At 51.7% G+C, this 72,089-nt stretch overlaps 1 protein-coding gene across 1 annotated transcript; it reads right to left on the bottom strand.

Moving 5' to 3' along the window:
* Positions 1-17,096: 17,096 nt before the first annotated feature.
* Positions 17,097-46,620, bottom strand: TMEM250 (transmembrane protein 250). The gene is made up of 2 exons (XM_063935831.1): positions 46,237-46,620; positions 17,097-17,771 (listed from the first exon to the last, which is right to left on the bottom strand). The coding sequence occupies exon 2, from the start codon at positions 17,637-17,639 to the stop codon at positions 17,220-17,222; it is 420 nt and encodes a 139-aa protein (XP_063791901.1). The 5' UTR covers positions 17,640-17,771; positions 46,237-46,620; the 3' UTR covers positions 17,097-17,219.
* Between the last annotated feature and the right edge of the window lie 25,469 nt (positions 46,621-72,089).

Here is a 72,089-nt window from a genome sequence, read left to right as displayed (position 1 = left end):
ACAGTCTGTTTTTAGCAGCGATAGCGACCTGGCGGGAACGCACATCGCTATTGCTGGCTGTGTACACACAGAGCGACATGCACTAACTTTCTGAGCGATTTTGACTATATAGTCAAAATCTCTCAGCTATATCGCTCCGTGTGTATGGACCTTTAGTTTAGACAGGAATTGGGGACCACAACCAGCTTCATGCCCCCAGCCTGCACTGCCAGGCTCAGTAGTGAGTGTCCGGTATAAGCTGGTGGTCTGTAGGAAGACATGTCTGTGCGGCCCCCAGCCTGCACTGCCAGGCTCAGTAGTGAGTGTGCGGTATAAGCTGGTGGTCTGTAGGAAGACATGTCTGTGCGGCCCCCAGCCTGCACTGCCAGCCTCAGTAGTGAGTGTGCGGTATAAGCTGGTGGTCTGTAGGATGACATGTCTGTGCGGCCCCCAGCCTGCACTGCCAGCCTCAGTAGTGAGTGTGCGGTATAAGCTGGTGGTCTGTAGGAAGACATGTCTGTGCGGCCCCCAGCCTGCACTGCCAGGCTCAGTAGTGAGTGTCTGGTATAAGCTGGTGGTCTGTAGGAAGACATGTCTGTGCGGCCCCCAGCCTGCACTGCCAGCCTCAGTAGTGAGTGTGCGGTATAAGCTGGTGGTCTGTAGGATGACATGTCTGTGCGGCCCCCAGGACACCGGCCTGCACTGCCAGGCTCAGTAGTGAGTGTGCGGTATAAGCTGGTGGTCTGTAGGAAGACATGTCTATGCGGCCCCCAGCCTGCACTGCCAGCCTCAGTAGTGAGTGTGCGGTATAAGCTGGTGGTCTGTAGGATGACATGTCTGTGCGGTCCCCAGGACACCGGCCTGCACTGCTAGGCTCAGTAGTGAGTGTGCGGTATAAGCTGGTGGTCTGTAGGAAGACATGTCTGTGCGGCCCCCAGCCTGCACTGCCAGGCTCAGTAGTGAGTGTGCGGTATAAGCTGGTGGTCTGTAGGAAGACATGTCTGTGCGGCCCCCAGCCTGCACTGCCAGGCTCAGTAGTGAGTGTGCGGTATAAGCTGGTGGTCTGTAGGATGACATGTCTGTGCGGCCCCCAGGACACCAGCCTGCACTGCCAGGCTCAGTAGTGAGTGTCCGGTATAAGCTGGTGGTCTGTAGGATGACATGTCTGTGCGGCCCCCAGCCTGCACTGCCAGGCTCAGTAGTGAGTGTGCGGTATAAGCTGGTGGTCTGTAGGATGACATGTCTGTGCGGCCCCCAGGACACCAGCCTGCACTGCCAGGCTCAGTAGTGAGTGTCCGGTATAAGCTGGTGGTCTGTAGGATGACATGTCTGTGCGGCCCCCAGGACACCTGCCTGCACTGCCAGGCTCAGTAGTGAGTGTGCGGTATAAGCTGGTGGTCTGTAGGAAGACATGTCTGTGCGGCCCCCAGCCTGCACTGCCAGGATCAGTAGTGAGTGTGCGGTATAAGCTGGTGGTCTGTAGGAGACATTTCTGTGCGGCCCCCAGCCTGCACTGCCAGGCTCAGTAGTGAGTGTCCGGTATAAGCTGGTGGTCTGTAGGAGACATTTCTGTGCGGCCCCCAGCCTGCACTGCCAGGCTCAGTAGTGAGTGTCCGGTAAAAGCTGGTGGTCTGTAGGAAGACATGTCTGTGCGGCCCCCAGGACACCTGCCTGCACTGCCAGGCTCAGTAGTGAGTGTGCGGTATAAGCTGGTGGTCTGTAGGAAGACATGTCTGTGCGGCCCACAGGACACCAGCCTGCACTGCCAGGCTCAGTAGTAAGTGTGCGGTATAAGCTGGTGGTCTGTAGGATGACATGTCTGTGCGGCCCCCAGGACACTGGCCTGCACTGCCAGGCTCAGTAGTGAGTGTGCGGTATAAGCTGGTGGTCTGTAGGATGACATGTCTGTGCGGTCCCCAGGACACCAGCCTGCACTGCCAGGCTCAGTAGTGAGTGTCCGGTATAAGCTGGTGGTCTGTAGGAAGACATGTCTGTGTGGCCCCCAGCCTGCACTGCCAGGATCAGTAGTGAGTGTGCGGTATAAGCTGGTGGTCTGTAGGAGACATTTCTGTGCGGCCCCCAGCCTGCACTGCCAGGCTCAGTAGTGAGTGTCCGGTATAAGCTGGTGGTCTGTAGGAAGACATGTCTGTGCGGCCCCCAGGACACCTGCCTGCACTGCCAGGCTCAGTAGTGAGTGTGCGGTATAAGCTGGTGGTCAGTAGGAAGACATGTCTGTGCGGCCCCCAGGACACCTGCCTGCACTGCCAGGCTCAGTAGTGAGTGTGCGGTATAAGCTGGTGGTCTGTAGGAAGACATGTCTGTGCGGCCCACAGGACACCAGCCTGCACTGCCAGGCTCAGTAGTAAGTGTGCGGAATAAGCTGGTGGTCTGTAGGATGACATGTCTGTGCGGCCCCCAGGACACTGGCCTGCACTGCCAGGCTCAGTAGTGAGTGTCCGGTATAAGCTGGTGGTCTGTAGGATGACATGTCTGTGCGGTCCCCAGGACACCAGCCTGCACTGCCAGGCTCAGTAGTGAGTGTCCGGTATAAGCTGGTGGTCTGTAGGAAGACATGTCTGTGTGGCCCCCAGCCTGCACTGCCAGGATCAGTAGTGAGTGTGCGGTATAAGCTGGTGGTCTGTAGGAGACATTTCTGTGCGGCCCCCAGCCTGCACTGCCAGGCTCAGTAGTGAGTGTCCGGTATAAGCTGGTGGTCTGTAGGAAGACATGTCTGTGCGGCCCCCAGGACACCTGCCTGCACTGCCAGGCTCAGTAGTGAGTGTGCGGTATAAGCTGGTGGTCAGTAGGAAGACATGTCTGTGCGGCCCCCAGGACACCTGCCTGCACTGCCAGGCTCAGTAGTGAGTGTGCGGTATAAGCTGGTGGTCTGTAGGAAGACATGTCTGTGCGGCCCACAGGACACCAGCCTGCACTGCCAGGCTCAGTAGTAAGTGTGCGGTATAAGCTGGTGGTCTGTAGGATGACATGTCTGTGCGGCCCCCAGGACACTGGCCTGCACTGCCAGGCTCAGTAGTGAGTGTCCGGTATAAGCTGGTGGTCTGTAAGATGACATGTCTGTGCGGCCCCCAGGACACTGGCCTGCACTGCCAGGCTCAGTAGTGAGTGTGCGGTATAAGCTGGTGGTCTGTAGGATGACATGTCTGTGCGGCCCCCAGCCTGCACTGCCAGGCTCAGTAGTGAGTGTGCGGTATAAGCTGGTGGTCTGTAGGATGACATGTCTGTGCGGCCCCCAGGACACTGGCCTGCACTGCCAGGCTCAGTAGTGAGTGTCCGGTATAAGCTGGTGGTCTGTAGGATGACATGTCTGTGCGGCCCCCAGGACACTGGCCTGCACTGGCAGGCTCAGTAGTGAGTGTCCGGTATAAGCTGGTGGTCTGTAGGATGACATGTCTGTGCGGCCCCCAGGACACCTGCCTGCACTGCCAGGCTTAGTAGTGAGTGTGCGGTATAAGCTGGTGGTCTGTAGGATGACATGTCTGTGCGGTCTCCAGGACACCAGCCTGCACTGCCAGGCTTAGTAGTGAGTGTGCGGTATAAGCTGGTGGTCTGTAGGATGACATGTCTGTGCGGCCCCCAGGACACCAGCCTGCACTGCCAGGCTCAGTAGTGAGTGTGCGGTATAAGCTGGTGGTCTGTAGGATGACATGTCTGTGCGGCCTCCAGGACACCAGCCTGCACTGCCAGGCTCAGTAGTGAGTGTCCGTTATAAGCTGGTGGTCTGTAGGATGACATGTCTGTGCAGCCCCCAGGACACCTGCCTGCACTGCCAGGCTCAGTAGTGAGTGTGCGGTATAAGCTGGTGGTCTGTAGGATGACATGTCTGTGCGGCCTCCAGGACACCAGCATGCACTGCCAGGCTCAGTAGTGAGTGTCCGGTATAAGCTGGTGGTCTGTAGGAAGACATGTCTGTGCGGACACCAGCCTGCACTGCCAGGCTCAGTAGTGAGTGTTAGGTATAAGCTGGTGGTCTGTAGGATGACATGTCTGTGCGGCCTCCAGGACACCTGCCTGCACTGCCAGGCTCAGTAGTGAGTGTGCGGTATAAGCTGGTGGTCTGTAGGATGACATGTCTGTGCGGCCTCCAGGACACCAGCATGCACTGCCAGGCTCAGTAGTGAGTGTCCGGTATAAGCTGGTGGTCTGTAGGATGACATGTCTGTGCAGCCCCCAGGACACCTGCCTGCACTGCCAGGCTCAGTAGTGAGTGTGCGGTATAAACTGGTGGTCTGTAGGATGACATGTCTGTGCGGCCTCCAGGACACCAGCATGCACCGCCAGGCTCAGTATTGAGTGTCCGGTATAAGCTGGTGGTCTGTAGGAAGACATGTCTGTGCGGACACCAGCATGCACTGCCAGGCTCAGTAGTGAGTGTGCGGTATAAGCTGGTGGTCTGTAGGAAGACATGTCTGTGCGGCCTCCAGCATGCACTGCCAGGCTCAGTAGTGAGTGTGCGGTATAAGCTGGTGGTCTGTAGGAAGACATGTCTGTGCGGCCTCCAGCATGCACTGCCAGACTCAGTAGTGAGTGTGCGGTATAAGCTGGTGGTCTGTAGGATGACATGTCTGTGCGGCCTCCAGGACACCTGCCTGCACTGCCAGGCTCAGTAGTGAGTGTGCGGTATAAGCTGGTGGTCTGTAGGAAGACATGTCTGTGCGGCCTCCAGGACACCAGCATGCACTGCCAGGCTCAGTAGTGAGTGTGCTGTATAAGCTGGTGGTCTGTAGGATGACATGTCTGTGCGGCCTCCAGGACACCTGCCTGCACTGCCAGGCTCAGTAGTGAGTGTGTGGTATAAGCTGGTGGTCTGTAGAAAGACATGTCTGTGCGGCCTCCAGGACACCAGCATGCACTGCCAGGCTCAGTAGTGAGTGTGCGGTATAAGCTGGTGGTCTGTAGGATGACGTCTGTGCGGCCTCCAGGACACCTGCCTGCACTGCCAGGCTCAGTAGTGAGTGTGCGGTATAAGCTGGTGGTCTGTAGGACACATGTCTGTGCGGCCCCCAGCATGCACTGCCAGGCTCAGTAGTGAGTGTGCGGTATAAGCTGGTGGTCTGTAGGATGACATGTCTGTGCGGCCCCCAGGACACCGGCCTGCACTGCCAGGCTCAGTAGTGAGTGTGCGGTATAAGCTGGTGGTCTGTAGGATGACATGTCTGTGCGGCCTCCAGGACACCGGCCTGCACTGCCAGGCTCAGTAGTGAGTGTGCGGTATAAGCTGGTGGTCTGTAGGATGACATGTCTGTGCGGCCCCCAGGACACCTGCCTGCACTGCCAGGCTCAGTAGTGAGTGTGCGGTACAAGCTGGTGGTCTGTAGGATGACATGTCTGTGCGGTCTCCAGGACACCAGCCTGCACTGCCAGGCTTAGTAGTGAGTGTGCGGTATAAGCTGGTGGTCTGTAGGATGACATGTCTGTGCGGCCCCCAGGACACCAGCCTGCACTGCCAGGCTCAGTAGTGAGTGTGCGGTATAAGCTGGTGGTCTGTAGGATGACATGTCTGTGCGGCCTCCAGGACACCAGCCTGCACTGCCAGGCTCAGTAGTGAGTGTCCGGTATAAGCTGGTGGTCTGTAGGATGACATGTCTGTGCAGCCCCCAGGACACCTGCCTGCACTGCCAGGCTCAGTAGTGAGTGTGCGGTATAAGCTGGTGGTCTGTAGGATGACATGTCTGTGCGGCCTCCAGGACACCAGCATGCACTGCCAGGCTCAGTAGTGAGTGTCCGGTATAAGCTGGTGGTCTGTAGGAAGACATGTCTGTGCGGACACCAGCCTGCACTGCCAGGCTCAGTAGTGAGTGTTAGGTATAAGCTGGTGGTCTGTAGGATGACATGTCTGTGCGGCCTCCAGGACACCTGCCTGCACTGCCAGGCTCAGTAGTGAGTGTGCGGTATAAGCTGGTGGTCTGTAGGATGACATGTCTGTGCGGCCTCCAGGACACCAGCATGCACTGCCAGGCTCAGTAGTGAGTGTCCGGTATAAGCTGGTGGTCTGTAGGATGACATGTCTGTGCAGCCCCCAGGACACCTGCCTGCACTGCCAGGCTCAGTAGTGAGTGTGCGGTATAAACTGGTGGTCTGTAGGATGACATGTCTGTGCGGCCTCCAGGACACCAGCATGCACCGCCAGGCTCAGTATTGAGTGTCCGGTATAAGCTGGTGGTCTGTAGGAAGACATGTCTGTGCGGACACCAGCATGCACTGCCAGGCTCAGTAGTGAGTGTGCGGTATAAGCTGGTGGTCTGTAGGAAGACATGTCTGTGCGGCCTCCAGCATGCACTGCCAGGCTCAGTAGTGAGTGTGCGGTATAAGCTGGTGGTCTGTAGGAAGACATGTCTGTGCGGCCTCCAGCATGCACTGCCAGGCTCAGTAGTGAGTGTGCGGTATAAGCTGGTGGTCTGTAAGATGACATGTCTGTGCGGCCTCCAGGACACCTGCCTGCACTGCCAGGCTCAGTAGTGAGTGTGCGGTATAAGCTGGTGGTCTGTAGGAAGACATGTCTGTGCGGCCTCCAGGACACCAGCATGCACTGCCAGGCTCAGTAGTGAGTGTGCTGTATAAGCTGGTGGTCTGTAGGATGACATGTCTGTGCGGCCTCCAGGACACCTGCCTGCACTGCCAGGCTCAGTAGTGAGTGTGCGGTATAAGCTGGTGGTCTGTAGAAAGACATGTCTGTGCGGCCTCCAGGACACCAGCATGCACTGCCAGGCTCAGTAGTGAGTGTGCGGTATAAGCTGGTGGTCTGTAGGATGACGTCTGTGCGGCCTCCAGGACACCTGCCTGCACTGCCAGGCTCAGTAGTGAGTGTGCGGTATAAGCTGGTGGTCTGTAGGACACATGTCTGTGCGGCCCCCAGCATGCACTGCCAGGCTCAGTAGTGAGTGTGCGGTATAAGCTGGTGGTCTGTAGGATGACATGTCTGTGCGGCCCCCAGGACACCGGCCTGCACTGCCAGGCTCAGTAGTGAGTGTGCGGTATAAGCTGGTGGTCTGTAGGATGACATGTCTGTGCGGTCCCCAGGACACCTGCCTGCACTGCCAGGCTCAGTAGTGAGTGTGCGGTATAAGCTGGTGGTCTGTAGGATGACATGTCTGTGCGGTCCCCAGGACACCGGCCTGCACTGCCAGGCTCAGTAGTGAGTGTGCGGTATAAGCTGGTGGTCTGTAGGACACGTCTGTGCGTACCCCAGGACACCGGCCTGCACTGCCAGTCTCAGTAGTGAGTGTCTGGTATAAGCTGGTGGTCTGTAGGATGACATGTCTGTATGGCCCCCAGGACACCTGCCTGCACTGCCAGGCTCAGTAGTGAGTGTGCGGTATAAGCTGGTGGTCTGTAGGATGACATGTCTGTGCGGCCTCCAGGACACCAGCATGCACTGCCAGGCTCAGTAGTGAGTGTCCGGTATAAGCTGGTGGTCTGTAGGAAGACATGTCTGTGCGGACACCAGCCTGCACTGCCAGGCTCAGTAGTGAGTGTTAGGTATAAGCTGGTGGTCTGTAGGATGACATGTCTGTGCGGCCTCCAGGACACCTGCCTGCACTGCCAGGCTCAGTAGTGAGTGTGCGGTATAAGCTGGTGGTCTGTAGGATGACATGTCTGTGCGGCCTCCAGGACACCAGCATGCACTGCCAGGCTCAGTAGTGAGTGTCCGGTATAAGCTGGTGGTCTGTAGGATGACATGTCTGTGCAGCCCCCAGGACACCTGCCTGCACTGCCAGGCTCAGTAGTGAGTGTGCGGTATAAACTGGTGGTCTGTAGGATGACATGTCTGTGCGGCCTCCAGGACACCAGCATGCACCGCCAGGCTCAGTATTGAGTGTCCGGTATAAGCTGGTGGTCTGTAGGAAGACATGTCTGTGCGGACACCAGCATGCACTGCCAGGCTCAGTAGTGAGTGTGCGGTATAAGCTGGTGGTCTGTAGGAAGACATGTCTGTGCGGCCTCCAGCATGCACTGCCAGGCTCAGTAGTGAGTGTGCGGTATAAGCTGGTGGTCTGTAGGAAGACATGTCTGTGCGGCCTCCAGCATGCACTGCCAGGCTCAGTAGTGAGTGTGCGGTATAAGCTGGTGGTCTGTAAGATGACATGTCTGTGCGGCCTCCAGGACACCTGCCTGCACTGCCAGGCTCAGTAGTGAGTGTGCGGTATAAGCTGGTGGTCTGTAGGAAGACATGTCTGTGCGGCCTCCAGGACACCAGCATGCACTGCCAGGCTCAGTAGTGAGTGTGCTGTATAAGCTGGTGGTCTGTAGGATGACATGTCTGTGCGGCCTCCAGGACACCTGCCTGCACTGCCAGGCTCAGTAGTGAGTGTGCGGTATAAGCTGGTGGTCTGTAGAAAGACATGTCTGTGCGGCCTCCAGCATGCACTGCCAGGCTCAGTAGTGAGTGTGCGGTATAAGCTGGTGGTCTGTAGGATGACGTCTGTGCGGCCTCCAGGACACCTGCCTGCACTGCCAGGCTCAGTAGTGAGTGTGCGGTATAAGCTGGTGGTCTGTAGGACACATGTCTGTGCGGCCCCCAGCATGCACTGCCAGGCTCAGTAGTGAGTGTGCGGTATAAGCTGGTGGTCTGTAGGATGACATGTCTGTGCGGCCCCCAGGACACCGGCCTGCACTGCCAGGCTCAGTAGTGAGTGTGCGGTATAAGCTGGTGGTCTGTAGGATGACATGTCTGTGCGGTCCCCAGGACACCTGCCTGCACTGCCAGGCTCAGTAGTGAGTGTGCGGTATAAGCTGGTGGTCTGTAGGATGACATGTCTGTGCGGTCCCCAGGACACCGGCCTGCACTGCCAGGCTCAGTAGTGAGTGTGCGGTATAAGCTGGTGGTCTGTAGGACACGTCTGTGCGTACCCCAGGACACCGGCCTGCACTGCCAGTCTCAGTAGTGAGTGTCTGGTATAAGCTGGTGGTCTGTAGGATGACATGTCTGTGTGGCCCCCAGGACACCTGCCTGCACTGCCAGGCTCAGTAGTGAGTGTGCGGTATAAGCTGGTGGTCTGTAGGATGACATGTCTGTGCGGCCTCCAGGACACCAGCATGCACTGCCAGGCTCAGTAGTGAGTGTCCGGTATAAGCTGGTGGTCTGTAGGAAGACATGTCTGTGCGGACACCAGCCTGCACTGCCAGGCTCAGTAGTGAGTGTTAGGTATAAGCTGGTGGTCTGTAAGATGACATGTCTGTGCGGCCTCCAGGACACCTGCCTGCACTGCCAGGCTCAGTAGTGAGTGTGCGGTATAAGCTGGTGGTCTGTAGGAAGACATGTCTGTGCGGCCTCCAGGACACCAGCATGCACTGCCAGGCTCAGTAGTGAGTGTGCTGTATAAGCTGGTGGTCTGTAGGATGACATGTCTGTGCGGCCTCCAGGACACCTGCCTGCACTGCCAGGCTCAGTAGTGAGTGTGCGGTATAAGCTGGTGGTCTGTAGAAAGACATGTCTGTGCGGCCTCCAGGACACCAGCATGCACTGCCAGGCTCAGTAGTGAGTGTGCGGTATAAGCTGGTGGTCTGTAGGATGACGTCTGTGCGGCCTCCAGGACACCTGCCTGCACTGCCAGGCTCAGTAGTGAGTGTGCGGTATAAGCTGGTGGTCTGTAGGACACATGTCTGTGCGGCCCCCAGCATGCACTGCCAGGCTCAGTAGTGAGTGTGCGGTATAAGCTGGTGGTCTGTAGGATGACATGTCTGTGCGGCCCCCAGGACACCGGCCTGCACTGCCAGGCTCAGTAGTGAGTGTGCGGTATAAGCTGGTGGTCTGTAGGATGACATGTCTGTGCGGTCCCCAGGACACCTGCCTGCACTGCCAGGCTCAGTAGTGAGTGTGCGGTATAAGCTGGTGGTCTGTAGGATGACATGTCTGTGCGGTCCCCAGGACACCGGCCTGCACTGCCAGGCTCAGTAGTGAGTGTGCGGTATAAGCTGGTGGTCTGTAGGACACGTCTGTGCGTACCCCAGGACACCGGCCTGCACTGCCAGTCTCAGTAGTGAGTGTCTGGTATAAGCTGGTGGTCTGTAGGATGACATGTCTGTGTGGCCCCCAGGACACCTGCCTGCACTGCCAGGCTCAGTAGTGAGTGTGCGGTATAAGCTGGTGGTCTGTAGGATGACATGTCTGTGCGGTCCCCAGGACACCGGCCTGCACTGCCAGGCTCAGTAGTGAGTGTGCGGTATAAGCTGGTGGTCTGTAGGACACGTCTGTGCGTACCCCAGGACACCGGCCTGCACTGCCAGGCTCAGTAGTGAGTGTCTGGTATAAGCTGGTGGTCTGTAGGATGACATGTCTGTGCGGCCCCCAGGACACCTGCCTGCACTGCCAGGCTCAGTAGTGAGTGTGCGGTATAAGCTGGTGGTCTGTAGGATGACATGTCTGTGCGGTCCCCAGGACACCGGCCTGCACTGCCAGGCTCAGTAGTGAGTGTGCGGTATAAGCTGGTGGTCTGTAGGACACGTCTGTGCGTACCCCAGGACACCGGCCTGCACTGCCAGTCTCAGTAGTGAGTGTGCGCTATAAGCTGGTGGTCTGTAGGACACATGACTGTGCAGCACCCTTGGCTCTGCTTGCATTACCCCCTGGGGGTATATAGGTGATTACAATTAATTCTGATTGCTTCTGCATTTGTGCTGCAGTTTAGCACTATCAGATTGTCAGCTACATGAAACAGATTGGAAGCCTGGAATAAAGAAGTATATAGAGAGGGAAATTCTAACTAGCTGCAATAACGTAGGGACAGTGGTCAGGACTCCCTGCAGGGCCTTGCTCAGCTCTGTGCGTATTGCGTCGCTTATCTGTCCTGAGTGCTCAATACCAATGCAAGTGCACAGAATATTCCCACCCGAGCTCTCTGCGGAGAAGCCCGTGACATTCCAGAGAGTCAGCGTGATAACTGGTGCACAGGTGGTGTTACCCCGTGTGGAGACGCATTAGGTCAGCGTGATAACTGGTGCACAGGTGGTGTTACCCCGTGTGGAGACCCATTACGTCAGCATGATAACTGGTGCACAGGTGGTGTTACCCCGTGTGGAGACGCATTACGTCAGCGTGATAACTGGTGCACAGGTGGTGTTACCCCGTGTGGAGACGCATTACGTCAGCGTGATAACTGGTGCACAGGTGGTGTTACCCCGTGTGGAGACGCATTACGTCAGCGTGATAACTGGTGCACAGGTGGTGTTACCCCGTGTGGAGACGCATTACGTCAGCGTGATAACTGGTGCACAGGTGGTGTTACCCCGTGTGGAGACGCATTACGTCAGCGTGATAACTGGTGCACAGGTGGTGTTACCCCGTGTGGAGACGCATTACGTCAGCGTGATAACTGGTGCTCGCTCGCCATGCGAGGGGACACGGTGCACGAATTGGGGTTCCCCGTCACTGTACGAAGAAAACGACACCAAAAAAAGATGAAAAACTCATGTCGACCTAATGACCACGTCTGCCACTGCTAGCTGGATACACAGCCTCAGGCTGGCATTACACACCTGCTGCCACACACAGCATCAGTGTCCAAGTTGGTGGCCAAAATGTACGAAATCTACTCAGAGCCATTACTCACTGGTGATTACATGCCACACATGCGTGCTTCTTCAGTGGTCCAGAGATGGAAATCACTACAGGTCCGGGCTGCAGGGAGGATGATCCAGAATCTCCCAATAGAACGCTGCTCATCCTGAACATCTGTCCTGCCGTTATTAAACGCCGTGCACCAGCCCCACGCCTGTTTCCCTGACACGTGGTATAGTGCACCAGCCCCACGCCTGTTTCCCTGAAACGTGGTACAGCGCACCAGCCCCACGCCTGTTTCCCTGACACGTGGTACAGCGCACCAGCCCCACGCCTGTTTCCCTGACACGTGGTACAGCGCACCAGCCCCACGCCTGTTTCCCTGACACGTGGTACAGCGCACCAGCCCCACGCCTGTTTCCCTGACACGTGGCACAGTGCACCAGCCCCACACCTGCTTCCCTGACACGTGGCATAGTGCACCAGCCCCACTCCTGTTTCCCTGACACGTGGCATAGTGCACCAGCCCCACGCCTGTTTCCCTGACACGTGGCATAGTGCACCAGCCCCACGCCTGTTTCCCTGACACGTGGCATAGTGCACCAGCCCCACGCCTGTTTCCCTGACACGTGGTATAGTGCACCAGCCCCACGCCTTTTTCCCTGACACGTGGTATAGTGCACCAGCCACACACCTGTTTCCCTGACACGTGGTATAGTGCACCAGCCCCACACCTGTTTCCCTGACACGTGGTATAGTGCACCAGCCCCACACCTGTTTCCCTGACACGTGGTATAGTGCACCAGCCCCACACCTGTTTCCCTGACACGTGGTATAGTGCACCAGCCCCACACCTGTTTCCCTGACACGTGGTATAGTGCACCAGCCCCACACCTGTTTCCCTGACACATGTTATAGTGCACCAGCCCCACACCTGTTTCCCTGACACGTGGTATAGTGCACCAGCCCCACAACTGTTTCCCTGACACGTGGTATAGTGCACCAGCCCCACACCTGTTTCCCTGACACGTGGTATAGTGCACCAGCCCCACAACTGTTTCCCTGACACATGGTATAGTGCCCCAGCCACACCTGTTTCCCTGACACATGGTATAGCGCACCAGCCCCACGCCTGTTTCCCTGACACATGGTATAGAGCACCAGCTCCACACCTGTTTCCCTGACACATGGTATAGCGCACCAGCCCCACACCTGTTTCCCTGACAGATGGTACAGCGCACCAGCCACACGTCTGTTTCCCCTGACACATGGTACAGCGCACCAGCCCCACGCCTGTTTCCCTGACACATGTTATAGTGCACCAGCCCCACACCTGCTTCCCTGACACGTGGCATAGTGCACCAGCCCCACGCCTGTTTCCCTGACACGTGGCATAGTGCACCAGCCCCACGCCTGTTTCCCTGACACGTGGTATAGTGCACCAGCCCCACGCCTTTTTCCCTGACACGTGGTATAGTGCACCAGCCACACACCTGTTTCCCTGACACGTGGTTTAGTGCACCAGCCACACACCTGTTTCCCTGACACGTGGTATAGTGCACCAGCCCCACACCTGTTTCCCTGACACGTGGTATAGTGCACCAGCCCCACACCTGTTTCCCTGACACGTGGTATAGTGCACCAGCCCCACACCTGTTTCCCTGACACGTGGTATAGTGCACCAGCCCCACACCTGTTTCCCTGACACGTGGTATAGTGCACCAGCCCCACACCTGTTTCCCTGACACGTGGTATAGTGCACCAGCCCCACACCTGTTTCCCTGACACGTGGTATAGTGCACCAGCCCCACACCTGTTTCCCTGACACGTGGTATAGTGCACCAGCCCCACACCTGTTTCCCTGACACGTGGTATAGTGCCCCAGCCACACCTGTTTCCCTGACACATGGTATAGCGCACCAGCCCCACGCCTGTTTCCCTGACACATGGTATAGAGCACCAGCTCCACACCTGTTTCCCTGACACATGGTATAGCGCACCAGCCCCACACCTGTTTCCCTGACAGATGGTATAGTGCACCAGCCACACGTCTGTTTCCCCTGACACGTGGTACAGCGCACCAGCCCCACACCTGTTTCCCTGACACATCATCACCGGACAATGCGGCAGGTTGGAGAGGAGTCTCAGCTGCTGATGTGCCCCTTAGATGCAGGAATGTGACTACACTACGCACCTCAGTGTGTGACCATGTGTCCGCCACTCCCGCCATCTTACAGCTGATGCTGGGACAGTGCGACGGATAGGAGGCGCAGTGTAATGGCCGTGAGCGGAGAGCCCCAGACCTGAGAAACCGCTGCCAACATAGATGCAGAATAATAACAGAACTATGCACCGTGGGGAACATTCAGGAAAACTGGTGCATAAGGAAAAGGTGCTGTAACCCAACCACACAGGCCTGAGGAGAATGAGAGTAAGCCTCCAGTTGCTATGGGCTACATAACCTTTTCCCTGTTTGCTGGCTGTGCCAGGCTTCCAGTAGCGGCATATAGGAGACTGGCACACGGAAACGCTGAGGGCTGTGTGTACTGTACAAACAGTAACCTGCACCTGAATATTACAGCTACAGCAGATTTATTTACCAGCGTTGTCTCAGCAGCGCTGTACGCAGCGCCAGCTGGAGGGTGTATACACGTTCCTAACCAAACGTTTTGCACCCCCCCCCCCCCCCCCTTCATGTTGCTACACGTGAATGTGCCAAAATAAACAATTCCCATTGTGCACTGGGGGTAATTCAGATCTCATCGCAGCAGCAAATTTGTTAGCTAATGGGCAAAACCATGTGCACTGCAGGTGGGGCAGATATAACATGTGCAGAGAGAGTTAGATGTGGGTGGGTTATTTTGTTCCTGAGCTGGGTAAATACTGGCTGCTTTATTTTTACACTGCAATTTAGATTTCCGTTTGAACTCCCCCCACCCAAATCTAACTCGTTACATCTGACCCCCCTGCAGTGCACATGGTTTTGCGAGGGGGGGGGGGGGCAGACTGGGGGTCACGTGATTACCTATCACAGTAATCGGGTAATCCAGGCCCACCCTCACACACATCAATCTGTCCTGATTACCGGTATGTGAAATGAGATTTCAGAGCTTAGCGCAGCAGATGCCGCCGTGCGATGCTTCGTCTCTAGGACACAAGCAGCTGCTGGAACACTCGCCGGACACTCTGTAAAAAATTATTGTCGGTTGAAGTTCAGAGTAATTAAAATGTAATTCCTGCACAGGCCAGCGGCCGACGTCTCTGCGCAGAAAGCCACCCCTCCGGCTTCAGCACACAAGACGGAACACTGAAACAGCAGACAAGAACTGGCACAGTGGGTAAGAGCATCTCCTGCAAGCTAGGAACACATGGCACTCTTGTCACTTACATAACGGTGACAGCCATGGTCACGGCTGAATCCATGGTCCTGAGAGCGCAGCCCGTCAGCTCATTAGGCTGCAGTGGAGATGGAGATCCGAGAACGCAGCCTACCAATGCTCTAATCACTGAGACGGCTGGTGGGAGGAATTCAGGGCCTGGTGCAGTGGTGTCGTGGAAGCGACCTCCACGTGGGACTGCAGGGCCCGATGTAACATACTCTCCGCCTGCCTTCACCCCCAACACCTAAACCCCATCTCCGCACAGCCCCAGGCACCACAGCGGTCTGAGCCCCAGGCACTGCGTCCACCAACAGCTGCAAGTTTCAGGCCTAAGCCCTTCGTACCCACACTCTGCCCACCTGGGCCCCAGGTCACCGTGTCACTCCTGTGACAAGGGACAAGTCACTAGCTATCCCTGGCCAGACATGTAACAATGGCAGGTACAATTCTCTGCAATATACAGGGCACATAATCAGTCGCTGAGGCATTTTACACCTTTATAATATCACATTTATACCCTGTACTGGCAGCACTGAACCGCAGTATGGATTTTTCATAAAATTCCATTAAAGACTCCTCTGTCTGTAACTCAGATGGTACACGGGGTGTGGATAGGTTTATAACATTGCTGTAACCCTTTGTACACCTGCATCTTACTCACGTTTATATTTTAGTTTGGCTTTCGTGGGGCTACAAAGCTTCTATTTGGACAATGGGGGTCATTCCGACCTGATCGCACGCTACGTTTTTCCGCTGCACTGCGATCAGGTCAGAACTGCGCATGCACCTCAATCCGCAGGCGCGTAGTACTGGTGCAAAGCGGATCGTTGCTGTACGATGGATTTTACGAAGAAACCATTCGCACAGCCGATCGCAAGGAGATTGACAGGAGGAGGGCGTCAACTGACCGCTTTCTGGGAGTGGTTGGGAAAACGCAGGCGTGTCCAAGCGTTTGCAGGGCGGGTGTCTGACGTCAATTCCGGTCCCGGACAGGCTGAAGTGATCGCAGCGGCTGAGGAAGTCCTGGGCTACTCAGAAACTGCACAAAGTATTTTTGTAGCGCTCGGCTGCACATGCGATCGCACACGTGCAAAGCTAAAATACACTCCCCGGTGGGTGGCGACTATCTGATCGCAGCGCTGCAAAAACCGGCTAGCGAGCAATCAACTCGGAATGACCCCCCAATAACATTTCCCCCCATGAGCCACATTGGCGAAGTCTTTCCCCAATCCCCCCAGTGTTGCCAGATTACATTGTCAGTACTGACAGCCCGCGCAGATCTGTCATATAGTGTAGGTCTATAGTGTCCCTCACCCTCCTGATTGGACAGGAGCCGCAGCCAATTAGGATCGCTTACTGCACCTTTTCCAACATGGAAGATAATTCAGAGTTGATCGCAGCAGGAAATTTTTTAGCAGTTGGGCAAAACCATGTGCACTGCAGGTGGGGCAGATATAACATGTGCAGAGAGTTGGGTGGGTTATTTTGTTTCTGTGCAGGGTAAATACTGGCTGCTTTATTTTTACACTGCAAATTAGATTTCAGTTTGAACACACCACACCCAAATCTAACTCTCTGCAGTGCACATGGTTTTGCTCAACTGCTAACAAATTTGCTGCTGTGATCAGGTCTGAATTACGCCCATGGTTACTACACCAGCCAGGAGGGGATGGATGCGACAGCCGCAGCGCAGGATTTCTGGTAACAAGGGGGGTACAGACGGGGTGTCAGGACATAGCTGGATGACGCCTCCATTATTACACGTTATCAATGGCTGCACAATCTCACCTGCCGGCAGTCTATTCCCACTATGGGAGGGAGAACCAACCGCCAGACCTACCTGGGGTAGCACAAAGCGGAGATTGCTATTTAATGTCAAATAAATCATGAAAACAACCCAGCTGGACCCGGACACCGGCACATGAAGGGTTATTTCGCAACACTGCATTAACATGAGACGTAGCCCGAACCGGAGCAATTACAGCAACAAAATCAGAGACGATCTGTCACTGCGGCTCGGAACAAAGCTGCGCGGAAATGTAACGTTAATGCGTAACCACCCTAGAGCTGGAGGTGTATGGCAGTGACATGAACAGTAGCGGTGCACAAACACAGAGCCCCATCATCCTGAGGTCAGCTCCTATGGCCTCCCATGCAGTATACGCTCGTCAGAATGAGCCCCCCCGGGTGTACCACAGAACACTACACGCCGTCCAGCCACCTGACGTGTAGTTACATGCGTTTATTAAAAAAAGAATTTGCTTGTATCGATAAATAATGGGGAAACAAGACGGAATCCTATTTGAAGAGGCGAGTAAGAGCATTTGTCATCCGCATGCACCTATTTACATATCTATAAACACCATAAAACACCACCCCAGTCCTCCGACCAGCAGCATGGTTACGTGAATCCCATAAATAAGCAGCTCGTTCACCAGGCTAAAGTCGACACGCCTCCGCCCCAGCAGCAGCAGAATGATGGACAGTTTGTACTGGAGACGCAGGAACACTCGGATGCCCAGATACTGGAGGCAAAACAGGCCGGACAGCGCCACCCAGAGGATGGAAGTGAAAAGACTGCAGCTGAAGTACAGCAGGAAGCGGATGAAGCCGTACATCCATCTGGACTTCAAGTAGATGTCAAAGTTGTTGTACTTTGTGCGCACCAAGTGTGTAGTCCGCACTGGTCCGCAGGCGGAATGGAGGCAGGTGGTGTGAGGGCCGTGGAATGACCGAACCCGGCGAGGAATGGGGATCACAGGCATCGGTGACTCCACCGTGTGTAGAGTGGCAGCGGAGGACTCGGCGGGATCATATCACCAGACTGGCAGGGTGGAATGGAACCAGGAAGAAGAGGCATTCTAGGCGGGACGCTGGCGGTGTAGCCTTGTATTTACCTGGGAATGAAACAATACCAACATCAGTCACTGCAATGTGTCTGTATACTGGGGGCGGAAGACATGCTCCTGTACACTAGATGTCGGCAAGTGTCGGTGTGTGTGTCTATACTGGGGGCGGAAGACATGCTCCTGTACACTAGATGTCGGCAAGTGTCGGTGTGTGTGTCTGTATACTGGGGGCGGAAGACATGCTCCTGTACACTAGATGTCGGCAAGTGTCGGTGTGTGTCTGTATACTGGGGCGGAAGGCATGCTCCTGTACACTAGATGTCGGCAAGTGTCGGTGTGTGTCTGTATACTGGGGCGGAAGGCATGCTCCTGTACACTAGATGTCGGCAAGTGTCGGTGTGTGTCTGTATAAAGGGGGCGGAAGGCATGCTCCTGTACACTAGATGTCGGCAAGTGTCGGTGTGTGTCTGTATACTGGGGCGGAAGGCATGCTCCTGTACACTAGATGTCGGCAAGTGTCGGTGTGTGTCTGTATACAGGGGGCGGAAGGCATGCTCCTGTACACTAGATGTCGGCAAGTGTCGGTGTGTGTCTGTATACAGGGGGCGGAAGACATGCTCCTGTACACTAGATGTCGGCAAGTGTCGGTGTGTGTCTGTATACTGGGGCGGAAGGCATGCTCATGTACACTAGATGTCGGCAAGTGTCGGTGTGTGTCTGTATACAGGGGGCGGAAGACATGCTCCTGTACACTAGATGTCGGCAAGTGTCGGTGTGTGTCTGTATACTGGGGGCGGAAGACATGCTCCTGTACACTAGATGTCGGCAAGTGTCGGTGTGTGTCTGTATACTGGGGGCGGAAGACATGCTCCTGTACACTAGATGTCGGCAAGTATCGGTGTGTGTGTGTCTGTATACTGGGGCGGAAGACATGCTCCTGTATACTAGATGTCGGCAAGTGTCGGTGTGTGTCTGTATACAGGGGGCGGAAGACATGCTCCTGTACACTAGATGTCGGCAAGTGTCGGTGTGTGTGTCTGTATACAGGGGGCGGAAGGCATGCTCCTGTACACTAGATGTCGGCAAGTGTCGGTGTGTGTCTGTATACAGGGGGCGGAAGGCATGCTCCTGTACACTAGATGTCGGCAAGTGTCGGTGTGTGTCTGTATACAGGGGGCGGAAGACATGCTCCTGTACACTAGATGTCGGCAAGTGTCGGTGTGTGTCTGTATACTGGGGCGGAAGGCATGCTCCTGTACACTAGATGTCGGCAAGTGTCGGTGTGTGTCTGTATACAGGGGGCGGAAGACATGCTCCTGTACACTAGATGTCGGCAAGTGTCGGTGTGTGTCTGTATACAGGGGGCGGAAGGCATGCTCCTGTACACTAGATGTCGGCAAGTGTCGGTGTGTGTCTGTATACAGGGGGCGGAAGACATGCTCCTGTACACTAGATGTCGGCAAGTGTCGGTGTGTGTGTCTATATACTGGGGGCGGAAGACATGCTCCTGTATACTAGATGTCGGCAAGTATCGGTGGGTGTGTGTGTGTGTGTGTGTGTGTCTGTATACTGGGGCGGAAGGCATGCTTCTGTATTCTAGATGTCGGTGTGTGTCTGTATACTGGGGGCGGAAGGCATGCTCCTGTATTCTAGATGTCGGCAAGTGTCGGTGTGTGTCTGTATACTGGGGCGGAAGACATGCTCCTGTATACTAGATGTCGGCAAGTGTCGGTGTGTGTGTGTCTGTATACTGGGGGCGGAAGACATGCTCCTTTATACTAGATGTCGGCAAGTGTCGGTGTGTGTGTCTGTATACTGGGGGCGGAAGGCATGCTTCTGTATTCTAGATGTCGGCAAGTGTCGGTGTGTGTGTCTGTATACTGGGGGCGGAAGGCATGCTCCTTTATACCAGATGTCGGCAAGTGTCTGTGTGTGTCTGTATACTGGGGCGGAAGGCATGCTTCTGCATTCCAGATGTCGGCAAGTGTCGGTGTGTGTGTCTGTATACTGGGGCCGGAAGGCATGCTCCTGTATACTAGATGTCGGCAAGTGTCGGTGTGTGTCTGTGTCCACGCAACCTAGGCAACTTTGCCACAAATAATTCAGCACATAAAGTTTACCCCAGGGCTGCTATGCGTGTGGTCTCAATAAAAGGAACGGGGGGGTGGGGGGGGAGGGGTTTATATTTTCTTCATAATAAGGAACGGGGGGGGGGGGGGGGGGGGGGAGTTTATATTTTCTTCTTTATATTTTCTTCATAATTGCATTTATATGTAAGGGAATGGGAACGCTACGCACTAACACTAAAGGGGATGTTGCACACCTGCTCTCACTTCACTTAGTAACACAGTTGTTATTACGGTGATAAAATGATCTCAGATGCAATTCACTATTATCTTACTGTCATGGCAGCCATGGGGACAGAAAATAAGATTTTAAACCTACTGGTAAATCTTTTTCTCGTAGTCCGTAGAGGATGCTGGGACTCCGTAAGGACCATGGGGATAGACGGGCTCCGCAGGAGACATGGGCACTTTAAGAAAGACTTTGACTCTGGGTGTGCACTGGCTCCTCCCTCTATGCCCCTCCTCCAGACCTCAGTTAGAGAAACTGTGCCCAGAGGAGACGGACAGTACAAGAAAAGGATTTTTGTAATCCAAGGGCAAGATTCATACCAGCCACACCAATCACACCGTATAACTTGTGATATACTATCTAGTTAACAGTATGAAAAACAATATATCATCGGTCCAAGACAGATGAAACTATAACATAACCCTTATGTAAGCAATAACTATATACAAGTCTTGCAGAAGTAGTCCGCACTTGGGACGGGCGCCCAGCATCCTCTACGGACTACGAGAAAAAGATTTACCGGTAGGTTTAAAATCTTATTTTCTCTAACGTCCTAGAGGATGCTGGGACTCCGTAAGGACCATGGGGATTATACCAAAGCTCCCAAACGGGCAGGAGAGTGCGGGTGACTCTGCAGCACCGATTGAGCAAACAGGAGGTCCTCCTCAGCCAGGGTATCAAACTTATAGAACTTTGCACCCCGTTTGACCCCGACCAAGTAGCAGCTCGACACAACTGTAATGCCGAGACCCCTCGGGCAGCCGCCCAAGACGAGCCCACCTTCCTAGTGGAATGGGCCTTAACCGATTTTGGCAACGGCAATCCTGCCGTAGAATGCGCCTGCTGGATCGTGTTACAGATCCAGCGAGCAATAGTCTGCTTTGAAGCAGGGACGCCAACTTTGTTGGCTGCATACAGGACAAACAGAGCTTCTGTTTTCCTGATCCTAGCCGTTCTGGCCACGTAAATTTTAAAAGCCCTGACCACATCAAGGGACTCGGAATCCTCCAAGTCACGAGTAGCCACAGGCACGACAATAGGTTGGTTCATATGAAAGGATGAGACCACCTTAGGTAGGAATTGAGGACGGATCCGCAACTCCGCTCTATCCATATGGAAAACCAGATAGGGGCTTTTATGTGATAAAGCCGCCAATTCCGAAACTCGCCTAGCCGAAGCCAAGGCCAACAACATGACCACCTTCCAAGTGAGAAATTTCAACTCCACTGTTTTCAGTGGTTCACACCAATGAGACGTAAGGAAACTTAACACCACGTTAAGGTCCCAAGGCGCCACCGGAGGTACAAAAGGAGGCTGAATATGCAGTACTCTCTTCACAAAAGTCTGTACTTCAGGAAAAGAGGCCAATTCCTTTTGAAAGAAAATGGATAAGGCCGAAATTTGAACTTTAATGGAGCCTAATTTTAGGCCCAAATTCACTCCAGTTTGTAGGAAGTGAAGAAAACGGCCCAGATGGAATTCTTCAGTAGGAGCATTCCTGGCCTCACACCAAGAAACATATTTTCGCCATATTCGGTGATAATGATTAGACGTCACTGCCTTCCTAGCCTTTATTAGCGTAGGAATGACCTCATCCGGAATACCCTTTTCCGCTAGGATCCGGCGTTCAACCGCCATGCCGTCAAACGCAGCCGCGGTAAGTCTTGGAACAGACAGGGACCTTGTTGTAACAGGTCCTGCCTTAGGGGAAGAGGCCACGGATCTTCCGTGAGCATTTCTTGCAGATCCGGATACCATGTCCTTCGTGGCCAATCTGGAACAATGAGAATTGTTCTCACTCCTCTTTTCCTTATTATCCTCAACACCTTGGGTATGAGAGGAAGAGGAGGAAACACATATACCGACTGGAACACCCACGGTGTCACTAGGGCGTCCACAGCTACCGCCTGAGGGTCTCTTGACCTGGCGCAATACCTTTGTAGCTTTTTGTTGAGACGGGATGCCATCATGTCTATTTGGGGTAGTCCCCACCGACTTGCAATTTGCGCGAAGACTTCCTAATGAAGTCCCCACTCTCCCGGATGCAGACCGTGTCTGCTGAGGAAGTCTGCTTCCCAGTTGTCCACTCCCGGAATGAACACTGCTGACAGAGCGCTTACATGATTCTCCGCCCAGCGAAGAATTCTGGTGGCTTCCACCATTTCCACTCTGCTCCTTGTGCCGCCTTGGCGGTTTACATGAGCTACTGCGGTGATGTTGTCTGACTGGATCAGAACTGGTCGATTGCGAAGTAAGATCTCCGCTTGACGTAGGGCGTTGTATATGGCCCTTAGTTCCAGTATGTTGATGTGAAGACAAGTCTCTTGACTTAACCAAAGTCCTTGGAAATTTCTTCCCTGTGTGACTGCTCCCCAACCTCGGAGGCTCGCGTCCGTGGTCACCAGGATCCAGTCTTGAATGCCGAACCTGCGGCCCTCTAGAAGGTGAGCACTGTTTAGCCACCACAGGAGAGATACTCTGGCCCTGGGGGACAGGGTGATCCGCTGATGCAATTGCAGATGCAACCCGGACCAGTTGTCCAATAGGTCCCATTGGAAGGTCCTTGCATGGAATCTGCTGTATGGAATGGCTTCGTATGTTGCCACCATCTTTCCCAGAACTTGAGTGCAATGATGTACTGACACTTGTTTTGGTTTCAACGGGTTCATGTCATGAGTTCCTGCGCTTTTTCCGTCGGAAGAAAAACCCTTTTCTGGTCTGTGTCCAGAATCATGCCCAAGAAGGGCAGACGAGTTGTAGGATTCAGCTGCGACTTTGGAATATTGAGAATCCAGCCGTGTCGCTGTAACACATTCAGTAAAAGTGATACGCTGTTCAGCAACTTCTCCCGCAATCTCGCTTTTATAATAAGAATTTACTTACCGATAATTCTATTTCTCGTAGTCCGTAGTGGATGCTGGGGACTCCGTAAGGACCATGGGGAATAGCGGCTCCGCAGGAGACAGGGCACAAAAGTAAAAGCTTTAGGATCAGGTGGTGTGCACTGGCTCCTCCCCCTATGACCCTCCTCCAAGCCTCAGTTAGGATACTGTGCCCGGACGAGCGTACACAATAAGGAAGGATTTTGAATCCCGGGTAAGACTCATACCAGCCACACTGTACAACCTGTGATCTGAACCCAGTTAACAGCATGATAACAGCGGAGCCTCTGAAAAGATGGCTCACAACAATAATAACCCGATTTTTGTAACAATAACTATGTACAAGTATTGCAGACAATCCGCACTTGGGATGGGCGCCCAGCATCCACTACGGACTACGAGAAATAGAATTATCGGTAAGTAAATTCTTATTTTCTCTGACGTCCTAAGTGGATGCTGGGGACTCCGTAAGGACTATGGGGATTATACCAAAGCTCCCAAACAGGCGAAAGAGTGCGGATGACTCTGCAGCACCGAATGAGAGAACTCCAGGTCCTCCTCAGCCAGGGTATCAAATTTGTAGAATTTTGCAAACGTGTTTGCCCCTGACCAAGTAGCAGCTCGGCAAAGTTGTAAAGCCGAGACCCCTCGGGCAGCCGCCCAAGATGAGCCCACCTTCCTTGTGGAAAGGGCATTTACATATTTTGGCTGTGGCAGGCCTGCCACAGAATGTGCAAGCTGAATTGTACTACACATCCAACTAGCAATCGTCTGCTTAGAAGCAAGAGCACCCAGTTTGTTGGGTGCATACAGGATAACAGCAAGTCAGTTTTCCTGACTCCAGCCGTCCTGGAAACCTATATTTTCAGGGCCCTGACAACATCTAGCAACTTGGAGTCCTCCAAGTCCCTAGTAGCCGCAGGTACCACAATAAGCTGGTTCAGTTGAAACGCTGACACCACCTTAGGGAGAAACTGGGGACGAGTCCGCAGCTCTGCCCTGTCCGAATGGACAATCAGATATGGGCTTTTGTGAGACAAAGCCGCCAATTCTGACACTCGCCTGGCCGAGGCCAGGGCCAACAGCATGGTCACTTTCCATGTGAGATATTTCAAATCCACAGATTTGAGCGGTTTAAACCAATGTGATTTGAGGAATCCCAGAACTACGTTGAGATCCCACAGTGCCACTGGAGGCACAAAAGGGGGTTGTATATGCAGTACTCCTATGACAAACTTCTGGACTTCAGGAATTGAAGCCAATTCTTTCTGGAAGAAAATCGACAGGGCCGAAATTTGAACCTTAATGGACCCCAATTTGAGGCCCATAGACACTCCTGTTTGTAGGAAATGCAGGAATCGACCGAGTTGAAATTCCTCCGTGGGGGCCTTCTTGGCCTCACACCATGCAACATATTTTCGCCAAATGCGGTGATAATGTTGTGCGGTCACCTCCTTCCTGGCTCTGACCAGGGTAGGGATGACCTCTTCCGGAATGCCTTTTTCCCTTAGGATCCGGCGTTCAACCGCCATGCCGTCAAACGCAGCCGCGGTAAGTCTTGGAACAGACATGATCCTTGCTGAAGCAAGTCCCTTCTTAGTATCTCTTGAAGTTCCGGGTACCACGTCCTTCTTGGCCAATCCGGAGCCACGAGTATAGTTCTTACTCCTCTCCGTCTTATAATTCTCAGTACCTTGGGTATGAGAGGCAGAGGAGGGAACACATACACCGACTGGTACACCCACGGTGTTACCAGAGCGTCCCAGCTATTGCCTGAGGTTCTCTTGACCTGGCGCAATACCTGTCCAGTTTTTTGTTCAGACGGGACGCCATCATGTCCACCTTTGGTCTTTCCCAACGGTTCACAATTATGTGGAAGACTTCCAGATGAAGTCCCCACTCTCCCGGGTGGAGGTCGTGCCTGCTGAGGAAGTCTGCTTCCCAGTTGTCCACTCCCGGAATGAACACCGCTGACAGTGTTATAACATGATTTTTCGCCCCGCGAAGAATCCTTGCTGCCATTTCCCTCCTGCTTCTTGTGCCGCCCTGTCTGTTTACGTGGGCGACTGCCGTGATGTTGTCCGACTGGATCAGCACCGGTTGACTTTGAAGCAGAGGTCTTCCTAGGCTCAGAGCATTGTAAATTGCCCTTAGCTCCAGTATATTTATGTGGAGAGACGTCTCCAGACTTGACCACACTCCTTGGAAATTTCTTCCCTGTGTGACTGCTCCCCAGCCTCTCAGGCTGGCATCCGTGGTCACCAGGACCCAGTCCTGAATGCCGAATCTGCTGCCCTCTAGTAGATGAGCACTCTGCAGCCACCACAGAAGAGACACCCTTGTCCTTGGAGACAGGATTATCCGCTGATGCATCTGAAGATGCGATCCGGACCATTCGTCCAGCAGATCCCACTGAAAAATTCTTGCGTGAAATCTGCCAAATGGAATCGCTTCGTAAGAAGCCACCATTTTTCCCAGGACTCTTGTGCATTGATGCACTGACACTTGGCCTGGTTTTAGGAGGTTTCTGACTAGCTCGGATAACTCCCTGGCTTTCTCCTCCGGGAGAAACACCTTTTTCTGGACTGTGTCCAGAATCATCCCTAGGAACAGCAGACGTGTCGTCGGAATCAGCTGCGATTTTGGAATATTTAGAATCCACCCGTGCTGTCGTAGAACTACTTGAGATAGTGCTACTCCGACCTCCAACCGTTCTCTGGACCTTGCCCTTATCAGGAGATCGTCCAAGTAAGGGATAATTAAGACGCCTTTTCTTTGAAGAAGAATCATCATTTCGGCCATTACCTTGGTAAAGACCCGGGGTGCCGTGGACAATCCAAACGGCAGCGTCTGAAACCGATAGTGACAGTTCTGTACCACGAACCTGAGGTACCCTTGGTGAGAAGGGCAAATTGGGACATGGAGGTAAGCATCCTTGATGTCCAGGGACACCATATAGTCCCCTTCTTCCTGGTTCGCTATCACTGCTCTGAGTGACTCCATCTTGATTTGAACCTTTGTATGTAAGTGTTCAAAGATTTCAGATTTAGAATAGGTCTCACCGAGCCGTCTGGCTTCAGTACCACAAATAGTGTGGAATAATACCCCTTTCCTTGTTGTAGGAGGGGTACTTTGATTATCACCTGCTGGGAATACAGCTTGTGAATTGTTTCCAATACTGCCTCCCTGTCGGAGGGAGACGTTGGTAAAGCAGACTTCAGGAACCTGCGAGGGGGAGACGTCTCGAATTTCCAATCTGTACCCCTGGGATACTACTTGTAGGATCCAGGGGTCCACTTGCGAGTGAGCCCACTGCGTGCTGAAACTCTTGAGACGACCCCCCACCGCACCTGAGTCCGCTTGTACGGCCCCAGCGTCATGCTGAGGACTTGGCAGAAGCGGTGGAGGGCTTCTGTTCCTGGGAAGGGGCTGCCTGCTGCAGTCTTCTTCCCTTTCCTCTACCCCATGGCAGATATGACTGGCCTTTGCCCGCTTGCCCTTATGGGGACGAAAGGACTGAGGCTGAAAAGACGGTGTCTTTTTCTGCTGAGATGTGACTTGGGGTAAAAAAGGTGGATTTTCCAGCTGTTGCCGTGGCCACCAGGTCCGATGGACCGACCCCAAATAACTCCTCCCCTTTATACGGCAATACTTCCATGTGCCGTTTGGAATCTGCATCACCTGACCACTGTCGTGTCCATAAACATCTTCTGGCAGATATGGACATCGCACTTACTCTTGATGCCAGAGTGCAAATATCCCTCTGTGCATCTCGCATATATAGAAATGCATCCTTTAAATGCTCTATAGTCAATAAAATACTGTCCCTGTCAAGGGTATCAATATTTTCAGTCAGGGAATCCGACCAAGCCACCCCAGCGCTGCACATCCAGGCTGAGGCGATCGCTGGTCGCAGTATAACACCAGTATGTGTGTATATACTTTTTAGGATATTTTCCAGCCTCCTATCAGCTGGCTCCTTGAGGGCGGCCGTATCTGGAGACGGTAACGCCACTTGTTTTGATAAGCGTGTGAGCGCCTTATCCACCCTAGGGGGTGTTTCCCAACGCGCCCTAACTTCTGGCGGGAAAGGGTATAACGCCAATAATTTTCTATCGGGGGAAACCCACGCATCATCACACACTTCATTTAATTTATCTGATTCAGGAAAAACTACAGGTAGTTTTTTCACACCCCACATAATACCCTTTTTTGTGGTACTTGTAGTATCAGAAATATGTAACACCTCCTTCATTGCCCTTAACATGTAACGTGTGGCCCTAATGGAAAATACGTTTGTTTCTTCACCGTCGACACTGGAGTCAGTGTCCGTGTCTGTGTCGACCGACTGAGGTAATGAGCGTTTTAAAGCCCCTGACGGTGTTTGAGACGCCTGGACAGGTACTAATTGGTTTGCCGGCCGTCTCATGTCGTCAACCGACCTTGCAGCGTGTTGACATTATCACGTAATTCCCTAAATAAGCCATCCATTCCGGTGTCGACTCCCTAGAGAGTGACATCACCATTACAGGCAATTGCTCCGCCTCCTCACCAACATCGTCCTCATACATGTCGACACACACGTACCGACACACAGCACACACACAGGGAATGCTCTGATAGAGGACAGGACCCCACTAGCCCTTTGGGGAGACAGAGGGAGAATTTGCCAGCACACACCAAAACGCTATAATTATACAGGGACAACCTTATATAAGTGTTTTCCCTTATAGCATCTTAATATATAATAATATCGCCACATAAAATGCCCCCCCTCTCTGTTTTAACCCTGTTTCTGTAGTGCAGTGCAGGGGAGAGCCTGGGAGCCTTCCTAGCAGCGGAGCTGTGTAGGAAAATGGCGCTGTGTGCTGAGGAGAATAGGCCCCGCCCCCTTTTCTTCTCCCGTTTTTCTGACAACCTGGCAGGGGTTAAATACATCCATATAGCCCCAGAGGCTATATGTGATGTATTTTTAGCCAGCATAGGTACTTTCATTGCTGCCCAGGGCGCCCCCCCCAGCGCCCTGCACCCTCAGTGACCGTTGGTGTGAAGTGTGCTGAGAGCAATGGCGCACAGCTGCAGTGCTGTGCGCTACCTCATGAAGACTGAGAAGTCTTCAGCCGCCGGTTTCTGGACCTCTTCTCTCTTCGGCATCTGCAAGGGGGTCGGCGGCGCGGCTCCGGTGACCCATCCAGGCTGTACCTGTGATCGTCCCTCTGGAGCTAGTGTCCAGTAGCCTAAGAAGCCAATCCATCCTGCACGCAGGTGAGTTCACTTCTTCTCCCCTAAGTCCCTCGTTGCAGTGAGCCTGTTGCCAGCAGGACTCACTGAAAATAAAAAACCTAACAAAACTTTTACTCTAAGCAGCTCTTTAGGAGAGCCACCTAGATTGCACCCTTCTCGGCCGGGCACAAAAACCTAACTGAGGCTTGGAGGAGGGTCATAGGGGGAGGAGCCAGTGCACACCACCTGATCCTAAAGCTTTTACTTTTGTGCCCTGTCTCCTGCAGAGCCGCTATTCCCCATGGTCCTTACGGAGTCCCCAGCATCCACTTAGGACGTCAGAGAAAAGGAGATCGCCAAGTACGGGATAATTGTGACACTCTGCTTGCGCAGGAGCACCATCATTTCCGCCATTACCTTGGTGAAAATTCTCGGGGCCGTGGAAAGCCCAAACGGCAACGTCTGAAATTGGTAATGACAATCCTGTACCGCAAATCTCAGGTACGCCTGATGAGGAGGATATATGGGGACATGCAGGTATGCATCCTTTATGTCCAGAGATACCAAAAAATCTCCCCCTTCTAGGCTGGCGATGACCGCCCTGAGTGATTCCATCTTGAACTTGAACAGTTTTAAATAAAGGTTCAGGGATTTTAAATTTAAAAAGGGTCTGACCGAACCGTCCGGTTTCGGGACCACAAACAGAGTTGAGTAGTACCCCTGCCCTCTTTGAAGCAGGGGAACCTCTACCACCACTTGTTGAAGACACAATTTGTGAATCGCATGTAACAATATCTCCCTTTCCAGGGGGTGTTTCGGTAGGGCCGATTTGAAAAACCGGCGAGGAGGCACCTCTTCGAATTCCTGCTTGTAACCCTGGGAAACAATTTCTATAGCCCATGGATCCACCTGTGAGTGGACCCAGACGTGGCTGAACAGTCGAAGACGTGCCCCCACAGGGGCAGACTCCCTCAGGGGAGCCCCAGCGTCATGCGGTGGATTTTGCAGAGGCCGGGGAGGACTTCTGTTCCTGGGAACTAGCTGTGTTGTGCAGCTTTTTCCCTCTGCCCTTACCTCTGGCAAGAAAGGACGATCCACGTGCTCTCTTGCTTTTATTGGAACGAAAGGACTGCATTTGATAATGTGGCGCTTTCTTAGATTGTGAGGGAATATATGGCAAAAAATTTGATTTACCTGCCGTAGCCGTGGAGGCGAGGTCCGAGAGTCCCTCTCCAAACAATTCCTCACCCTTGTAAGGCAACAACTCCATATGTCTCTTGGAGTCGGCATCACCAGTCCACTGTCGGGTCCATAAGACACGCCTAGCAGAAATAGACATAGCGTTTATCCTGGAACCCAGTAAACTAATGTCTCTTTGAGCATCCCTCATATACAAGACAGCATCTTTTATATGCCCTAGGACAGGGCTGGCCAAACCGGTCCTCGAGATCTACCAACAGTTCATGTTTTCCAGGCCTCCTGGAGACCTGTAGAATTGTCAGTTAGGAATGAATGCAGCACATTAATTATTAATGACTACACCTGTGCACCAGCTAGGTGGGCTGGAAAATGTGAACTGTTGGTAGATCTCGAGGACTGGTTTGCCCAACTCTGCCCTAGGGTCAATAAAATGGTATCCTTATCAAGAGTCTCAATATCCATTGATAAGGAATCTGTCCATGCTACTACAGCACTAAAAACCCAGGCCGACGCAATAGCCGGTCTGAGTAACGTACCAGAATGTGTGTAAATGGATTTCAAGGTAACCTCCTGCTTGTGGTCAGCAGGATCCTTGAGGGTAGCCGTATCTTGGGATGGAAGCGCTATCTTTTTTGATAAGCGCGTCAAGGCCTTGTCCACCCTAGGGATGGATTCCCACCGTATCCTGTCCTGCGACGGGAAAGGATACGTTGTTAGGATCCTTTTGGGAATCTGCAGTTTTTTGTCTGGAGTTTCCCACGCTTTTTCACATACTTCGTTCAGCTCATGTGAGGAGGGAAAGGAGACCTCAGGTTTCTTTCCCTTATACATGTGTACCCTTGTGTCAGGGACAGGGGGTTCCTCAGTGATATGCAACACATCTTTTATTGCGATAATCATATATCGAATACCTTTAGCCACCTTTGGCTGTAATTTTGTATCATCGTAATCGACACCGGAGTCTGAATCCGTGTCGGTATCTGTGTCAACTATTTGGGATAGTGGGCGCTTCTGAGATCCCGAAGGTCCCGGCATGGGTTGACTCCCTGACTGTGCCCCAGCTTCGGCTTTGTCTAGCCTTTTGTGCAATAAAATAAGAATTTACTTACCGATAATTCTATTTCTCGGAGTCCGTAGTGGATGCTGGGGTTCCTGAAAGGACCATGGGGAATAGCGGCTCCGCAGGAGACAGGGCACAAAAAAGTAAAGCTTTTACCAGATCAGGTGGTGTGCACTGGCTCCTCCCCCTATGACCCTCCTCCAGACTCCAGTTAGGTACTGTGCCCGGACGAGCGTACACAATAAGGGAGGCAATTTGAATCCCGGGTAAGACTCATACCAGCCACACCAATCACACCGTACAACTTGTGATCTAAACCCAGTTAACAGTATGATAACAGAAAGAGCCTCTTAAAGATGGCTCCTTAACAATATAACCCGAATTTGTTAACAATAACTATGTACAGTATTGCAGATAATCCGCACTTGGGATGGGCGCCCAGCATCCACTACGGACTCCGAGAAATAGAATTATCGGTAAGTAAATTCTTATTTTCTCTATCGTCCTAAGTGGATGCTGGGGTTCCTGAAAGGACCATGGGGATTATACCAAAGCTCCCAAACGGGCGGGAGAGTGCGGATGACTCTGCAGCACCGAATGAGAGAATTCCAAGTCCTCTTTTGCCAGGGTATCAAATTTGTAGAATTTTACAAACGTGTTTTCCCCCGACCACGTAGCTGCTCGGCAGAATTGTAATGCCGAGACCCCTCGGGCAGCCGCCCAAGATGAGCCCACCTTCCTTGTGGAATGGGCCTTAACAGATTTAGGCTGTGGCAGGCCTGCCACAGAATGAGCAAGTTGAATTGTGTTACAAATCCAACGAGCAATCGTCTGCTTAGAAGCAGGGGCACCCAACTTGTTGGGTGCATATAGTATCAACAGCGAGTCAGATTTTCTGACTTCAGCCGTCCTTGAAATGTATATTTTTAAGGCTCTGACAACGTCCAACAACTTGGAGTCCTCCAAGTCGCCAGTGGCCGCAGGCACCACAATAGGTTGGTTCAGGTGAAACGCTGATACCACCTTAGGGAGAAAATGCGGACGAGTCCTCAGTTCTGCCCTATCCGAATGGAAGATTAGATAAGGGCTTTTATAAGATAAAGCCGCCAATTCAGATACTCTCCTGGCGGAAGCCAGGGCCAGTAACATAGTCACTTTCCATGTGAGATATTTAAAATCCACCTTTTTCAATGGTTCAAACCAATGGGATTTGAGGAAATCTAAAACTACATTTAGATCCCACGGTGCCACCGGAGGCACCACAGGAGGCTGTATATGCAGTACTCCTTTAACAAAAGTCTGTACCTCAGGAACTGAGGCCAATTCTTTTTGGAAGAATATTGACAGGGCCGAAATTTGAACCTTAATAGATCTCAATTTGAGACCCATAGACAATCCTGATTGTAGGAAATGTAGGAAACGACCCAGTTGAAATTCCTCCGTCGGAACACTCCGATCCTCGCACCACGCGACATATTTTCGCCAAATGCGGTGATAATGTTTCGCGGTGACTTCCTTCCTTGCCTTAATCAAGGTAGGAATGACTTCTTCTGGAATGCCTTTCCCTTTTAGGATCTGGCGTTCAACCGCCATGCCGTCAAACGCAGCCGCGGTAAGTCTTGAAAGAGACAGGGACCCTGTTGTAGCAGGTCCCTTCTCAGAAGTAGAGGGCACGGGTCGTCCGTGACCAACTCTTGAAGTTCCGGGTACCAAGTCCTTCTTGGCCAATCCGGAGCCACTAGTATTGTTCTTACTCCTCTTCACCGTATAATCTTCAATACCTTTGGTATGAGAGGCAGAGGAGGAAACACATATACTGATTTGTACACCCAAGGTGTTACCAGTGCGTCCACAGCTATTGCCTGTGGATCTCTTGACCTGGCGCAATACTTGTCCAGTTTCTTGTTGAGGCGAGACGCCATCATGTCTACCATTGGTCTTTCCCAACAGTTTATTAGCATGTGGAAGACTTCTGGATGAAGACCCCACTCTCCCGGGTGAATATCGTGTCTGCTGAGGAAGTCTGCTTCCCAGTTGTCCACGCCCGGGAAGAACACTGCTGACAGTGCTATTACGTGATTCTCCGCCCAGCGAAGAATCTTGGCAGCTTCTGCCATTGCACTCCTGCTTCTTGTGCCGCCCTGTCTGTTTACATGGGCGACCGCCGTGATGTTGTCCGACTGAATCAACACCGGTTTTCCTTGCAGGAGTGGTTCCGCCTGGCTTAGAGCATTTTAGATTGCTCTTAGTACCAGAATGTTTATGTGAAGAGACTTTTCCAGGTTCGTCCATACCCCCTGGAAGTTTCTTCCTTGTGTGACTGCTCCCCAACCTCTCAGGCTGGCGTCCGTGGTCACCAGGATCAAATCCTGTATGCCGAATCTGCGGCCCTCCAATAGATGAGCCTTTTGCAACCACCACAGAAGATATACCCTTGTCCTTGGCGACAGGGTTATTCGCAGGTGCATCTGAGGATGCGACCCTGACCATTTGTCCAACAGATCCCTTTGGAAAATTCTTGCATGGAATCTGCCGAATGGAATTGCTTCGTAAAAAGCCACCATTTTTCCCAGGACTCTTGTGCATTGATGTACAGACACCTTTCCTGGTTTTAGGAGGTTCCTGACAGGTCGGATAACTCCTTGGCTTTTTCCTCGGGAAGAAAAACCTTTTTCTGAACCGTGTCCAGAATCATCCCTAGGAACAGCAGACGTATCGTCGGAAAAAAGCTGCGATTCTTGGAATATTTAGAATCCAGTCGTGCCGTCGAAGAACTACTTTAGATAGTGCTCTTCCGACCTCCAACTGTTCTCTGGAACTTGCCCTTTTTAGGTCGTGCAAGTAAGGGATAATTTAGATGCCTTTTTTCTTTGAAGAAACATCTTTTCGGCCATTACCTTGGTAAAAAGGCCCGGGGTGCCGTGGATAATTCAAACGGCATCGTCTGAAACTGATATTGACAGTTCTGTACCACGAACCAGAGGTACCCTTGATGAGAAGGACAAAATTTGGACATGGAGGTAATCCTTGATGTCCAGGGACACCATATAGTCCCCTTTTTTCCGGTTCGCTATCACTGCTCTGAGTGACTTTATCTCGATTTGAACCTTTTATGTAAGTGTTCAAAACATTTTAGATTTAGACTATGTGTCACCAAGCCGTCTGGCTTCAGTACCACAATATAGTGTGGAAAAATAATACCCTTTTCCTTGTCGTAGGAGGGGTACTTTGATTATCACCTGCTGGATATACAGCTTGTGAATTGTTTCCAATGCTGCCTTCCTGTCGGAGGGAGCCGTTGGTAAAGCAGACTTCAGGAACCTGCGAGGAGAAGATGTCCCGACTCTCCAATCTTTACCCCTGGGATAATACTCGTACGATCTAGGGGTCAACTTGCGAGTGATCCCACTGCGCCCTGAGACTCTTGAGACTACCCCCCCACCTTGAGTCCGCTTGCACGGCCCCAGCGTCATGCTGAGGACTTGGCAGACGCGGTGGAGGGCTTCTTTTCCTGGGAAAGGGCTGCCTGCTGCAGTCTACTTCCCTTACCTCTATGTCTGGGCAGATATGACTGGCCTTTTGCCTGCATGCCCTCATGGGAAAGGAAAGATTGAGGCTGAAAAGACGGTGTCTTTTTTAGCTGAGATGTAACTTGGGGTAAAAAAGGTTGGATTTCCCAGCTGTTGCTGTGGTCCCCAGGTCCGATGGACCGACCCCCAAATAACTCCTTCCCTTTATACAGCAATACTTCCATCTGCCGTATGGGATCTGTATCACCTGACCACTGTCGTGTCCCTGACATCTTCTGGGAGATATGGACAACGCACTTATCTTGATGCCAGAGAGCAAATATCCCTCTGTGCATCTCACATACATATATATAGAATGCATCCTATTAAATGCTCTACATGAATAAAATATTTTCAGTCAGGGAATCCGACCAAGCCAACCCAGCACTGCATCTCCAGGCTGATGGCGATCGCTGGTCGCAGTATAACCACCGTATGTGTGTATATACTTTTTAGGATATTTTTCCAGCTTCCTATCAGCTGGCTCCTTGAGGGCGGCCGTATCTGGAGACGGTAACGCCACTTGATAAGCGTGTGAGCGCCTTATCACCCTAAGGGGTGTTTCCCAACGTACCCTAATTTCTGGCGGGAAAGGGTATAACGCCAATATTTGCTATCGGGGTAACCCTACGCATCATCACACACTTCATTTTATTTTATCTGATTCAGGAAAAACTACAGGTAGTTTTTTCACTCCCACATAATACCCTTTCTTGTGGTACTTGTAGTATCAGAAACACGTAACACCTCCTTCATTGCCCTTAACGTGTGGCCCTAATGAGAAATACGTTTGTTTATTCACCGTCGACACTGTATTCAGTGTCCGTGTCTGTGTCTGTGTCGACCGACTGAGGTAAATGGGCGTTTTTAAAACCCCTGACGGTGTTTCTGAGACGCCTGGACCGGTCCTAATAGATTGTCGGCCGTCTCATGTCGTCAACCGACCTTGCAGCGTGTTGACATTCTCACGTAATTCTCTAAATAAGCCATCCATTCCGGTGTCGACTCCCTAGAGAGTGACATCACCATTACAGGCAATTTCTCCGCCTCCTCACCAACATCGTCCTCATACATGTCGACACACACGTACCGACACACAGCACACACACCGGGAATGCTCTGACAGAGGACAGGACCCACTAGCCCTTTGGGGAGACAGAGGGAGAGTCTGCCAGCACACACCAAAAACGCTATAATTATATAGGGACAACCTTATATAAGTGTTTCTCCCTTATAGCATCTTTTATATATATACAATATCGCCAAAATCAGTGCCCCCCCTCTCTGTTTTAACCCTGTTTCTGTAGTGCAGTGCAGGGGAGAGCCTGGGAGCCTTCTCTCCAGCTTTTCTGTGAGAGAAAATGGCGCTGTGTGCTGAGGAGATAGGCCCCGCCCCTTTTTCGGCGGGCTCGTCTCCCGCTATTTTTGAAGTTAGGCAGGGGTTAAATATCTCCATATAGCCTCTGTGGGCTATATGTGAGGTATTTTTTGCCTCTAATAAGGTTTTTATTTGCCTCTCAGAGCGCCCCCCCCAGCGCTCTGCACCCTCAGTGACTGTTGTGTGAAGTGTGCTGAGAGGAAAATGGCGCACAGCTGCAGTGCTGTGCGCTACCTTAAGAAGACTGAGGAGTCTTCAGCCGCCGATTTTGGACCTCTTCTCTCTTCAGCGTCTGCAAGGGGGCCGGCGGCGCGGCTCCGGTGACCATCCAGGCTGTACCTGTGATCGTCCCTCTGGAGCTAGTGTCCAGTAGCCAAGCAGCAAATCCACTCTGCACGCAGGTGAGTTCACTACTTCTCCCCTAAGTCCCTCGTTGCAGTGATCCTGTTGCCAGCAGGACTCACTGTAAAGTAAAAAACCTAAGCTAAACTTTCTCTAAGCAGCTCTTTAGGAGAGCCACCTAGATTGCACCCTTCTCGTTCGGGCACAAAATCTAACTGGAGTCTGGAGGAGGGTCATAGGGGGAGGAGCCAGTGCACACCACCTGATCTGGTAAAAGCTTTACTTTTTTGTGCCCTGTCTCCTGCGGAGCCGCTATTCCCCATGGTCCTTTCAGGAACCCCAGCATCCACTTAGGACGATAGAGAAATTAACATTTGCACTTAAAACATTCCACATATCCATCCAGTCTGGCGTCAGCACCGCCGACGGAGACTTAACATTCATAAACTCCCCCTCCTCCTTAGGTGAGCCCTCAACCTCAGACATGTCGACACACGTACCGACACACCACACATACATAGGGAAGCCCTTTTCTGAAGACAGGTTCCCCACCAGGCCCTTTGGAGAGACAGAGAGAGAGAGTATGCCAGCACACACCCTAGCGCTATATGACCCAGGAATAAACACAGTAAATTAATGTTTGCCCAGCAGCGCTGTTTTATGTATCTGCGCCAATTATGTGACCCCCCTCTACTTTAAAACCCTCTGTCACCGTGTGTCAAGCAGGGGAGAGTCCGGGGAGCTTCCTCTCAGCGGTGCTGTGTAGAAAAATGGAGCTGGTAAGTGCTGAGGGAGAAGCCCCGCCCCCTCGGCGGCGGGCTTCTGTCCCGCTCAAATTTCTCAATACATGGCGGGGGCTCTTTATATACATGTACAGTGCCCAGCTGTACATGTATATATCTATCTTTGCCATAAGAGAGGTTTATATTGCTGCCCCCCCCTGCGCCCTTACAGTGACCGAAGTGTGTGAGGTGAAGGGGAGCAATGGTGCACAGCTGCAGTGCTGTGCGTTACCTCAGTGAAGATCCAAGTGTCTTCTGCCGCCTCAGATGGGTATTTTCCTCACATACTCACCCGGCTTCTTTCTTCCGGCTCTGCGAGGAGGACGTCGGCGAGGGTGAGACCTGCGTACCGATCCCTCTGGAGCTAATGGTGTCCAGTAGCGTAAGAAACAGAGCCCTGAAACTCAGAGAAGTAGGTCTGCTTCTCTCTCCTCTGTCCCTCGATGCAGGGAGTCTGTTGCCAGCAGGCTCCCTGAAAATAAAAAACCTAACAAAATACTTTCTGACAGGAAACTCAGGAGAGCTCCTGAAATGCACCCAGCTCCTCTGGGCACTGTATCAAACTGAGGTCTGGAGGAGGGGCATAGAGGGAGGAGCCAGTGCACACCCAGAGTCAAAGTCTTTCTTAAAGTGCCCATGTCTCCTGCGGAGCCCGTCTATCCCCATGGTCCTTACGGAGTCCCAGCATCCTCTAGGACGTTAGAGAAATGAGAATTATATCCCCCACTTATATTTGTGCCTTAATCCTCTTTCCTTCGGCTCTTGGTAAGTAAGGCCAGGCCTCCCGAGCAGACTCTGTTATTTCCTGGGTCACTAGCTTTTGTTCCAGGGCTGCCAACGTTTTACCCTCCCCATCTCTCTCACCCCCCCCCCCCCCCCCTCCTCCCCTCTCCTGGAAGGAATAGAGCATGTATCTAACGGTCAGGCAGCCAGTGAGAGCTGGCAGGGGAGGGTGTGCTGGACAGACATAGGAAGGATTATACAGTATTACACATTGTATTATTAGCACATGGAAGTGTTCTGCTAGAAGATGAAAGCCAACATCTTATTGGCGGACATTGCTTCTTCGTTAGTAAATAACTGCCACAAAACATATGTGGGTTATTAACGCCAATCATTTCTGGTGGGTCCACACAGAATGTAGAATATCAAGAAGCGCCTTCATATGAGCCTAATACCAGGCGCCACGTGGTACCGATCATAGTGTGTGTGCCAGCCTGCCACCAGTCATACCCGGCTGAGTGAAGCTGGATACACACTATAAGATTATCTGTCACTCTGCTAATGTATGGCAGCAAACAATCAACAAATTGCTCCCAAACGCTGGAAAATGGGTGAAATGCTTGTTCAGATAAATTGGTTAAATGGACGTCCATTTAGGTCTGTTTTCCAGCGTTTGGGAGCACATGGTCAATTGTCATTCGCTCCCATACATCACCAGAAAGAATGGACAGAATCTTATAGTGTGTATCCAGACCACCAGCATGAACTCTGATTTACTCCTGGTTTCCAGCAGTGCTGTATAATACAACAAAAAAGAGTTTGCAACACTTATAAAATACTTGATGGGAGCCGATTGAAGAGTGACAGCACCCAAGGAAAGCAGCAATACCAGGGGACGGTGCCAACTGTACCAGGCCTGGGGATTGGGAGAGGGCATGGCCAATGCAGGAAGGTGTGGCCAGCCCCCCTCCTTCTGAAATATATAAAAAAGGAGATTTATTGTAGACTTACCGTTGTTAAATCTTTCTGCGAGGTACACTGGGTTCCACAGGGAATAACATCAGGGTGTAGAGTTGGATCTTGATCTGAGGCACCAACAGGCTAGAGCTTTGACTGTTCCCAGGACGCACTGCACCGCCTCCTCTATAACCCCGCCTCCAGGCACTGGAGCTCAGTTTCGTTAACCAGTCCAATGCGGTAGCAGGTAAAGAGACGGTAGATGTCAGTGACATAGAACCACATTCTCACGACAGGAGAAGTGTCAGCGGCTAAAGCCATACAAACCCAAAGAAGCTAAGTGCGTCAGGGTGGACGCCCTGTGGAGCCCAATGTACCTCGTAGAGAGAGATTTAACAAAGGTAAGTTCTTACCATAAATCTCCTTTTCTGTAGCGGGGTACACTGGTATTCCACAGGGAATAACATCGGGGATGTCCTAAAGCAGTTCCTCATGGGAGGGGACGCACTGTAGCGGGCACAAGAACCCGTCGTCCAAAGGAGGCATCCTGGGAGGCGGAATTATCGAAGGCATAGGACCTGATGAACGTGTTCCCAGAGGACCACGCAGCCGCCTTGCATAATTGTTCTGCGGACGCGCCACTGCGGTCCTTGATAGCAGCAGGAGCTGGGAGTCCAGCCCGCGCATAAGCTTGTGCAATCACCATTCTAATCCATCTGGCCAAGGACTGCTTATTCGCAGGCCAGCCACATTTGTGAAAACCAAACAGTACGAAGAGGGAATCGGACCTCCTGATGGAGACTGTCCTCTTCACATACATACGGAGAGCTCGTACCACATCCAAAGATCTTTCTTTGGAGGACAAACTAGGAGAGATAAAGGCCGGAACCACAATCTATTGGTTAAAGGTGAAAAGATGATACCACCTTATGTAAATAACCAGGGCGAGTTCGAACAACTGCTCGGTCACGGTGAAAAATCAGAAAGGGTGGACAACAGGACAAAGCACCTAAGTCCGACACCCTTCTAGCAGAGGCAATAGCCAATAGAAACACGACTTTAAGCGTAAGGCATTTAAGGTCCACAGACTCAAGAGGTTCAAATGGAGACTCTTGCAGGGCGTCGAGAACAACAGACAGATCCCATGGAGCCACAGGAGGGACATAGGGAAGCTGAATCCTTAGAACACCCTGAGTAAAAGTGTGAATGCAAGAGGAAGAGACGCAATTTTTCTCTGAAACCACACCGACAAGGCAGAAATATGAACCTTGCGGGAGGCAAGACGAAGGCCCAAGTCTAGGCCTTGTTGTAGAAAAGCCAAAAGTCTGGAAGTTTTGAAAGTATATGCATTATAATTCTTAGCAGCACACCAAGTGAAGTAAGAATTCCAGACCCTGTAATAAATCCGAGATGAAGTCGGTTTATGGGCTTTCAACATAGTTTGGATGACCGCCTCAGAGAATTATTTTGCTCTCAGGAATGATGCTTCAAGAGCCACTCCGTCAAAGCCAGTCGGGCCAGGTCCAGGCAGACACAAGGGCCCTGAACAAGGAGGTCTGGGCGTTGTGGAAGTAGAAGATGACGCTCTATCGAGAGACCCTTCAGGTCAGAGTACCAATGCAGTCTAGGCCACGCTGGAGCGATCAGAAGTAGTATTCCTCCTTCTTGCTTGAACTTCCGTATTACCCTGGGCAGGATTGACACTGGAGGGAACATGTATGGGAGCCGAAAGGTCCATAGAATTGCCAGTGCGTCCACGAACGCTGCTTGAGAATTCCTTGTCCTTGCTCCGAAGACCGGAACCTTGTGATTGTGTAGAGATGCCATCAGGTCTACATCTGGTAGGCCCCACTTGTCCACTAGGAGTTGAAATACGTCTGGATGAAGGCTCCACTCTCCAGCGTGTACGTCCTGACGACTGAGGAAGTCCGCTTCCCAGTTGAGGACTCCCAGAATGAACACTGCCGATATAGCTGGCAGATGGCGTTCCGCCTATTGGAGGATTTTTGACACTTCCATCATTGCCATGCGGCTTCAAGTTCCGCCTTGATGATTTATGTACGACACCGTGGTGGCGTTGTCTGATTGTACTTGAACAGGCCTGTACTGTACCAGAGGCAGGGCCAGTGTCAACGCATTGAACACTACCCGCAATTCTAGAATGTTCATCGGGAGGAGAAATTCCTCCCTAGTCCACTGACCTTGGAGAGAGTGTTGGTCCAACACCGTGCCCCAACCTCGCAGACTGGCGTCCGTTGTCAGGAGGACCCAGTTGGAGATCCAGAAAGGACGGCTCCTGCTCAAGTGTTGTTCCTGTAGCCACCAGCTCAGTGACAGACGAACCTCCAGAGTCAAGGAGATCATTTGAGACCTGACCCGGTGAGGCAGGCCGTCCCACTTGGAAAGGATTAACCTCTGCAGAGGACGGGAATGAATTTGAGCGTACTCTACCATGTCGAATGCCAACACCATGAGGCCTAGTACTTGCATTGTCGAGTGTACCAACACACTCTGGCGAGAGAGGAAGTATCTGATCCTGTCCTGAAGTTTCAGGACCTTCTCTGGAGACAAGAACAATCGTTGGTTGTGTGTGTCCAACAATACCCCCAGGTGCGCCATGCTCTGAGCAGGGACCAGCGAGGACTTCTTCCAGTTGATGAGCCACCCGTGGGCTTATAGGAAATGGACCGTCAGTACCAGATGACTGAGGAGAACCTCTGGGGAGTTCGCCAGGATCAGCAAGTCATCCAGATACGGCATGATCCTGACACCCTGACGGCGGAGAAGAGCCGCCATGACCTTGGTGAAGAGCCGATGAGCCGTGGTCAGTCCGAAAGTCAAGGCCTGGAATTGATAATGTAGGATGCCAACAGGAAACCGCAGATATTGCTGATGCGACATGGCAATGGGCATGTGCAGGTGAGCATCCTGTATGTCCAGTGATACCATATAGTCCTTGGGTTCCATGGCCAGTATAATAGAGTGCAGAGTTTCCATACGGAATTTGGATACCCTCACAAATTTGTTCAAAGATTTGAGGTTGAGTATAGGCCGGGAGGACCCATTTGGTTTCGGGACTAGAAGCAGGGTGGAATAGTAGTCCCTGCCTCTCTGAGACAGAGGTACCGGCACAATTACACCAGTATCTAGGAGAGATTGTGCAACCAAGTATAAAGTCTGTACTTTCAGCGGATCCGAAGGGATAACCGTCGAGCAGAACTGGTGAGGGGGACATCTCTTGAAAGAGATCGGGTACCCGTGAGAGACGACTTCCCGCACCCAGGCGTCTGAAGTGGTCTTTAACCAGACTTGGCCAACTGCAGAAGTCGGCCTCCCACCCCCTAGGGTCCCCCCGGGGGAGCCCCCCCCCCCCCGTCATGTCGCAGGCTTGTCCTGTTTGGAAGCAGGCTGACGGGCGGCCCAAGATTGTTGGTTTTGGAAGTACAAGCCTGCCTCGGGTACGCCTGACCCTCCGTTTTACCTGGAAGTCAAAAGGAACGAAAAGTGGTACTCTTAGCCTTCGGAGCAGAAGGATTAGTACTTGGGAGAAACGCAGTCTTAGCTGTTGCCAAGTGTGACAGGACGGTACCGTACGAAAGCACTCGCCGCTTTCGCGTCCCGTCTCCTGCGCACAGATTGGAAGGTTAGGTCACACGAGGCCTGACCACATAGGGGATTCCCGCTTACCGTCAGTAACCGCCTGTTACTGACTCCACCCGCTGCGCTGTGGGCGGGTTTATGCTGCCACCACCAAACTCCTAACCTGCCGTGGCGTTTGGAACCACGGTTCTGCTCTGTATGTGCCGACGCACTGCCTTACCACACCTGTGTGGTGTTGACGAATCCCCACTAGCCACTTGCTAGGCCTCTACCGGTAGCTGACGGAAGGCGGAACTTGGAGACGTTAGGTGCTTCCCTGGACAGCCGGAGGACGGGGCTATAATTGGCATAACCCTGTAGGTCACAAGATGACGCGGTCTTCTTGAGGCAAATGGTATTTATTTGCAATAGTTCTAAAGAGAACTCTTCCCTATTGCTAGGGGCAACAGCATACAGCAAGATGTTCCAGCAGAATAAGATGGTACAACTACAAATCTGGAGGCATGCAGGCCTCCTTTTTATGTCAAATTTCCACACAGTACCACAGGGGGGGTAAGCCCTCCCTGTCTTCTCCAACCAATCAGGATAACTTAGAAAATACAAGTAAATAAATTACATTTCAAAAGGAGATAAGTGCAATAAAACAATATCCTCCTTCCTGTGACACAGACAACGTTTGGTATCAGATTAACATTCACTATTGATAAATTTATCACATAGCTTCAAAATACAAATGTTTCTGTCTCATTCACATCTCCAGGTAACCCCAGTGTTTGAGATTACAACAGGAAAGGCTATAATACAAACAAACAGTCTTCCTTCCTGCATCTGCCATTCAGGGTTCGTATATCAATTAAATCAGGTACATGAAACAGGTTCCAAGCCCATAGACCCCGTGATTAGCATCTTTACACATCAAAAGGTTTTGTCATTCACACCTCTCTGCTAGGACAGGGCCATTTGTCCACAAACGTAAATGCATTTTAAAACCAACACAGCTTACACATTCCTTCTAAGTGCTGGCATTTGCATGCAATGTAAATGTGCAATCTTACAACTGTGCCTATTGCATTAAATATAACATTGGTGAAAACACAGTAGTAAATATATTTTTAAATACCCGGTGCCTAGCACCCACACTACATTTAAAGATGGCGCTTAGCACCAGTGCAGTTTAAAAGTGGCGCCAAGCGCCCATTGTCCTTGAATATGGCGCCGGTCACTGAGGGTTAACCCATTCAGTGCCGCGCCGCCATTGTCCACGTGGGCTGGGGGTCTCTCCGGCCACACCAAGTCAGTCACAATCTTGTTTAGATCCTCCCCAAATAGTATGTCTCCCTTACAAGGGAGCACCTCCAAGGTCTTTTTGGAGTCCAGGTCCACTTTCCAGGACCTTAACCACAAAATCCAGCGAGCCAGGATAGACAAAGCAGACGCCTTGGCTGCCATAACACCCGCATCAGAGGCCACCTCCTGAATATAGTGAGAGGCTGTGGTAATATACGACAGATATTGTCTGGCAGTGTCAGAAAAATTTAGAGGTAGCTCATCCTCAATTGTTTGAACCCATGCTTCAATGCCTTTAGCAGCCCAAGATGCTGCCATAGTGGCTCTATGTACAGCACCAGTACGAGTGTAAATAGACTTCAGGCATCCCTCCACACGCTTATCTATTGGTTCCTTCAGTGAGGAGACAGTGGTGACAGGCAGAGTAGATGACACCACAAGACGGGCGACATGAGAATACACCGGTGGTGGAGTTTCCCACTTGTTACATAACTCTGCAGGGATAGGATAACGAGCTAACATCCTTTTTGACAGGGAAAATTTCTTTCCCTCGAGATGACCAGGATTCCTGACGTATGTCAATTAAAAGGTCAGAATGCAGTAAAACTACTTTCGCAACCTTCTGACGTTTAAACTGATCAGATTTCTTAAACGTAGCGGGAGGCTCAATCTCATCATCAATCTGGAGAATCAGCTTAATAGCCTCCACTAGGTCAGGAACATCAACTTGAGTTCTAGATTCCTCATCAGAAGCAACTGTATCAGTGTCTGACGGATCAGTATAATCCCCAACCTCATCGGAAGAATCATCTGAAATATTAGTGGATTGTGAGGAAGAAATGGCCCATTTAGATGACCCTGGGCCCCAGCAGGGCGAGGGGTAGGTTTTTGCTTAACCAAAGATTGATTTAATTGTTGTAACTGAGTTGACAGAGTATCCCCCCATGGTGGATTAACTACAGGGACAATGGCCCTCATTCCGAGTTGTTCGCTCGCAAGCTGCTTTTAGCAGCTTTGCACACGCTAAGCCGCCGCCTACTGGGAGTGAATCTTAGCATAGTAAAATTGCGAACGAAAGATTAGCAGAATTGCGAATAGACACTTCTTCGCAGTTTCTGAGTAGCTCGAAACTTACTCGGCATCTGCGATCAGTTCAGTCAGTTTCGTTCCTGGTTTGACGTCACAAACACACCCAGCGTTCGCCCAGACACTCCTCCGTTTCTTCAGACACTCCCGCGTTTTTCCCAGAAACGGCAGCGTTTTTTCACACACACCCATAAAACGGCCAGTTTCCGCCCAGAAACACCCACTTCCTGTCAATCACATTACGATCACCAGAACGAAGAAAAAGCCTCGTAATGCCGTGAATAAAATTCCTAACTGCATAGCAAATTTACTTGGCGCAGTCGCAGTGCGAACATTGCGCATGCGCAATTAGCGGAAAATCGCTGCGATGCGAAGAAAATTACCGAGCGCACAACTCGGAATGACCACCAATATGTGGCTGTAATGGCACAGGAGGTACCACAGGGGGCGTAAGCCGCATTACAAGCATTGTCAGCATATTTGAAATAGCAGCCCAGGGTGGGTCTGGATTCGCCACAGGTGCTGCGGGCTGACTGGAAGATGCAGGGCACCCAGTACCTGAACCCTCAGCTGAAATCTTTTCCTCAGGTAAATCCGTGGCACCAGCACTGCATGATGCAGGAGCATCCGTGGATTTCCAGCCTTGTGTAGCAGACATTATTGGGAATGTAGCCTTAGGGCGCAACAGTACAATATAGCCAGACAAACAATACCTGACAAAAAAAACCCTGAGATTGGTGTAGTATGGTATGCCGGCGGCCGGGCTCCCAGTGACCAGCATACCGGTGCCGGAAGCCTGACCGCCGGCATACCGCCAGCGTGGCGAGCGCAAGTGAGCCCCTTGCGGTATGCTCGCCATGCTGCGGGCACGGTGGCGCACTACGCTATTTATTCTCCCTCCAGGGGGGTCGTGGACCCCCACGAGGAAGAATAAGTATCGGTATGCCGGCTGTCAGGTATCCCGGTGCCGGTATACTGTGCGCCGGGATCCCGTCAGTCGGTATACTGAAGACCCCCCCCCAGCCATACAGCTACCTCAGCAGGTGCCGCCAGTATACCCCCAGCCGTACAGCTACCCCAGCAGGTGCCTCCAGTATACCCCCAGCCGTACAGCTACCCCAGCATGTGCCGCCAGTATACCCCCAGCAGGTGCCGCCAGTATACCCCCAGCCGTACAGCTACCTCAGCAGGTGCCGCCAGTATACCCCCAGCCGTACAGCTACCTCAGCAGGTGCCTCCAGTATACCCCCAGCCGTACAGCTACCCCAGCATGTGCCGCCAGTATACCCCCAGCAGTACAGCTACCTCAGCAGGTGCCGCCAGTATACCCCCAGCAGTACAGCTACCTCAGCAGGTGCCGCCAGTATACCCCCAGCAGTACAGCTACCTCAGCAGGTGCCGCCAGTATACCCCCAGCCGTACAGCTACCTCAGCAGGTGCCGCCAGTATACCCCCAGCAGTACAGCTACCTCAGCAGGTGCCGCCAGTATACCCCCAGCAGTACAGCTACCTCAGCAGGTGCCGCCAGTATACCCCCAGCAGTACAGCTACCTCAGCAAGTGCCGCCAGTATACCCCCAGCAGTACAGCTACCTCAGCAGGTGCCGCCAGTATACCCCCAGCCGTACAGCTACCTCAGCAGGTGCCGCCAGTATACCCCCAGCCGTACAGCTACCCCAGCAGGTGCCTCCAGTATACCCCCAGCCGTACAGCTACCCCAGCATGTGCCGCCAGTATACCCCCAGCCGTACAGCTACCTCAGCAGGTGCCGCCAGTATACCCCCAGCCGTACAGCTACCTCAGCAGGTGCCGCCAGTATACCCCCAGCCGTACAGCTACCTCAGCAGGTGCCGCCAGTATACCCCCAGCAGTACAGCTACTTCAGCAGGTGCCGCCAGTATACCCCCAGCAGTACAGCTACCTCAGCAGGTGCCGCCAGTATACCCCCAGCAGTACAGCTACCTCAGCAAGTGCCGCCAGTATACCCCCAGCAGTACAGCTACCTCAGCAAGTGCCGCCAGTATACCCTAGTTACCCCCCAGTCTGACCCCCGGGTATCTGGACACTTACAGCGGGTCTCCGCGCCGCTCCCCGTCCTCAGCAGAGGCCCCGCGGCCTGTGGCCCCTCCATCTCCCGTGGATCAGTCGGGACAGCCGGTATCACGCCCCCCGCTTGAGTCCAGCAGCCGCCGCTCTCTCACTTCCTGCTTCCGGCCCGGAGCTGTCGCGGGATCCTGTGTCCAGGCGGCGCCGTTGCCGTGGTTACCAGCAGCCGGGGAGCGCCGCGCGGCCCGGCATGGTCACGTGTCAGGAGAGTGCCGGCGGCAGCGGCGGCAGCAGCAGCATGGTGTGACAGGCGGGGGGAGGGACGGGATTCAGAGTTGCCAATTCAGGCTTGTTTTATTTTTCCAAGTTGCTTTATGTTTTTGGTGGTTGCTTGTTGCTTGTTTTTGGGCTTTTTTTAATTTTCTTTTTTTAAAGGTACCACTGGCACCGCCCATCAGAGGTAGCCATTCGGTTGGTTCTATATCGGAGGGGCTGAAGGGACCTTGTGACGTATTGAGGGAGGAGCTACGTCACCAGGGGGAGGAGCTACGGGCGAACAGGGTTCCCGAGAAGTACGCTCGCCACCTAATTACTAAAGGTAATAGTTGGTGCAGAGCCGGCCATAGGTATAGGCAAACTAGGCAATTGCCTAGGGCATTTGATATGCCTAGGGGCATCAGCAGCTTCTGCTGATTAAAATGATATGCGGCATGCCTATATTCTGTGTGTAGCATTTCATATGCAGATACAGCCGCAGTCACACACAGTATATAGGCATGCCGCATATCATTTTAATCAGTAGAAGCTGCTTGTGCATCCTAGACACATAGCAATGCAAATAAGATACATTTTGATTAAAAAAGGGTGCCAGTCGTTAGCATTGAGGCAAGATTTATGAGAACACATCTGTATCCAAGCAGAGGCAGAGGTCACAGTGTTAGTGGCAGTGTGAATGCTGTGTGCATGTGAATGGGTTGGTTGTGCAGTAGTGTTCGGAATATGTGTAAGGGGCACTATGTGTGTCATGTAAAAATGCATTAATAATGTGCAACATATGTGTAAGGGGCACTATGTGTGTCATTATGTGTATAAGGGCATTAATAATGTGCAGCATATGTGTAATAGGGTACTACAGTATGTGTGTCTTTATGTGTATAGGGGCACTATTAATGTGCAGCAAATGTGTAGGGGGCACTATGTGTCATTATGTGTATAAGGGCATTAATAATGTGCAGCATATTTGTAAAAGGGTACTACTGTATGTGTGTCTTTATGTGTATAGGGGCACTATTAATGTGCAGCAAATGTGTAGGGGCACTATGTGTATCATTGTGTGTATAAGGGCATTTAATAATGTGCGGCATATGTGTAAGGGACATTATGTGTAAAAGGGCATTAATAAAGGTTGTCATAATGTGTAAGGCACATTATGTTTATAAGGGCATTAATAATGTGTCTCATATGTGTAAGGGGCATTACTGTGTGGAATTATATGTATAAATGCATTACTAATGTGTGGCATTAGGTGTATAAGGTGCTCTACTATGTGGCGTTGCATATAGAAAGGGCACTACTGTGTTGTCTAATGTGAATAAAGAGCAATAGGGTGTGGTGTAATGTGAATAAGGAGCAATTCAGTGTGATGTAATGTGAGTAAGAGGCTCTACTGTGAGGAGTAACGTTTATAAGGTAAAGTAATACTACTGTGGGATGTAATATGAATTATGGACACTATCGCATGATCAAATGTGAATAAAGTTGCAGTACTGTGGCGTAATTGGAATTGGGGTTACTATTGTGTGGCCATGCCCCTTGCCAGCAAAAACACACCCATTTTTGGGCTGTGCGCCAAATGTGCAAACTGTTCCTATTTAAAATATAGGGGTACAAACACTAAACTAAGGACTGCTATGGGTGAGGGGTGATGGCGCTGGGAAAGAGGTGCAAGGTCAGAGGTGGAACCAGCGGTGGTGCTAGGGGGCACCAGCCAAAATCTTGCCTAGGGCATCATATTGGTTAGGGCCGGCTCTGAGTTGGTGGCGTGGATAGTAGAGGAACTATCCCGCTGGCCTAGCTCCTCCCCCTTGCGTCGTAACTCCTCCCCCTTACGGAAAAGGTCCCTTAGCCCACTTGATTCTAGCATCTACCGTAGCCATTCATATCATTCCACACAGACCCCACAGAGAATAGGGGAGAAGCTGTGGATGAATTGGGGGGTCTTACATTGTGTCACATGGCTGCATTTCTCTAAACAGTGAAATAATGACAGTGAGCGAGCGCTTTCCTGCACGCTAAGGAGATTATTCAGAGTTTGTCTGCGACCACCAAAATTGCACGCAGGGGGCCGCCCAGAACAGGGCAAGGCCACCCAGCATGTGTGGTACTGCCCCGCAATGTGATTGACCCCTGCCTATGCAGCATAACTGAATAAGCAGGGGCACCGCGCCATGTTTCCAATCGCAGGAAATGCAGGCGACATCATTGGCCGGCCCTGAAAACAGCCATGACACGTCTGTGTTTACTGTGACACTCACCCCCCCAATGTCGCAACACATAGACACCGTCGCCTGGCAATTATGATGCAAATGCTTCCTTCCGGGATGCGATCGCATCATGACAGCATGCGCAGGTGGCTGAAAATCATCTGTGTCAGGGTCTGAATAAGGGCTTCCAGCTCCTGCTACCATCAAAGCCCATTCTACTCGGTCTGTCGGACCTTCTTGGGCGGCCCAACGTGATGCGACCCTTGAACAATTGTGCAAGGCGGCTACGTGGTCCTCAGTGAACACGTTCATCAGGTTCTATGCCTTCGATACATCCGCTTCCCAGGATGCTTCCTTTGGACGCCGGGTTCTTGTGCCCGCTACAGTGCGTCCCCTCCCATGAGGAACTGCTTTAGGACATCCCCGATGTTAATCCTTGTGGAGCTCAGTGTACCCCGCAGCAGAGAATGAGATTTATGATAAGAACTTACCTTTGTTAAAACTCTTTCTGCGAGGTACACTGGGCTCCACAGGGCGCCCACCCTGACGCACTTAGCTTCTTTGGGTTGGTATGGCATTAGCCGCTGACATTCTCCTGTCGGAAGAGTGTGATGTATGTGGCTACTAACCATTGTCGTCTCTTTTACCTGCTACTGCATTGGACTGGTTAACTAAACTGAGCTCCTGTGCCTGGAGGCGGGGTTATAGAGGAGGCGGCGCTATGCATTCTGGGAACAGTCAAAGCTTTGAGCCTGTTGGTGCCTCGGATCAAGATCCTACTCTACACCCCAATGTCTATCCTTGTGGAGCCCAGTGTACCTCGCAGAAAGAGATTTAACAACGGTAAGTTCTTACCATAAATCTAATTTCTCTGACGTCCTAGTGGATGCTGGGAACTCCGTAAGGACCATGGGGAATAGACGGGCTCCGCAGGAGACTGGGCACTCTAAAAGAAAGATTAGGTACTATCTGGTGTGCACTGGCTCCTCCCTCTATGCCCCTCCTCCAGACCTCAGTTAGATTTCTGTGCCCGGCCCGAGCTGGATGCACACTAGGGGCTCTCCTGAGCTTCTAGAAAGAAAGTTTAAAATTAGTTTTTTTATTTTACAGTGAGACCTGCTGGCAACAGGCTCACTGCAACGAGGGACTAAGGGGAGAAGAAGCGAACCTACCTGCTTGCAGCTAGCTTGGGCTTCTTAGGCTACTGGACACCATTAGCTCCAGAGGGATCGACCGCAGGACCCGTCCTTGGTGTTCGTTCCCGGAGCCGCGCCGCCGTCCCCCTTACAGAGCCAGAAGCATGAAGATGGTCCGGAAAATCGGCGGCAGAAGACTTCAGTCTTCACCAAGGTAGCGCACAGCACTGCAGCTGTGCGCCATTGCTCCTCATGCACACTTCACACTCCGGTCACTGAGGGAGCAGGGCGCAGGGGGGGGCGCCCTGAGCAGCAATAAAAACACCTTGGCTGGCAAAACAATCACAATATATAGCCCCAGAGGCTATATATGTGATAATTACCCCTGCCAGATTCCATAAAAAAGCGGGAGAAAAGTCCGCGAAAAAGGGGCGGAGCTATCTCCCTCGGCACACTGGCACCATTTTCTCTTCACAGTGCAGCTGGAAGACAGCTCCCCAGGCTCTCCCCTGTAGTTTTCAGGCTCAAAGGGTTAAAAAGAGAGGGGGGGCACTAAATTTAGGCGCAATATTGTTTATACAAGCAGCTATAGGGGAAAATTCACTCAGTGATAGTGTTTATCCCTACAGTATATAGCGCTCTGGTGTGTGCTGGCATACTCTCTCTCTGTCTCCCCAAAGGGCTGTGTGGGGCCCTGTCCTCAGTCAGAGCATTCCCTGTGTGTGTGCGGTGTGTCGGTACGGCTGTGTCGATATGTTTGATGAGGAGGCTTATGTGGAGGCGGAGTAGATGCTGAAAATGGGATGTCGCCCCCTGTGGGCCGACACCAGAGTGGATGGATAGGTGGAAGGTATTAACCGACAGTGTCAACTCCTTACATAAAAGGCTGGATGACGTAACAGCTATGGGACAGCCGGCTTCTCAGCCCGCGCCTGCCCAGGCGTCTCAAAGGCCATCAGGGGCTCAAAAACGCCCGCTCCCTCAGATGGCAGACACAGATGTCGACACGGAGTCTGACTCCAGTGTCGACGAGGTTGAGACATATACACAATCCACTAGGAACATCCGTTACATGATCTCGGCAATAAAAAATGTGTTACACATTTCTAACATTAACCCAAGTACCACTAAAAAAGGGTTTTATGTGTGGGGAGAAAAAGCAGGCGGTGTTTTGTTCCCTCATCAAATGAGTGAATGAAGTGTGAAAAAGCGTGGGTTCCCCCGATAAGAAACTGGTAATTTCTAAAAAGTTACTGATGGCGTACCTTTTCCCGCCAGAGGATAAGTTACGCTGGGAGATATCCCCTAGGGTGGATAAGGCGCTCACACGTTTGTCAAAAAAGGTGGCACGGCCGTCTTAGGATACGGCCACTTTGAAGGTACCTGCTGATAAAAAGCAGGAGGCTATCCTGAAGTCTGTATTTACACACTCAGGTACTAGACTGAGACCTGCAGATAGTGCTGCTGCAGCGTGGTCTGTAACCCTTTCAAACAATAAGACGTCGTCTTATATATGAGGGATGCACAGAGGGATATTTTGCCGGCTGGCATCCAGAATTATTGCAATGTCCATTCTGTCAGGAGGGTATTAGAGACCCGACACTGGACAGGTGATGCTGACTTTAAAAGGCACATAGAGCCTTATAAGGGTGAGGAATTGTTTGGGGATGGTCTCTGGGACCTCGTATCCACAGCAACAGCTGGGATGAAATTTTTTTACCTCAGGTTTCCTCACAGCCTAAGAAAAGCACTGTATTATCAGGTACAGTCCTTTCGGCTTCAGAAAAGCAAGCGGGTCAAAGGAAAAAGCTGCACCAGTCAGCCAGTTCCCAGAATCAAAATTCTTCCCCCGCTTCCTCTGAGTCCACCGCATGACGCAGGGGCTCCCCAGGCATAGCCAGGTACGGTGGGGGGCCGCCTCAAAAATTTCATCGATCAGTGGGCTCGCTCACAGGTGGATCCCTGGATCCTTCAAGTAGTATCTCAGGGGTACAAGCTGGAATTCGAGGCGTCTCCCCCCTGCCGTTTCCTCAAATCTGCCTTGCCGACAACTCCCTCAGGCAGGAAGGCTGTGCTAGAGGCAATTCACAAGCTGTATTCCCAGCAGGTGATAGTCAAGGTGCCCCTACTTCAACAAGGACGGGGTTACTATTCCACACTGGTTGTGGTACCGAAACCGGACGGTTCGGTGAGACCCATTTTAAATTTGAAATCCTTGAACACATACATTAAAAAAATTCAAGTTCAAGATGTAATCGCTCAGGGCAGTTATTGCAAGCCTGGAGGAGGGAGATTACATGGTATCCCTGGACATCAAGGATGCTTACCTACATGTCCCCATTTACCATCCTCATCAGGAGTACCTCAGATTTGTGGTACAGGATTGCCATTACCAATTCCAAACACTGCCGTTTGGACCGTCCACGGCACCGAGGGTCTTTACCAAGGAAATGGCAGAAATGATGATACTCCTTAAAAAAAAGGGAGTTTTAATTATCCCGTACTTGGACGATCTCCTTATAAAGGCGAGGTCCAAGGAGCAGTTGTTGGTCGGAGTAGCACTATCTCGGGAAGTGCTACATCAGCACGGATGGATTCTATACGTTCCAAAGTCACAGCTGGTTCCTACCACACGCCTACTGTTCCTGGGGATGGTTCTGGACACAGAACAGAAAAAAGTGTTTCTCCTGCAGGAGAAAGCAAAGGAGCTGTCATCTCTAGTCAGAGACCTCCTGAAACCAAAACAGGTATCGGTGCATCACTGCACACGAGTCCTGGAAAAATGGTAGCTTCTTACGAAGCAAAATTCCATTCGGCAGGTTCCATACAAGAACCTTTTAGTGGGACCTCTTGAACAAGTGGTCGGGATCGCATCTTCAGATGCATCGGCTGATAACCCTGTCTCCAAGGACCAGGGTATCTCTACTGTGGTGGCTGCAGAGTGCTCATCTTCAAGAGGGCCGCAGATTCGGCATACAGGACTGGGTCCTGGTAACCACGGATGCCAGCCTTCGAGGCTGGGGGGGCAGTCACACAGGGAAGAAACTTCCAAGGACTTTGGTCAAGTCAGGAGTCGTCCCTACACATAAATATTCTGGAACTAAGGGCCATTTACAATGCCCTAAGTCAGGCAAAACCCCTGCTTCAAAACCAGCCGGTACTGATCCAGTCAGACAACATCACGGCAGTCGCCCATGTAAACCGACAGGGCGGCACAAGAAGCAGGATGGCGATGGCAGAAGCCACAAGGATTCTCCGATGGGCGGAAAATCACGTCTTAGCACTGTCATTCCGGGAGTGGACAACTGGGAAGCAGACTTCCTCAGCAGACACGACCGACACCCGGGAGAGTGGGGACTTCATCCAGAAGTCTTCCAACTGTTGGTAAACCGTTGGGAAAGGCCACAGGTGGACATGATGGCGTCCCGCCTAAACAAAAAGCTAGATATTGCGCCAGGTCAAGGGACCCTCAGGCAATAGCTGTGGACGCTCTAGTGACACCGTGGGTGTACCAGTCGGTTATGTATTCCCTCCTCTGCCTCTCATACCAAAGGTACTGAGAATAATAAGAAAACGAGGAGGAAGAACGATACTCGTGGTTCCGGATGGGCCAAGAAGAGCTTGGTACCCAGAACTTACAGAAATAATATCAGAGGACCCATGGCCTCTACCGCTCAGACAGGATCTGCTACAGCAGGGGCCCTGTCTGTTCCAAGACTTACCGCGGCTGCGTTGGACGGCATGGCGGTTGAATTCCGGATCCTAAAGCAAAAGGGCATTCCGGAGGAAGTCATTCCTACGCTGATAAAAGCCAGGAAAGAAGTAACCGCAAACCATTATCACCGTATTTGGCGAAAATATGTTGCGTGGTGTGAGGCCAGGAAGGCCCCAACAGAGGAATTTCAGCTGGGTCGTTTTCTGCACTTCCTACAGTCGGGAGTTACTATGGGCCTAAAATTGGGTTCCATTAAGGTCCAGATTTCGGCTCTGTCGATTTTCTTCCAGAAAGAACTGGCTTCACTGCCTGAAGTTCAGACTTTTGTAAAGGGAGTGCTACATATTCAGCCCCCTTTTGTGCCTCCTGTGGCACCGTGGGATCTCAACGTGGTGTTGAGTTTCCTGAAATCACATTGGTTTGAGCCACTTAAAACTGTGGATTTGAAATATCTCACGTGGAAAGTGGTCATGTTATTGGCCTTGGCTTCGGCCAGGCGTGTGTCAGAATTGGCGGCTTTGTCATGTAAAAGCCCTTATCTGATTTTCCATATGGATAGGGCAGAATTGAGGACTCGTCCCCAGTTTCTCCCTAAGGTGGTATCAGCTTTTCACTTGAACCAACCTATTGTAGTGCCTGCGGCTACTAGGGACTTGGAAGATTCCAAGTTACTGGACGTAGTCAGGGCCTTAAAAATTTATATTTCCAGGACGGCTGGAGTCAGGAAAACTGACTCGTTTTTTTTATCCTGTAGGCACCCAACAAAATAGGTGCTCCTGCTTCTAAGCAGACTATTGCTCGCTGAATTTGTAGCACAATTCAGCTGGAGCATTCTGCGGCTGGATTGCCGCATCCTAAATCAGTAACAGCCCATTCCACGAGGACAGGGGCTCCTCTTGGGCGGCTGCCCGAGGGGTCTCGGCTTTACAACTTTGCCGAGCTGCAACTTGGTCAGGGGCAAACACGTTTGCTAAATTCAACAAATTTGATACCCTGGCTGAGGAGGACCTTGAGTTCTCTCATTCGGTGCTGCAGAGTCATCCGCACTCTCCCGCCCGTTTGGGAGCTTTGGTATAATCCCCATGGTCCTTACGGAGTTCCCAGCATCCACTAGGACGTCAGAGAAAATAAGATTTTACTCACCGGTAAATCTATTTCTCGTAGTCCGTAGTGGATGCTGGGCGCCCATCCCAAGTGCGGATTGTCTGCAATACTTGTATATAGTTATTGCCTAACTAAAGGGTTATTGTTGAGCCATCTGTTGAGAGGCTCAGTTATATTTCATACTGTTAACTGGGTATAGTATCACGAGTTATACAGTGTGATTGGTGTGGCTGGTATGAGTCTTACCCGGGATTCCAAATCCTTCCTTATTGTGTCAGCTCTTCCGGGCACAGTATCCTAACTGAGGTCTGGAGGAGGGGCATAGAGGGAGGAGCCAGTGCACGCCAGATAGTACCTAATCTTTCTTTTAGAGTGCCCAGTCTCCTGCGGAGCCCGTCTATTCCCCATGGTCCTTACGGAGTTCCCAGCATCCACTACGGACTACGAGAAATAGATTTACCGGTGAGTAAAATCTTATTTTTTCAAATAAGCATTTTTTGACACAACTTCTTCCAACGCTGTGTGACAGCAAACTATCTGTGCGAGAGGGGTGAGACTTTCAAAACCATTTTGGTCCAAGGTCAGTGTCCCCCACTCCCTTCTTATTCGCACCGCCTGGTTATTTAGTAGCCGCACCTTGTATGTGCACCAGCATGACCTGCATTCCTCATTCTTTCACCTGAGGAACATAGCCAGAATCAAGCACTTAATTCCCTCAGATGATCTGCCAAAAGTCATACATGCATTTGTATCATCTCGTTTAGACTACTGTATTGCCCTCTACCTTGGTCTACCAGCAAAAGAATTGCAGCACTTACAGCTGGTGCAAAACACAGCTGCCAGGCTCTTACCCAACCAGCCCCGTTCTAGCACATAACACCCATCCTCTACTCCCTTCACTGGCTGCCTGTACGATGGCGAATCATCTTCCAGATTGGTTTACTGAGTTTCAAAGCATTACATGACCAAGGCCCAAGGTACCTGAAGCAGCTTCTGACCCCATACTGCCCCACTCCATTACTGCGATCTGTAGATGAAGGACTTTTAGCAGTACCTAGAATCTACCGTAATTCATCTGGGGGTGGAGCTTTTAGTCATGCGGCTCCGACTCTATGGAACTCACTTCCCCGCACAGTGCGAGAGGCCCCAACTATAGAATCCTTCAAAAGTAGACTCAAGACTTTCCTGTTACTCAGCATTTCCATAATGTCCCATTTAGTATCTTCATGCTTCTGTATTTTATGAAAATGTACTTCATTATTTTCTGTACTATATTATGCTATGTATCTGTTACGCACCTTGAGTCCTATTGGAGAAAGAGCGCTATATAAATAAAATTATTATTATTATTATTATTATTGTATAACTGGTCAGTATTCTAACCCTGGGACAACTGTATGAATCCTGCGTCTGTTCCGGGGACATTGCGACAATCTGCATCTATAACTATTGGATTGTCAAAAATTATGTTTAAAGAGTCAGTAATATTATTGTTTATATAGCTCCACCATATTCTGCAGCGCAGTACAGAGAATATTTAACCATTCACATCAGTTCTTTCCCCACCGTAGATTACAGCCTACATTGCCGGTCCTATGGTCACACCCACATCCCGGTGGCAGCTTACAGGTGGAGCTGTGATGGCGCTCTCCTAACGTTACAGGTTCATACAAGGTGGGTGGTGGCAGGGCCCATACCCTGGAGCTGGTCATAAAGAGTAAGGACGATGCCTGGAAATCACAGTGCGAGTTTTCCCATAATTTGTCCACCTGAATTGTCCGTAAATTGGAACTGATTATCCGGCACCTGTAAGGAGGGATGTGGTGCAGTTTATGCCTCAGCGTGACCACGGTAGTCCGATTTATCGGAAGTCCTGGCCAGTTATAAGGGGGGGGGGCGGTTCAGCAGCCAGCGAAAAGTGACCAAAATACGTAAAACAGCTCGTTACTACTTTAATATGCGCTTGCAGCCAGCGGCACGTGCAGTTTGCTACAATATTACTCGATGCATCCGCATTCAGAATAGCGCAAATCTCAGCATCAGTCCCACAGCGTCTAGAGCGTGACAGTCACCTTATTATTTGTCATTCTGCATATTAATGTCTTACTGACATCTTATAAACATGTAACTGAGGTTGTTGTTAAGGCCGAACCATTTTATTTCTTGTACGCCTATGAAATACAGAGGGGATCGATGACCGGTACGCTGTCGGGGAAGGCTCAGAAACGGTATCCGAGCGTCGCCACCAATCAGATCATAGCTTTCAGGCTCCGAATGACACAGGACAGATCTGATTGGGTGCTGTGAATTGGAGTGGGTGTAAGATGGAGAAAGTGACTGGAAATGAAGAGCGACAGGCGGCCATGTTTCATCTGTAATCTGAAAGCGTTAAACAGAATTTTGTCATCTGTGTAGAAGCCATTTATCTGGAACTCGTTAATATCCGTGTCACACAGTGTCTTTACTGAATTATTAATTCATTCCAGACGCGGCGGCTTATACAAGTAACTATCTTGCAGAATTAGCAGGGGAGTGAGAGATGGCTCTGTGTTCTACAGTCAGGAGGCGGGGGTGGTGACGCCGTGGCAGTACACAGGGCGAGACGTCCATGGTGCCCGCGTGCCAAACAGACGGGGGGCTCGTACATAACGCTGTGGTTACTGACCCACCATGTCTCTCACTGCAGCAGTAACGCGTCAGAGGAAGACTAAGCTCATCACTCCCGGAGGGTGTAACATGGTTTGGGGGGTTTTCGGGCGGGCACATTTAAATAAAGATAAACAAAAATGGATTGGCACCTAGTGGGAAAGAGGGCGAGAGGCGAGCCTGATGTTTATCACATGGGCCACTACCCCTTTTTTGCTTAGAGTTGCACGTTTAGGTATGTATTACATGCATGGCACTAAGGGGGCCATTCAAGTGCGGTTGCACCTAAGACCTATTTTTGGTACTATGTGCAGGACCCGTCCTGTGCGATCGGGCCTGCGGCATAGTATAAAGGCTGACACCAGACTCACTGATGGACAGTCTGATGCCGTTACGGGGAAAGGGCGGCGACGGGCTCTATTTGGAAAAACCGAGTGTGGCGGGGGTGGGAAGAGGCCAGGACGGAGATTTACTGTCCACTGCAACGGGCGGCTTGCACGGCACCATGGGTGCTGTAAGCCGCCCGATGGTGAGTGCTTTAATCTGATGCTGCGTGCTAGGACACAGGTTGGATCACTATCTGCATGTAATAGACGCCTCCTGCTGCATCACCATACAGAGCTGTCACTGCTGCTTCCAAGGAACGCCATAGTACCGCCACCGCACCGCCACTGCACCTGAATGCGGACATTTCCCTGTATGTAGAATAGTACATGATAGCACCAGCCATACCCACATGCATGGGGAAATACCCCCCTCATTATCCGCGTGCTCCTATCCCTGGGGCAGGAGATCTGCCTGACATATAGCGGATCTCTTGTGTATGACTCTGAATCTCCTGTAGATCCAAGTGTCCCATGCAGCGCCACGTCTAATGGCGAGTGTCCCGTGCAGCGCCACGTCTAATGGCGAGTGTCCCATGCAGCGCCACGTCTAATGGCGAGTGTCCCATGCAGCGCCACGTCTAATGGCGAGTGTCCCATGCAGCGCCACGTCTAATGGCGAGTGTCCCATGCAGCACCACGTCTAATGGCAAGTGTCCCGTGCAGCACCACGTCTAATGGCGAGTGTCCCATGCAGCGCCACGTCTAATGGCGAGTGTCCCATGCAGCACCACGTCTAATGGCAAGTGTCCCATGCAGCGCCACGTCTAATGGCGAGTGTCCCGTGCAGCACCACGTCTAATGGCAAGTGTCCCATGCAGCGCCACGTCTAATGGCGAGTGTCCCGTGCAGCACCACGTCTAATGGCGAGTGTCCCGTGCAGCGCCACGTCTAATGGCGAGTGTCCCGTGCAGCACCACGTCTAATGGCGAGTGTCCCATGCAGCACCACGTCTAATGGCTCATCCACGTGTTCTCTTTAATGGACGGCAATGCTCTTCTTGTACAGTCGCAGCTTCCTCCTTTGTATAGTGCCAGACACATTGGAGGTCATTCCGAGTTAATCGCTAGCTGAAAATGTTCGCTGCGCAGCGATGATGCAAAAAAAGGCACTTCTGCGCATGCGTATGCGGCACAATGCGCACGCGCAACGTACTTTCACAACGGCCGATGTGATTTTACACAAGGTCTAGCGAAGCTTTTCAGTCGCACTGGTGGGCGCAGAGTGATTGACGTGAAGGGGGCGTTTCTGGGTGTCATCTGACTGTTTTCAGGGAGTGTTCGAAAAAATGCAGGCGTACCAGGAAAAACGCAGGTGTGGCTGGGCGAACGCAGGGCGTGTTTGTGACATCAAAACAGGAACTGAACAGTCTGAAGTGATCGCAAGCGCTGAGTAGGTTTAGAGCTACTCTAAAACTGCACAAAAAAACTTTGTAGCCGCTCTGCGATCCTTTCGTTTGCACTTCTGCTAAGCTAAAATACACTCCCAGTGGGCGGCGGCTTAGCGTTTGCACGGCTGCTAAAAACTGCTAGCGAGCGATCAACTCGGAATGACCCCCATTGTTCTTATTCATTGCTTGCCTGATGGTGGACTTACCCTTGGCCCTGGCATTCCATTTGCCTGCGCAGAAAACAGGCCTGGTCATGGTTCACTATTACACAGTGATGCGAGTAAAGGCTAACGTTAGAGTACACGTTCTGTGGTGGTCATTCCGAATTGATCGCACGTAGCAACTTTTTGCTGCTCGTGCGATCAACTAAACGCCGCCTATGGGGGAGTGTATTTTAGCATAGCAGGGCTGTGATCACTTGTGCAGCCCTGCTATGCTAAAAAAGTTTCCTGCAAAACAAGACCAGGGTCAGACTTAAGGTGGGTACACACTGGCCGATATATCGGCCGTTTTCTTGAACGGCCGATATATCGCGGGTCCGTCGGCCAGTGTGTACGGGCGATATGTCTGTGAACTCCGTCGGCCCCACAGCACAGCCGACGGCCAATATATCTACCGATATATTGGCGCGTCGCTGTGTGTGTACGGGCGGTCGGCCGACGGATCGGGCGGTGTTTATGCTCAACACACTGCTCGATCCGTCCATAGATATATCTGCCGCTCAATTGAGCGGCAGATATATCTATCAGTGTGTACCCACCTTTTCTTACCCTGTGCAACGGATCCAGCGACAAAGGTTCCGGAATTGAAGTCAGACATCCGCCCTCCAAACGCCTGGACACGTCTGCATTTGGATCTCCACGCCCGGAAAACGGTGAGTAGACGCCCCGGAACGCCTCCCCGGCGTCAATCTTCTAGCAATCACCGCTACAATCACTTTCAGCACTGGTGCGCATTGCGGGCGCCGCGCAGCCGCAGTCACGACCCGTTCGCACCGCAGCGTGCGAACGGGTCGGAATGACCCCCAGTGCACAATATAGAAAGGTGACATAACACAGACTGCGTGCACAGTACAGACTCTGCGTCCGCCCCAGAGGGAGACTGATCCCATTACTGCAGATGCCTTATACACAGATCACCGCTGAGTCATTGCTGCTTCTATCACTGTCCTGAGCTGCAGTCACTTGAAGTTCCCAAAACAGTCGGCGGAGATGTGGGGGAGTCTGGATGAAAAATTAATTGCAGGGACGTAAGGAAAGTAGAAATTCACGGCGATCTCATTAAGGCAATTAGCGTGATTCATTTGTCAAGGGACAATTAGATATTGCCAGGTTAGGTCAATGAAAATGCAATAATAAGAATTGATGGGCAATAGTCCCCGCTCGGTGCTACTCAACTTTCTGCAAAGTTTTTCAATTGTGAGAACTGAATTAAATATAAATGGCATTGCTCTAATAGAGGAATTGTTGGGCAGGGGCCTTTTCAGCTTAAAGTAACACACCAGCGTTTTATTAACTGGTTGAACTACACCATGAAATTCAGCTTTATTTTTGAGTATAACTCCTATCCCTGTGTAATCATTTGGTAGGTCCGTTCTCTAGTGGAGTGTATCTGGCAGTACTTATCTTTCTGGACGATTCTTCTCCTTCTTTGGCTTGTCGAGTATATGCAGTCTCTGGTACACACCCAGCCACGCTACTGCAGCACAAAGTCATCAGGTGTTTCCTCAGTAGTGCGAGGAGCCAGTGATCATGACGTACTCTGGGGGAGGACTGCATGGGGATAGATTGTGGGCAGAGGACTGCAAGGGGACAGAGTGTAGGCAGAGTACTGCATGGGGACAGAGTGTAGAGAGAGGACTGCATGGGGACAGAGTGTAGGTGGAGGACTGCATGGGGACAGAGTGTAGGTGGAGGACTGCATGGGGTCAGAGTGTAGGTGGAGGACTGCATGGGGACAGAGTGTAGGTGGAGGACTGCATGGGGTCAGAGTGTAGGCAGAGGACTGCATGGGGACAGAGTGTAGGCGGAGGACTGCATGGGGACAGAGTGTAGGCAGAGGACTGCATGGGGACAGAGTGTAGGTGGAGGACTGCATGGGGACAGAGTGTAGGTGGAGGACTGCATGGGGACAGAGTGTAGGCGGAGGACTGCATGGGGACAGAGTGTAGGCGGAGGACTGCATGGGGACAGAGTGTAGGTGGAGGACTGCATGGGGACAGAGTGTAGGTGGAGGACTGCATGGGGTCAGAGTGTAGGCAGAGGACTGCATGGGGACAGAGTGTAGGCGGAGGACTGCATGGGGACAGAGTGTAGGTGGAGGACTGCATGGGGACAGAGTGTAGGCAGAGAACTGCACGGGGAAAGAGTGTAGGCGGAGGACTGCATGAAGAGGACTGTACGGGGACAGAGTGTAGGTGGAGGACTGCATGGGGACAGAGTGTAGACAGAGGACTGTACGGGGACAGAGTGTAGAGAGAGGACTGTACGGGGACAGAGTGTAGAGAGAGGACTGTACGGGGACAGAGTGTAGAGAGAGGACTGTACGGGGACAGAGTGTAGGCAGAGGACGGTACGGGGACAGAGTGTAGGCAGAGGACGGTACGGGGACAGAGTGTAGGCAGAGGACTGTACGGGGACAGAGTGTAGGCAGAGGACGGTACGGGGACAGAGTGTAGGCAGAGGACTGTACGGGGACAGAGTGTAGGCAGAGGACGGTACGGGGACAGAGTGTAGGTGGAGGACTGCATGGGGACAGAGTGTAGGCAGAGGACTGTACGGGGACAGAGTGTAGGCAGAGGACTGTACGGGGACAGAGTGTAGGCAGAGGACTGCATGGGGACAGAGTGTAGGCAGAGGACTGCATGGGGACAGAGTGTAGGCAGAGGACTGCATGGGGACAGAGTGTAGGCAGAGGAATGCATGGGGACAGAGTGTAGGCAGAGGACTGCTTGGGGACAGAGTGTAGGCAGAGGAATGCATGGGGACAGAGTGTAGGCAGAGGACTGCATGGGGACAGAGTGTAGGCAGAGGACTACATGGGGACAGAGTGTAGGCGGAGGACTGCATGGGGTCAGAGTGTTGGCGGAGGACTGCATGGGGACAGAGTGTAGGCAGAGAACTGCACGGGGAAAGAGTGTAGGCGGAGGACTGCATGGGGACAGAGTGTAGGTGGAGGACTGCATGGGGTCAGAGTGTAGGCAGAGGACTGCATGGGGACAGAGTGTAGGCGGAGGACTGCATGGGGACAGAGTGTAGGTGGAGGACTGCATGGGGTCAGAGTGTAGGCAGAGGACTGCATGGGGACAGAGTGTAGGTGGAGGACTGCATGGGGACAGAGTGTAGGTGGAGGACTGCATGGGGTCAGAGTGTAGGCAGAGGACTGCATGGGGACAGAGTGTAGACGGAGGACTGCATGGGGACAGAGTGTAGGTGGAGGACTGCATGGGGACAGAGTGTAGGTGGAGGACTGCATGGGGACAGAGTGTAGGCAGAGAACTGCACGGGGAAAGAGTGTAGGCAGAGGACTGCATGAAGAGGACTGTACGGGGACAGAGTGTAGGTGGAGGACTGCATGGGGACAGAGTGTAGAGAGAGGACTGTACGGGGACAGAGTGTAGAGAGAGGACTGTACGGGGACAGAGTGTAGAGAGAGGACTGTACGGGGACAGAGTGTAGGCAGAGGACGGTACGGGGACAGAGTGTAGGCAGAGGACGGTACGGGGACAGAGTGTAGGCAGAGGACTGTACGGGGACAGAGTGTAGGCAGAGGACGGTACGGGGACAGAGTGTAGGTGGAGGACTGCATGGGGACAGAGTGTAGGCAGAGGACTGTACGGGGACAGAGTGTAGGCAGAGGACTGTACGGGGACAGAGTGTAGGCAGAGGACTGCATGGGGACAGAGTGTAGGCAGAGGACTGCATGGGGACAGAGTGTAGGCAGAGGAATGCATGGGGACAGAGTGTAGGCAGAGGACTGGTTGGGGACAGAGTGTAGGCAGAGGAATGCATGGGGACAGAGTGTAGGCAGAGGACTGCATGGGGACAGAGTGTAGGCAGAGGACTACATGGGGCCAGAGTGTAGGCGGAGGACTGCATGGGGTCAGAGTGTTGGCGGAGGACTGCATGGGGACAGAGTGTAGGCAGAGGACTGCACGGGGACAGAGTGTAGGCAGAGGACTGCACGGGGATAGAGTGTAGGCGGAGGACTGCATGGGGTCAGAGTGTAGGCGGAGGACTGCATGGGGATAGAGTGTAGGCGGAGGACTGCATGGGGTCAGAGTGTAGGCAGAGGACTGTACGGGGACAGAGTGTAGGCAGAGGACTGTACGGGGATAGAGTGTAGGCAGAGGACTGCATGGGGATAGAGTGTAGGCAGAGGACTGCATGGGGACAGAGTGTAGGCAGAGGACTGCATGGGGACAGAGTGTAGGCAGAGGACTGCATGGGGACAGAGTGTAGGCAGAGGACTGCATGGGGACAGTGTAGGCAGAGGACTGCATGGGGACAGAGTGTAGGCAGAGGACTACATGGGGACAGAGTGTAGGCAGAGGACTACATGGGGACAGAGTGTAGGCAGAGGACTGCTTGGGGACAGAGTGTAGGCAGAGGAATGCATGGGGACAGAGTGTAGGCAGAGGACTACATGGGGACAGAGTGTTGGCGGAGGACTGCATGGGGACAGAGTGTAGGCAGAGGACTGCACGGGGACAGAGTGTAGGCAGAGGACGGCACGGGGATAGAGTGTAGGCGGAGGACTGCATGGGGTCAGAGTGTAGGCGGAGGACTGCACGGGGATAGAGTGTAGGCGGAGGACTGCATGGGGACAGAGTGTAGGCAGAGGACTGTACGAGGACAGAGTGTCGGCAGAGGACTGCATGGGGACAGAGTGTAGGCAGAGGACTGTACGAGGACAGAGTGTCGGCAGAGGACTGCATGGGGACAGAGTGTAGGCAAAGGACTGCAAGGGGACAGAGTGTAGGCAGAGGACTGTACGGGGATAGAGTGTAGGTGGAGGACTGCATGGGGTCAGAGTGTAGGCGGAGGACTGTACGGGGACAGAGTGTAGGCAGAGGACTGTACGGGGACAGAGTGTAGGCAGAGGACTGTACGAGGACAGAGTGTCGGCAGAGGACTGCATGGGGACAGAGTGTAGGCAGAGGACTGTACGAGGACAGAGTGTCGGCAGAGGACTGCATGGGGACAGAGTGTCGGCAGAGGACTGCAAGGGGACAGAGTGTAGGCAAAGGACTGCAAGGGGACAGAGTGTAGGCAGAGGACTGTACGGGGACAGAGTGTAGGCAGAGGACTGTACGGGGACAGAGTGTAGGCAGAGGACTGTACGGGGACAGAGTGTAGGCAGAGGACTGTACGGGGACAGAGTGTAGGCAGAGGACTGTACGGGGACAGAGTGTAGGCAGAGGACTGTACGGGGACAGAGTGTAGGCAGAGGACTGTACGGGGACAGAGTGTAGGCAGAGGACTGTACGGGGACAGAGTGTAGGCAGAGGACTGTACGGGGACAGAGTGTAGGCAGAGGACTGCACACAAAAACAAAGGTGTTGGATTTTAGAAATGCTGGCTTTGCAAAAATGGGGAGATGTTTAAGTGATTCATTGGCAGACTGGAGGAACATGGAAGGAGTGCAGGAGAGGTGGGAAAAACTGAAAAGTGCAATACTAAGTGCAACAGACCTTTGTATCAAAATGGTTAGGAAAAGCACCAGGAAAAGGAAGCCAGTGTGGTTCACAAAAGAAGTATCAACCAGTGTGAAGGCAAAAAAGATGGCTTTTAGGAAATACAAACAGACTCAAAATAATAACGTCTAAGGGGGTCATTCCGAGTTGTTCGCTCGTTGCCGATTTTCGCAACGGAGCGATTAAGGCAAAAATGCGCATGCGCATGGTTCGCAGTGCGCATGCGGTTAGTATTTCTCTGACGTCCTAAGTGGATGCTGGGGACTCCGTCAGGACCATGGGGTATAGCGGCTCCGCAGGAGACAGGGCACAAAAGTAAAAGCTTTAGGATCAGGTGGTGTGCACTGGCTCCTCCCCCTATGACCCTCCTCCAAGCCTCAGTTAGGTTTTTGTGCCCGGCCGAGCAGGGTGCAATCTAGGTGGCTCTCCTAAAGAGCTGCTTAGAGTAAAAGTTTTGTTAGGTTTTTTATTTTCAGTGAGTCCTGCTGGCAACAGGCTCACTGCATCGAGGGACTTAGGGGAGAAGAAGTGAACTCACCTGCGTGCAGGATGGATTGGCTTCTTAGGCTACTGGACACTAGCTCCAGAGGGACGATCACAGGTACAGCCTGGATGGGTCACCGGAGCCGCGCTGCCGACCCCCTTGCAGATGCTGAAGAGAGAAGAGGTCCAGAAATCGGCGGCTGAAGACTTCTCAGTCTTCATGAGGTAGCGCACAGCACTGCAGCTGTGCGCCATTGCTCTCAGCACACTTCACACCAACGGTCACTGAGGGTGCAGGGCGCTTGGGGGGGCGCCCTGGGCAGCAATGAAAGTACCTATGCTGGCTAAAAATACATCACATATAGCCCCTGGGGCTATATGGATGTATTTAACCCCTGCCAGGTTGTCAGAAAAACGGGAGAAGAAGCCCGCCGAAAAGGGGGCGGGGCCTATTCTCCTCAGCACACAGCGCCATTTTCCTACACAGCTCCGCTGCTAGGAAGGCTCCCAGGCTCTCCCCTGCACTGCACTACAGAAACAGGGTTAAAACAGAGAGGGGGGGCACTTATTTGGCGATATTATTATATATTAAGATGCTATAAGGGAAAACACTTATATAAGGTTGTCCCTGTATAATATAGCGTTTTGGTGTGTGCTGGCAAACTCTCCCTCTGTCTCCCCAAAGGGCTAGTGGGGTCCTGTCCTCTATCAGAGCATTCCCTGTGTGTGTGCTGTGTGTCGGTACGTGTGTGTCGACATGTATGAGGACGATGTTGGTGAGGAGGCGGAGCAATTGCCTGTAATGGTGATGTCACTCTCTAGGGAGTCGACACCGGAATGGATGGCTTATTTAGGGAATTACGTGATAATGTCAACACGCTGCAAGGTCGGTTGACGACATGAGACGGCCGGCAAACCAATTAGTACCTGTCCAGGCGTCTCAAACACCGTCAGGGGCTTTAAAACGCCCATTTACCTCAGTCGGTCGACACAGACACGGACACTGACTCCAGTGTCGACGGTGAAGAAACAAACGTATTTTCCTTTAGGGCCACACGTTACATGTTAAGGGCAATGAAGGAGGTGTTACATATTTCTGATACTACAAGTACCACAAAAGAGGGTATTATGTGGGGTGTGAAAAAACTACCTGTAGTTTTTCCTGAATCAGATAAATTAAATGAAGTGTGTGATGATGCGTGGGTTTCCCCCGATAGAAAATTATTGGCGTTATACCCTTTCCCGCCAGAAGTTAGGGCGCGTTGGGAAACACCCCTTAGGGTGGATAAGGCGCTCACACGCTTATCAAAACAAGTGGCGTTACCGTCTCCAGATACGGCCGCCCTCAAGGAGCCAGCTGATAGGAGGCTGGAAAATATCCTAAAAAGTATATACACACATACTGGTGTTATACTGCGACCAGCGATCGCCTCAGCCTGGATGTGCAGCGCTGGGGTGGCTTGGTCGGATTCCCTGACTGAAAATATTGATACCCTTGACAGGGACAGTATTTTATTGACTATAGAGCATTTAAAGGATGCATTTCTATATATGCGAGATGCACAGAGGGATATTTGCACTCTGGCATCAAGAGTAAGTGCGATGTCCATATCTGCCAGAAGATGTTTATGGACACGACAGTGGTCAGGTAATGCAGATTCCAAACGGCACATGGAAGTATTGCCGTATAAAGGGGAGGAGTTATTTGGGGTCGGTCCATCGGACCTGGTGGCCACGGCAACAGCTGGAAAATCCACCTTTTTTACCCCAAGTCACATCTCAGCAGAAAAAGACACCGTCTTTTCAGCCTCAGTCCTTTCGTCCCCATAAGGGCAAGCAGGCAAAAGGCCAGTCATATCTGCCCAGGGATAGAGGAAAGGGAAGAAGACTGCAGCAGGCAGCCCATTCCCAGGAACAGAAGCCCTCCACCGCTTTTGCCAAGTCCTCAGCATGACGCTGGGGCCGTACAAGCGGACTCAGGTGCGGTGGGGGGTCGTCTCAAGAGTTTCAGCGCGCAGTGGGCTCACTCGCAAGTGGACCCCTGGATCCTACAAGTAGTATCCCAGGGGTACAGATTGGAAATTCGAGACGTCTCCCCCTCGCAGGTTCCTGAAGTCTGCTTTACCAACGTCTCCCTCCGACAGGGAGGCAGTATTGGAAACAATTCACAAGCTGTATTCCCAGCAGGTGATAATCAAAGTACCCCTCCTACAACAAGGAAAGGGGTATTATTCCGCACTATATTGTGGTACTGAAGCCAGACGGCTCGGTGAGACCTATTCTAAATCTGAAATATTTGAACATTTACATACAAAGGTTCAAATCAAGATGGAGTCACTCGGAGCAGTGATAGCGAACCAGGAAGAAGGGGACTATATGGTGTCCCTGGACATCAAGGATGCTTACCTCCATGTCCCAATTTGCCCTTCTCACCAAGGGTACCTCAGGTTCGTGGTACAAAACTGTCACTATCAGTTTCAGACGCTGCCGTTTGGATTGTCCACGGCACCCCGGGTCTTCACCAAGGTAATGGCAGAAATGATGATTCTTCTTCAAAGAAAAGGCGTCTTAATTATCCCTTACTTGGACGATCTCCTGATAAGGGCAAGGTCCAGAGAACAGTTGGAGGTCGGAGTAGCACTATCTCAAGTAGTTCTACGACAGCACGGGTGGATTCTAAATATTCCAAAATCGCAGCTGTCTCCGACGACACGTCTGCTGTTCCTAGGGATGATTCTGGACACAGTCCAGAAAAAGGTGTTTCTCCCGGAGGAGAAAGCCAGGGAGTTATCCGAGCTAGTCAGGAACCTCCTAAAACCAGGAAAAGTGTCAGTGCATCATTGCACAAGGGTCCTGGGGAAAATGGTGGCTTCTTACGAAGCGATTCCATTCGGCAGATTTCACGCAAGAACTTTTCAGTGGGATCTGCTGGAAAAATGGTCCGGATCGCATCTTCAGATGCATCAGCGGATAACCCTGTCTCCAAGGACAAGGGTGTCTCTTCTGTGGTGGCTGCAGAGAGCTCATCTACTAAAGGGCCACAGATTCGGCATTCAGGACTGGGTCCTGGTGACCACGGATGCCAGCCTGAAAGGCTGGGGAGCAGTCACACAAGGAAAAAATTTCCAGGGAGTGTGATCAAGTCTGGAGACTTCTCTCCACATAAATATACTGGAGCTAAGAGCAATTTACAATGCTCTAAGCTTAGCAAGACCTCTGCTTCAAGGTCAGCCGGTATTGATCCAGTGGGACAACATCACGGCAGTCGCCCACGTAAACAGACAGGGCGGCACAAGAAGCAGGAGGGCAATGGCAGAAACTGCAAGGATTCTTCGCTGGGCGGAAAATCATGTGATAGCACTGTCAGCAGTGTTCATTCCGGGAGTGGACAACTGGGAAGCAGACTTCCTCAGCACGACCTCCACCCGGGAGAGTGGGGACTTCATCGGGAAGTCTTCCACATGATTGTGAACTGTTGGGAAAGACCAAAGGTGGACATGATGGCGTCCCGCCTGAACAAAAAACTGGACAGGTATTGCGCCAGGTCAAGAGACCCTCAGGCAATAGCTGTGGACGTTCTGGTAACACCGTGGGTGTACCAGTCGGTGTATGTGTTCCCTCCTCTGCTTCTCATACCTAAGGTACTGAGAATTATAAGACGTAGAGGAGTAAGAACTATACTCGTGGCTCCGGATTGGCCAAGAAGGACTTGGTACCCGGAACTTCAAGAGATGCTCACAGAGGACTCATGGCCTCTGCCGCTAAGAAGGGACTTGCTTCAGCAAGTACCATGTCTGTTCCAAGACTTACCGCGGCTGCGTTTGACGGCATGGCGGTTGAACGCCGGATCCTAAGGGAAAAAGGCATTCCGGAAGAGGTCATTCCTACCCTGGTCAAAGCCAGGAAGGAGGTGACCGCACAACATTATCACCACATGTGGCGAAAATATGTTGCGTGGTGTGAGGCCAGGAAGGCCCCACGAAGAAATTTCAACTCGGTCGATTCCTGCATTTCCTGCAAACAGGAGTGTCTATGGGCCTCAAATTGGGGTCCATTAAGGTTCAAATTTCGGCCCTGTCGATTTTCTTCCAGAAAGAATTGGCTTCAGTTCCTGAAGTCCAGAAGTTTGTCAAGGGAGTACTGCATATACAACCCCCTTTTGTGCCTCCAGTGGCACTGTGGGATCTCAACGTAGTTCTGGGATTCCTCAAATCACATTGGTTTAAACCGCTCAAATCTGTGGATTTGAAATATCTCACATGGAAAGTGACCATGATGTTGGCCCTGGCCTTGGCCAGGCGAGTGTCAGAATTGGCGGCTTTGTCTCACAAAAGCCCATATCTGATTGTCCATTCGGACAGGGCAGAGCTGCGGACTCGTCCCCAGTTTCTCCCTAAGGTGGTGTCAGCGTTTCACCTGAACCAGCTTATTGTGGTACCTGCGGCTACTAGGGACTTGGAGGACTCCAAGTTGCTAGATGTTGTCAGGGCCCTGAAAATATAGGTTTCCAGGACGGCTGGAGTCAGGAAAACTGACTTGCTGTTATCCTGTATGCACCCAACAAACTGGGTGCTCTTGCTTCTAAGCAGACGATTGCTAGTTGGATGTGTAGTACAATTCAGCTTGCACATTCTGTGGCAGGCCTGCCACAGCCAAAATATGTAAATGCCCATTCCACAAGGAAGGTGGGCTCATCTTGGGCGGCTGCCCGAGGGGTCTCGGCTTTACAACTTTGCCGAGCTGCTACTTGGTCAGGGGCAAACACGTTTGTAAAATTCTACAAATTTGATACCCTGGCTGAGGAGGACCTGGAGTTCTCTCACTCGGTGCTGCAGAGTCATCCGCACTCTCCCGCCCGTTTGGGAGCTTTGGTATAATCCCCATGGTCCTGACGGAGTCCCCAGCATCCACTTAGGACGTCAGAGAAAATAAGAATTTACTTACCGATAATTCTATTTCTCGTAGTCCGTAGTGGATGCTGGGCGCCCATCCCAAGTGCGGATTGTCTGCAATACTTGTACATAGTTATTGTTACAAAAATCGGGTTATTATTGTTGTGAGCCATCTTTTCAGAGGCTCCGCTGTTATCATGCTGTTAACTGGGTTCAGATCACAGGTTGTACAGTGTGATTGGTGTGGCTGGTATGAGTCTTACCCGGGATTCAAAATCCTTCCTTATTGTGTACGCTCGTCCGGGCACAGTATCCTAACTGAGGCTTGGAGGAGGGTCATAGGGGGAGCAGCCAGTGCACACCACCTGATCCTAAAGCTTTTACTTTTGTGCCCTGTCTCCTGCGGAGCCGCTATTCCCCATGGTCCTGACGGAGTCCCCAGCATCCACTTAGGACGTCAGAGAAATAGAATTATCGGTAAGTAAATTCTTATTTTTAACACATAACTTAGTAGATTTACTCACGTCCGAACGAAGATTTTTCATCGTTGAAGTGATCGTAGTGTGATTGACAGGAAGTGGGTGTTTCTGGGCGGAAACTGGCCGTTTTCTGGGAGTGTGCGGAAAAACGCAGGCGTTTCTTGGACAAACGCGGGAGTGTCTGGAGAAACGGGGGAGTGTCTGGGCGAACGCTGGGCGTGTGTGTGACGTCAAACCAGGAACGAAACTGACTGAACTGATCGCTGTTTGTGAGTAAGTCTCGAGCTACTCAGAAACTGCTAAGAAATTTCTATTTGCAATTCTGCTAAGCTAAGAGTCACTCCCAGAGGGCGGCGGCCTAGCGTGTGCAATGCTGCTAAAAGCAGCTAGCGAGCGAACAACTCGGAATGACCCCCTAAGAGGTGTATCTGGACAGACGTAAGGATGCTAAGAAAGTGATAAGACATGCAAAGGCAGAAGCTGAGGAGAAAATGGCCCAGGCCGTAGATAAAGGGGGCAAAACTTTTTTTAAGTATGTAAGTGAAAGGAGAAAATCAAATGGAGGAATAATAAGACTTAAGGCAGAGAGTGAGCATTTGGTGGAGGGAGATAAGGCAATAGCAGATCACCTAAATAATTATTTTTGCTCTGTATTTACTACAGAAGAAGGTATGGGGCCACAGTTAAGTTGCAAGGACATTCATAAAAATCTGGTAGATGAAAATACATTTACAGAGGAGAAGGTCCTAGCAGAACTTTCAAAACTAAAAGTGGATAAAGCAATGGGACCAGATGGGATACACCCAAGGATACTCAAAGAGCTAAAAGATGTGCTGGTTACACCTTTAACAGAATTATTTAACCAGTCTCTAAGTACAGGTGCTATTCCAGAGGACTGGAAAAGAGCAAATGTAGTTCCACTGCACAAGAGTGGAATCAGGGAAGAAGCAAGTAACTACAGACCAGTAAGCCTTACATCAGTAGTGGGGAAAGTAATGGAAAAACTATTAAAAGAAAGAGTTGTGGAATATCTTAATTTAAACAATTTACAGGATCCAAAACAGCATGGATTTACTGGTGGGAGATCATGCCAAACAAATCTTACTGACTTTTTTGACTCTGTGACGAAAATAATAGATCAAGGGGGAGCTGTAGATGTAGCATATCTAGACTTTAGTAAGGCATTTGACACTGTCCCACATCGCAGACTGCTAAATAAACTTGAAAGCGTGGGGGTGGATTATAAATCAGTTAAATGGATAAGAACCTGGTTGCAGGATAGGAAACAGACAGTTGTAGTTAATGGAGTTCAATCGGTTTAGGTATGAATGGTCGACCATGTTATGGTCGACAGTCATTAGGTCGACCACTATTGGTCGACATGGACACATGGTCGACACATGAAAAGGTCGACATGAGTTTTTAACTTTTTTTGGTGTCGTTTTTTGCGTAAAGTGACTGGGAACCCCAA

This window comes from Pseudophryne corroboree, chromosome 8, assembly GCF_028390025.1.
Source record: "Pseudophryne corroboree isolate aPseCor3 chromosome 8, aPseCor3.hap2, whole genome shotgun sequence".
Classification (NCBI taxonomy): Eukaryota; Metazoa; Chordata; class Amphibia; order Anura; family Myobatrachidae; genus Pseudophryne; species Pseudophryne corroboree.
This window is presented reverse-complemented; position numbering and strand designations above follow the sequence as displayed.

Coding starts and splice junctions, on each gene's coding strand:
- TMEM250 (XM_063935831.1), bottom strand. CDS start 17,639: ATGCCTGTGATCCCCATTCCTCGCCGGGTTCGGTCATTCCACGGCCCT.